General features: G+C 43.6%; 1 protein-coding gene across 1 annotated transcript; it reads left to right on the top strand.

Annotated features, from left to right (window-relative positions):
* The first annotated feature begins 32,585 nt into the window (after positions 1-32,585).
* On the top strand, positions 32,586-55,819 carry LOC147668994 (E3 SUMO-protein ligase KIAA1586-like). Its single transcript, XM_086948303.1, has 2 exons — positions 32,586-33,454; positions 53,328-55,819. The coding sequence occupies exons 1-2, from the start codon at positions 32,586-32,588 to the stop codon at positions 55,723-55,725; spliced, it is 3,267 nt and encodes a 1,088-aa protein (XP_086804429.1). The 3' UTR covers positions 55,726-55,819.
* The last annotated feature ends 16,270 nt before the right edge of the window (positions 55,820-72,089 follow it).

The raw sequence follows: 72,089 nt of genomic DNA, 5'->3' as shown, positions 1-72,089 counted from the left end.
GATGCAATTGAAAAGGAGGTGGACAAGCTTATGAACAGATGGCCCCTGGCTGGTATTAGTCACGTGACAGCTCCCATTTGGGAAACTATACTGACCAATTTTAGAGATCACTTCACCTCAAAACCTATAAACAACCCTTCGAAGGACATTCCAACTCCGACAACTCTGTCAGAGCAAAAACAACACATATTTACTGCAAAGAGTAAATTAAACAAGCAACAATGAACAAACGTCAATAATGAAAGTGAACATAAACTTTTGAAGGAGGTCATCATGGCTGCGTGAAAAGCCTATAGGAAGGCCTGTTTTACCCTAAAGAAACTGGAAGAAGAGCAGCACTGGGCAACAGCTTTCGAGATTATAAAATCTAGAGGAAATTTTGGAACTGGATTAAAAAGGCCAGCAAAGCCACTAAAAACCCTACCGCAGCTAACATTACTCCCGAGGACTGGGAGACCTATGTTAAAATGTTCTATACAGCACCGCATGGCCAAATCACCAATAGTATGGCCATCCTTGATCAACTAGTTAACCAGGACGGAACCATCCCCACCGCCAATATGTCAACAGACGACATAACAGGAATAATAAAGAATATGCGCTTGGGCGGCACCCCTGGTCCCAACGGAATTCCGACTCAAGTATTTAAAGCCTTTGCTGGAATATAACTGAAGAAACAACACACTTGCCAGTGCTGAGAAGCTAATTTTTCAAAACAAACTGAATAGAAAAAGCATACATGAAGAATAGCATGGACACTTGCTTTATAAATTGCAACTTTGCTTTTAATTTTTCTGAAGACTATTTTAGTTTTTAGTCATTTTTCGTTTTGTGCATGGGAATACAAAAACAGGGGGGGTTTTATATACATTTATATACAAACATGAAAAAGACAAATTGGTATGTACAATAAATCAAACAAACTCACAGACAACACATTCTTGGCCATCCATTCATACTATACCACATCCATACTGGTCCCGGTGTCAAAAGAACCTATATATACAAAACATAAAGAGTCTTTTTTTGTTGTTTTTACACTTTTTACAATTGTTCCGAGAAGTTGAAAAAGAAAGCAAATAGTCTGTCAGTCGGTTGTCGAGACAATTTCAATGTAAATTCAAAGGGGTGACCCGGGACCGGGTCGGTCGACGCGTTTCGAACCCTGCGAGTGCCAGGGTTCTCCTCAGGACCAATAAGTAACTACAAAGGAAAGGAAACAATCATCACTCTAATGTTCTAAGAGATGAACACCTTATTCGCTATCTAGCTTCCCTCAGCCTACCTCTATTGTTGGGTCATGGCTCCAACCGTGATTGCAGACAATTGTATTCCAAATTAAGGTGGAGAGGGAGGTGCTGGAATACATTAAAAACAAACGACAAGTGCGCTAAGTATTTTGAGAAAATACCAGTGTTGTTATCACACATGTCCATCCTCTCGTCACTCACTCGGTGTCAACCTGTGTGCTTACCTGTGCCGTAGTGCGTGATTGCTAAGGATTCTGTCCCCAATGGATCGGGCTCTGTCGTAGGGTTTCGGCGCAAAATGCTGCAAAAATCAAATTGGGAAACGTGTGTTACCGCTAGGTTTATTGGGCGTCTCCATGGCGGTGAGTAGTTACGTCCGCTGGCCCCCTTGGAGCCATTCTTACCGTGGCCGTTTTCCACGCTGGTACTCGAAGTCTACTGTGGTTCGTACTTTTCCACTCCTTCCCCTTCAGTCTACAGAGAGTGAATGGAAATACACAATGTTGTTGGTTATGGGTGTGGTTTCGCTCTGGAGAATTGTGGGAAATGTAGTCCTGTTGGCGGTGTTTCAGAAACTGGAGGAGTGTGGGAGATGTAGTCCTGTTGGCGGTGTTTCAGAAACTGGAGGAGTTTACGTATTGGATTTGTAGATTTCCGAAATCTCATTCAATCCATTGACCGCTGTGTCGTATTTCATAATAAGCAGAGCTTCTCTTTGATTAAGCCGTGTCTCCAAATTGCCCCCTCTTGGATCATTTTCAATTTTCGACAGGACCGTCCACTTTAGTTTGTTTTTATCGTGGTTCTTGGCCAACCAATGGTGTACTAAGGGTGCATTTTCAACTTCTCTGCGTATTCTGGACTTGTGCTGAGTAATGCGTTGCCTGACTTCTTGCGTTGTTTTTCCTATGTATAACTTTGGGCAGGGACACATTATAGCATACACGACATTCCTTGTCTTGCAATTAGTAAAAACTTCATGCTTCCAATTGATGTTATTGAATGAAAACACCGTCTCCTCTATAGTTTCATCACAGCAGATGCAGGTTCCACATTTGTGGTGTCCTGTTGTTGGTGGAAATCCAAATAGACTTCTTAGAGTCGGGCCTTTCTCAATGGGTAGGGCTGCCCTCACAATGTGGTTTGCAACACTCTTTTCTTTTTTATATGCAAACAAAGGCGGCTCTTTGAAATCCTCATGTAAATCTTTCACTAGGTGCCAATTCGATGTTATCAGTTTTTTTAGTTGGTTGGCCGCAGGACAAAAGGTAGACACGCAGACCACTCGTTTTTGCTCCACTCTTGTTTTCTTCTGCATTAATGTTTCACGTGGCGTCCACCATGCCCTTTTAAACAAATTTTTTAATAGTTTTTTTGGGTATCCTCGTAGGAGAAGCCTCTCCTTCAGTAAATTAGCATGTTCAAAATAATCCTCTTTCCGTGAACAATTCCTACGAATCCTGAGGAATTGTCCAAAGGGTAGATTTTGTCTCAAGCTGCGTGGGTGATTGCTAGAGTACAACAATGCTTTGTTTCTGTCCGTCGTTTTTCGGAACAAGGTAGTCCCAAGGCCTCCATTACACGGTTCGACTTTTACATCCAGGAATGTTATGGATTTATTTGATGACGTGCAGTTAAATTTTATATCATTTGTGCGTGCATTTAGCCAATCGACGAATTCTTTAAGGGTTTCAGGGTTACCAGTCCAAATGAGAAACACATCATCTATATATCTCATATAGTGCGAAATCCGGTCCTTAAAGGGGTTGTCATTGTAAATGAACTTTTGTTCGTAGAGTCCCATGTACATCACTGCTAGTTCCGGGGCAAATAGACACCCCATGGCTACTCCCTTTACCTGGAAGAAATATTCAGAGTCGAAAGTGAAAAAATTCTTTTGCAACGCAAAAGAGGCCAGTTCTAGGATGAATTCTGTGGGTACTTGGAATGGTCTGTCGCGTGTGTCCAAGAAAAATGACAATGTTTCTAGGGCTTGATCTTGGGGGATCTGGGTATAAAGTGAAACGACGTCTCGCGTCAACATTAGTTGTTGGTTTTCATCAAAGTTTATCGTCTCGAATATAGGCCCAGATACTGACACCTCTTTTTGAAGCCGCAATACTGGGTGGCCCCATCCTGGCGTCTTGGCAAGAATCACTTCTTGTCCTCTTCCATAAGAAAGGCTTGCGCTCTAATCCTGATAACTATCGTATGATAGCCCTCCTAGATGTGGACGGGAAGGCATACGCTAGCATTCTCTTAACTGCACTCACTAAGTGGGCGGAAACTAACAACCTAGTCCCCTTCACCCAAACCGGCTTTCAAAAAGGGTGCCACATCAAAGACAATCTGATTTGTATTGCTTACCTGATGGAAACCACCTTAGCTGCAAAAGGTAAATCGTTATACCTTGGATTCATGGACTTTCGTAAAGCTTTTGATAGCGTAAGCTGGCCGAAACTATGGGAAAAACTCGCAAGATGGGGCATTCCGCTGTCGCTTCTGAAAGCACTAATTGCCTTACACACTGACACCTGGGTTAAAGTGTCAGGGTGCACTCCGCGGGGTCCAATTGTAGCAATAAGGGCTCCACCTCCTGACCTCCCCAACACCCTGACTATGAGTACACAGGGTGTTCGAGCGATCAGGCGAGGGAAAATAAGAAAACAGGGAGGGACGGAAGGGGACAGCAGGGAATGGATAGCTGAAAAACAAAACACACCACTGTTAATTTCACATGTAAAATTCTACTCTAATTTCATTCTCGCTAATCTGCCCTCTAATCACCTGGTAGTTTTTCCAAAAAGGTGCCCTCCTGCTGCAGTAGACATCTAAACACTCATAGTGATATGTGTTTCTAATCCCCCTGAAAACAAATTAAAAACACATTATTCCTCAAACACATATGAGTGAGTGCAATGTATTTGACAGCAGAAAGAAGGGATCACAACGCACCCCTGAGTATAGAGTTCATACAGTGAAGGAGTTCCTAAGCAAATTCCCCTTGAGGATTGGGATCCTTCTCCTTATAGATCCAAAAGAAACAAGGTCATCCAACAGGCACTTAGTAAAGGGTTCCAATCACCCACTATCAAAAATGTCCAAGAAAAGATTAACAAACGGTAAGATGTAGCATCCTACCACTATCTTCTGCTGTACAAGTCCAAAATAAAGATTAAGCCAATAACGAAGTAAACCAAACAACCAGAACAGTCTCCAAACTTGGTAAAGTGTAGAGCTCCCTACCACTTTCCGCTTTGGCACTTTAGATAAATGAATAAACTACTCCAAACTCCCCCAGCTATGTGGGACTTCGTAGCGGTAACGCGTGGCAGCACCACAGCGCTCCATTCTCTCACCAACACAGTGACGATAATTATATACACAGTTCTTCACCAACACAGCGTTACTCACGCTTAAAGAAGAAGCAAGTTTCTTCAGCTCCGATAATCCAGAATCACCTGCTCTCCAGCCGACTCTTAAATGACGATAGAAGCCAGAGACCCGGAAGCCAGAGTTTAGAGGAAAAATGCTAGGCAGGTTCCTGCTCGGAGCCCCGAGCAGGCTACAGGGAAAACAAACAAGGGAATTCCAGTACAGGGAAACAAAAAGGTAGAGAGCAGCCAAGAGTCCTTTCTTCCTGCAAAGACAGGAGCCCCATGGACTGGATGCAAACAAAATCACGCACAAGGACGCCTGCTCCCGCCCCAGTTTATAGGACGCGGAGCCATGCAATGCATTGCGGGGGATGTCGTTTTGCAGATCAGGTAGCTGCCGCTACGTGATCCTGACATAAAATGAGAGTTACATCGAGATGGTCCACCTCTAACAAAATCTATACCACCAGAGGTTTAAAACAAAGGTGCACCCTTGCACCAATGCTCTTTAACCTGTATCTCGCAGACCTCCCCGAATGGTTGTCACGTACCTCGGGGAATAGAATCAAGAAGGAGTCAAACTCTGCAATATGCGGATGACACCATTCTGCTAGATCAAACCCAGGTGGGCCTCCAAAGGTATTTGATTCTCTCGCTCAGTACTGCAATATGAACATGCTCGAAATAAATGTCACCAAAAACAAAGCAATGATAAGATCCTCTGGAAAAACTAAAAAGAACACATGGTTTATTGAAGGGAAGAGACTGGAAACCGTCACTGCTTATAAGTACCTGGGCGTGTGGATCGATCATAAAGGGAGATCCACTGCGCACATAACCGAAATGCAGGCTGTTGCTCGTAGCCTAGAAGGGGCCTTCATAAGAACGAAAAGTACTCTGCACTCCCAGGATTTAGTACCATTAATAAAACTGATCACTGCAAAACTACTCCCCACAATATCCTTTGGCGCAATAATCTTCAAGGATTAAATGAATATTTGGCTGGACAGAGCGCAATCGTCTTGCTATCGCTGGGTTTTCCGACTGCCTAATTCAACCGCCCATGCTCAGATCAGAAAAAAATTCCTGCTATCCTCCCAGCGATGGATTATGAGTGCACGTTACATCAGCTATTGCTTAAAAACTAAACAAGCCAGCCCTCATACCTTAAAGAGTTGCTTATGGTTAGTCTTCAGCAACCCAAAAACATTGTGGAATAAATGTTTGATGTCATGCCTTGAATCCCTCAAAGCAAAGGACATATGGCTATCCCCGCTGCCCATCGAGGCAAAAACAAAACTCCTATCCAAGCAAGCAAAAATTCTATCAAATGACCTTGACGAGCAACGGGTCAACCAGCACTTTCATGGTTCCTGGGCCTCCAAATTATACACCCCGAAAACCCTTCTGTCCTACCTTGCATCTTCTGTGAAAGTCCACATAAATCTCCAATTAATGAGATTCCGTTTCGGTTTAATCCCGCTGATGGCATACAAGTTTGGCCAAGGATACAGGAAAGAAGCATTCTCCGAATGCCGCTTTTGCAAACATGACGAGGAAAATCTTATCCATATCCTGTGCATTTGCCGAAAACTCTGAGCCCAAAGAAATTTCTGGCTATGCCCAATCTGGCTCCTTCTTAATATCAGGACTTGCCAGGAAGCACTAGACGCATGCATGAGGGGAGACTCACCGCAGTTGGCAGCACGTTTTGTTAAGTTTATTACAGAAATCAGTTCTCTTGAATCTGCTCTTTGTCAAAGCTTGAGTTCCCTTCTCCCCAGTGACATTACTGCGCCCCTCTTAATTTAATTTGTAACTTCTTTGTTTCCAATTGATTTTTATATTTCTTTTCCTTTTTTAATCTTTTAATCCTTAACGGTTATTCCTGAGTGTGTATATTGCAACAATTTTAATTGATTGTGCAAATAAATTTTACTTACTTACTTACTTACACCAGTTATCAGGAGAGACCTCAGGGCTGCATCTTTCAGCCCAGTACTGATCCTGAAAAGTAATTTTAACCGTACTTACCATTAACTTGAATTTCCTTCCATAGGACATCATTGCCTGCTATATAAAATATATAAATTAAAAAATATATAAAATAAAAAAAAAATATTGCAATTTCAATATTTAAAAAAGTTTTTTTTCAATTTATATTAATAATATGTAATATAATTAAAAAAATAAAATATCTAAAAATAAATACTTTAACACAATGTAGTAAATCAGTATAAAAAAATATAACAATTAATACATTTAAAAGTTATCATTTACAAAACCTTTGAAATTCACTGAAAAAAACATAGGTTTCAGCCACGTTATAGTTAGGAATAAGCATTTAAAAAACCTTAGAAATTCACTGAAAAAACCATAGGTTTCACACATGTTATAGTTAGCTGGACATTTCACTCATACAAAACCATTGAAATTCCCCCGTTATAGTTAGTTCAGCTAACTATAACTCGCGCGCCCGCAATGCACTGCTGGTGACGTCACATATTACATCACTCATGACTAACTATATTTTTTTTAATTATATTTTTGATTCGATATTTTTGTACTTACCGGTTTGTTGATAGGACTTTGATTTTTGCATTCTATATTTTTTCTTCAATATTTTGTCCATTCTCTATTTGTGTATTCAATATTATGTCAGTGATCCGTGACTATGCATGGTTAAAGGAGGCATGGAGGGTAAAGACTATGTAGCTACCTTAACCAGCACACTGCTTTAAAAAATGGTGGATGAGCATGTGGCTTGGCATGGATGAAGAAGACATGGAGGACATAAATAAAATCCAAGACTGCCCTGGAGCCACTTCCTTTCCATAGCCCGATTGAAAACAACATATACATCCATCCATTACAATGCTTGTGCTTGCTAGTGCTGTTTTTCTGATGCGTTTTATTCCAGAATGAACTCCCACTGTATGCAAGTTGTCAGAATGCGAGAATGGTGTAATATCAGGAGTTTTGCGTCACAAGATTATTGCAAAATAGCCAATGTTTCAAGCAATTATAAGACATACAAGACGTTTCTTTCCTTTTAAAACAAGGGTAGTGATTGGATTTTTGTTGTTTTGCAGTCATTTTATTCCCACTCCAGAGAGTGCACCAGTAGGGAAGGTGCTGGATAGCGGCAGGGTAAAAATTACTATTCCCACTCCAGTGAGTGCAACAGTAGGGAAAGCGTTGGATAGCGTAGGGGTAACAATTATTATTCCCACTCCAGAGAGTGTAATATTAGGGAAAGCGTTGAATAGCGTAGGGGTAAAAATTACTATTCCCACTCCAGAGAGTGCAACAGTAGGGAAGGCGTTGGATAGCCGGAGGGTAAACATTACTATTCCCACTCCAGTGAGTGCAACAGTAAGGAAAGTAAATACTTCATATATTAATTAAAAAAAATATATATATATATTAATGACAATTACAAATTAATTAAAAATAATTACCAATTTAATACAATATAATATTTAGTCAATTAAAAGTACAAATAAAAAATATTTATTAAAAATCATTATCTATTAATACAAATTATTTACCAATTTACAATGAATTGATTAACAATTTAAAAATTATTAACAATTAATTAAAAATAAATACCAATAAATAAATTAAAATAATCAATTATGATTAAATTACTTCCCACCCGCAGCAGAAAATACATTAATAAAATGAACATAATTATCAATTAATCAATTAATTTAAATTAATTACCAATTATATCTTAAATAATTACCAATTATATTTTAATTAATTACCAATTAAAAATTTGAATAACAACTAATTCAAAATATATACCAATAAATAAATGAAAATAATTATAATGAAATTACTTCCCACCCTATTCCCTCTACAAACCCAAAACCCGCGACAGAAAATAAATTATTAAAATTAACATAATTATCAATTAATCAATTCATTAAAGTTAATTACCAATTATATTTTAATTAATTACCAATTACAAATTTAAATAATAATTAATTCAAAACAAATACCAATAAATAAATAAATAAAATTCATTAATTATAATTAAATTACTTCCCACCCTATTCCCCTATAAACCCACAACCCGCTAAAGAAAATAAATTAATACAATTAACCTAATTATCAATTATTCAATTAATTAAAATTAATGATGAAATATATTTTTATTAATTAACAATTAACAATTAATTAACAATGAATTCAAAATAAATACCAATAAATAAATTAACATATTTAATTAATTATAATTAAATTACTTACCTCCCTTTTCCCCTATAAACCCACAACCCGCTACAGAATTATATTACGCAAAAATTTAATACCATCAAATGAATTAATTAAAATTAATTATAAAATAAATATACACTTTTGACACACATACTAATATAAAAAACACTAAAAAATTGGATATTATTAAAAAATTGATATTGACTTACTTATCTCATAATCAATATTTTTGTCGTTGTTGTCTATATTCTGTCCATTTTATATTTCTGTTGTCTATATTCTGTCCATTCGATATTTTGTCCATTCTATATTTTGAATTCGATATTACTGCTATTCTAGTTGATATTTTTATAGTCTATATTCTGTCCATTCGATATTGTGTCCATTCTATATTTTTTATTCGATATTTAATGCAAATCAATATTTAAAAAACGATATTTTGAGTGTAAAAGTGATGTACCAATTGGGTGTATACCTATTTTACCATGTTTGGAAGGAAGAACACCACCACTTTATCACTAGCTAGCAGGAGTAAAGTGCACAGAGTCCTAAACCCAGCAAAAAATGGGTTCAATAAAAAGAAGGGGGAATACCATGCTAATAATGGTTATTTCCAGCTGGTAATGATCAGTTTTTTTCCTCAAAAAGGAAACACAGGCAACAGCAATTACAAAGTTTTCCCCCAGAGACTTGCTACTCATTTGAAGTACAAGAGTTGACAAGAGAGTTTGCCCACAAGTGATCTCATTAGAATGCACCAGCTTGCAATATACCTTATTTTTTATTTATTGTTCACCATATCCTCACATTGTCTGCTTCTTTATATTTCCAACGATGCTTACCATTTACATGAAACTGTCCATGTCAGCACATTTTTGTTCATCAATAATTTATATGAGCGAGTCTTAGGCCTCTGCGATGAACTCTACTCCGTTTGCGGAGCTTTTTGCACTCCGTGCTCCGTGGAGCTCACGGAGTGCAGAAAACTCTGCTCCACATAGTGCAGCAGAGTTTTTCCCCTGCTCGCAATCGTGAACGGTAAGTTCTCAAGTGCGAACTGCCACTCGGGTAGAATTTCTACCCGAGCGGCAGGAAAACCAGAGCGAACAGTAGTTCGCACTGCACTCCGTCACTTGCGGAACTCCGCTGAGTTTTTGAGCACTTTGCAGAGTTCACTGTGGTATCCTGGGCTTACTGGATGTAACCCCAGCAGGAGTAGAAAACAATTTAAACTCCTACAGTGAGTATAGCACATCAACCCAATTAGGGATAGGTTAGGGTGACCAACTGGCATTGGTGCAAATTCAGTACAGTGAGTGTAAAAATTCAGGACAAAGGGTGAAATTCAGGACACAAATTCAGGACAGGAGGTCAAAATTCAGGACAAAACTTCAGGACAATTGGATACGTTTTGGATACGTTTTACAGACACATCAGAGGTCGCGCAATAGTATATAAGTAAGCCCAGCCGTATCCAAACATATTCAACAATTTGCAAATCTATCCACCAAGCATCCTTCCATCTATCATTTCACTCATCCATCCCTCCATCCACCCTTTCACTCATCCATCCATTATCCATCCATCCACGCTTTCACCCTATCCATCTGTACACTCATCCATCCACTCTTCCACCCATCCATCCATTCACTCATCCATCCAGCCATTTACCCTTTCACCCATCCAGCCATCCTTTCACTTAATCATCCATCCACTCACCCTTCACCCATTCACCCTTTTAGTCATCCATCCATCCTCCCTTTCTCTCTCCATCAACCCTTTCACTTGGCCATCCTTCCTTCCATCCATCCACCCACTCATCCATCTACTAATCCACTCATCAATCCATCCATTGACCCTATCACTCATCCATCCTTTCTCTCATCCATTTATCCTTTCATTCATCTATTCATCCTTTTGTCCATCTACCCTCCCTTTCACTCACTCATCCATCCTTACATCCACCCCTTCACTCATTCGTCCATCCATTCACCCTTGCATTTATCAATTCATCAATCCATCCATCATTTCACTTATCCATCCACCCACTCACTCACTCATCATCCACCTTTTCACTCATCTAGCCTTTCACTCATCCATCCACCCTTTTACCCATCCAGCTACCCTTCCACCCATACATCCAGCCATTTACCTTTTCTCTCTTCCATCCTTCCACTCACTCATCAAACCATCCACCCTCTCTCATTATCCATCTATTCAATCTTTCATTCATCCATTCACCAATTCATCCAGCCATCCACTCATCCCTTCACTTACTCACTCGCCCACCTTTTCATATTAATTTTGAGCTGAGCCTTTTTGACAAGAGGCCCATCAAGAACTTCACCCTCTCTGCATGAGCCATTCCAGGACTGGGACAGAAGCCACCCAGGGCAGAGACAGGATCCACCACAGGAGGGGGACAGGAGCCATCACAGGCGGAGGGCAGGTGGGGGGACCGGGGCCTTCACAGGAGGGGGAACAGGATCCACCAGGGTGGGCACAGGTGTGGGCATGCAGTATTCTAGTATAATCTTGGTCTCTTCCAAGGTGGGGTAGGGCTCCTCACCCCCTCCTGGTCAAGACAACGAGAAATCAGGCTCTTTCCAAAATGTTAGTTTTGCCATCCCCCACTGTGATGTACAGTACTTACAGGAGATACTCCAGGAGACTGATTGTCCTCCCTACTTTGTTAATCTGTGAGGGTGTGATTGTGCCATTTCTTTATTTTATTAAATTAAGACTGCATGTTTGAAGAACCGAGGTTTGTTCACAATGTAGTGACAGTATTTAAGCTCTGTGAAAAGAACCAGTGCTGCGCCGTCGTGTAATCAGGGCCGGTTCTAGGATGTTTGGGCTTTGGCTGAAAGGAAATGTGTGAAGCCCTCCTAATTCGCAGAGACATGGCGCATTCAGGGCTGTTTGCATCTGAATAGATGCCCCTGCTCCTGAAGCTGCAGCCCCTCCCTCTCAGTCACCTTCAAGCACCTCTTAACGGGTCATCAAGGGCTGAAGGTGTGAGGGTTGCCATCCCGCTGTGCCTCTCCAATAATGCTGGTGTCTGAGCTTTGGAACAGTGAAGAAGGGAGGTGGGTGGAAGCTGTTCCAGCTGTAGGGTAGTGCGACCGGTGCCTGGGGTTAAAATTACGGACAAATGGCGTCCGTTAAAGAATCCTTCACGGACAACGGACAGACGGCCGAAATTACAGACTGTCCGTGAAATTTACGGACGGTTGGTCACCCTAATTAGGGAGTGGCTGAATGTAATGAACTATAAATTAACTGGAGTTTAAAATCTCTGTAAAACTGCAAGGCTTTGGGAAATGGGTTTCTTTTTCTTTTCCTTTCCTTTTCATTGCTCGTCAACTTTTGTGCCCAGTGGAAGATGGTCGCTGTTTTTCCAGATTTTTAGCTGATGGGACGGATCGACCTCAGACTTTCATAATTTTTGTAAATACCTAACTCCGAGAATTAGTACAATTTTTATAATGTTTTGCGCAGAGCTCTTTGTGTATAAATTAAAATGTTGTGGTTCTTGACCGGGCTCGGATAAAAAGGACTAGTCCTCTTTTTATGATGATGACGCCAGGTTTTATAGTGAGGATATCTCGTGCCATTCGCTCATCACCCCCTGGCTCACTCCTCCCCAGTAAAACACTTACAAATGATTGGTGTCCTCAGCGTAGCTTTATTATTATACTAAACACCATTTTCAGTTGTGGGTAAAACTTCCCACATTGACCATTTATTAATTCACACATAAATGCTGCGCCCATACATATGCGCCACAGTTTAACATATAGATATACAAATTGGCATTTCTAGAGGAATGTTGTACCAGCAGGACACAACACCACCTCCTTTTCCAAGCCAACAGCTACTAGGGTAGAGCTAGAGAGTCCAGGGCCACCAGCAGGATGGCCCCCTCTCCAGCCTGCCTAGAGCTGCCATAATTGCCTACCCTGCTCTAGGGTCAACCGCTTTTCCATCCAAAAGGAGTCCCCCAGCCTTTTCTCTTAGAAAGGACCCCGCCACAGGGCAAGGCGCCCCTCTGGCAACCTTGCCCTCCCCCATGCTAGCGCCCTGCCACTCTCCCAGGGTGTAAGGCAATGGTCCCCAGAATGGTTTGCACAAACACTTCTAACCCTACCCTGGTCAGGTGCACATCCCCCGTCCGATACACATCTGAAGTCAAAGTCTGCAGCAAGCTATGTCTAATGACCAGGATCTGTGAACCCCCCAACAGCTTTTCTACCTCTCTATTCATCTTTTTCACTGATGTATTCATCGCTGCTGCTGGCACATCACCCCCCACTCTCTCCTGGTGAGAACCTCTGACCAAATAATGGTTGTGTCTGATCATGCCCTTCTAATCCAAGTAAGGAGAGAGAATAATGCCTCCTTGGCTCCCCGCCTGCCCCCCGGGACCAGGTTTTCGGCCCCCACATGAAATACCAGCACATCTGGGATAGGCAGACCATTATTGAGCGCACTGCACAAATGAGCTGAAACGTCCTCAGCCCGCAGACCTTCCAACCCGAACCAATTGTGGATAATACCCAAGGCCCTTTGCGTCTTGTCAACCCCGGACTCTCCAAACCAATTCCCCGCTCTGAGTATGACCGAATCTCCACACCAGCATACTTGCATCCTCTGCCTTGCCACCCCTGCAAGCGAGACCAAAGAAAAGAATAGAAAAGAGAAGTGAGTAATTACCAACCTGCCGCAATACCACCCCACCTACACCAGCTGCGGTCGCACATAGCGCTCAAAACTTGCTGACTTCCACCTGCCCACCTTTTTGATTGCACCCGGTGACAGACCCAATTAGGCTGCTGTAGTAGCCGCCCCAATACGGAATGAGTGAGACGTGAAATGAGCTATGTCTTCACCCAACAATTCCAGTGCCCGCTTGCAAATTCGCGTGAACTGGAATCTCGTCAATGGTGTACCATCCTCATGCACCAACAGCCTATCGTCCTCACATCCCGGCCTCATCTTCATGAAATTCTCCATCAACATCACCGGGCAGTAGCCCGCCCCCTGAACTGGTCTGAGGTGCACCCACACTCCCCTTCCTAGTGGGTCTGTCTTCGACCTCCGCACCCTCAACTGAAGCAAGCCTGCTGCCATCACCACATCGCCAACAGCCATTCCCCCCTGTCTGTCCATCTTGGAGATCGGCACTAATTCTGATACCCGAAAAGTCCCAAAGAATGCTAAGGAATATGCCAGCTGCAGCAATTGTACCTCATAATGCGACCAACATACCTTTGGTAACACCCCCAAGATATTCACCAACCTTTTGGAATCGATCGGTTTCCTGCTATCCTTTCCGGCTGGACCCAATCGTTCCCATCCTCTCATAGCCCTTCTAACTCTAAGGTCTTTAGTGGGATCCGTAACCCCTTTAATCCCTGCAAAGAAGGCTATTGCTGACAATTGTCTGCGTACCAGAGCCAAGGACCTACCCTCTTCTGTCTGGCTGACTATGAAACTGAGCACCCCTTGTGGTGTAAATTCGCCCACACCCCCTTTACTCTGCACGACAGCCATGTAAACCTGCCAAGCCCTTTCATACCTACTCTTAGTCTTTGGAGCAACTGACGCCGCTATGAGATCGGAAGCAATGGGGCACCAAGATTCCACAGGCTTTCCGGGAAGGCCGTCATCTGAGCGTCTGCTTGTGGCCATCGCGCTCTGAATTCTGTCAACTTAAAATGAGACATGGAGTCAGCTACAGTGTTAACCACCCCTGGCACATGCTTGGCAATGAAATGCACATTCTGCCTAAGACACTCTCGCACCAACACTTTCAGTAAACGGAGCACCCACGGACATTTAGCCCTTTAGTTATTCACCGCCAAAACCACTGACATACTGTCAGACCAAAGCACAATTTTCTTGTTTTCCAGTAAGGTGCCCCATATCTGAAGAGCAACAATGATGGGGAATAACTCCAGGGATGTGATGTTGCGGACCAACCCCCTCTCGAACCACTCCACAGGCCAGTGCTGCATACACCACCTTGCTCCTAACACTGCCCCAAACCCAACACTACCTGCCTCATCTGTATAAAGTTCCAACTCTCTATTGTCCTGCGCCGGTTGTTGCCATATTACTGACCCATTGAAGTGCTCCAAGAAATCCCTCCATGTGACCAAATCATCCTTTGTCTCTGGTGTCAGCCTAGTGTGGTGATGCTTTTCCTTCAAACCTGACATTGCCCTGGCTATATTCCTGGAAAAAACCCTGCCCATAGGTATCATATGCAGGGCAAAATTAAGCTGACCCACCAGTACCTGTAACTGATGCAAAGTAACCTTGCGTGCCCCCAAGCATTGTTCCAAAGACCCTTGAAATGCCCTAACTTTTTCTGGAGGTAGCCTGCACACCCCTCTGACCGTGTCTATCTCGATCCCTAGGAACGTCAATTGAGTTGTTGGTCCTTCCGTTTTCTCCACCGCCAGCGGCACTCCCACTGCCCGCACCATTTGCTGAAAACCCACCAATGCCTCCTGACACTCTGACGAGCCTGCCGGCCCCATAAAAAGGAAATCATCCAAGTAATGCACGCCCTCTCGCGCGCCCATCACCTCCCGCACTGTCCATTCCAAGAAACGACTGAATGTTTCGAATATTGCACATGCAATAGAACAACCCATGGGCATACATAAATCCACAAAGAAATTGCCACCAAAAGTGAATCCTAGCAACCTAGTGTCATCCGGGTGGACCGGCAAGAGGCAGAAGGCCGACTCAATATCTGCCTTAGCCATCAGTGCCCCTCCACCCAGCCGCTGCAATTTCAGAATCGCTGAGTCAAAAGTGGTGTAACGAACTGCACACAAATCTGGATCCAAACCCTCATTAACTGAGCCACCCACAGGACTCGACAAGTTGTGAATGAGACAATATTTTCCAACTTCCTTTTTTGGCACTAGACCCAATGGAGAACACACCAGGTCCTGCCTAGGCCTTGTCTTGAAAGGACCAGCCACCCTCCCCAACGCCAACTTCTTCCTTATTTTTTTCCAGGTTACTTCTGGATGCCTTAGCACTGACCGTTGGTTGCGGGGAGGAACTGCGCTTGGCACTGCAGCAGAGGGAATTCGAAAACCATATCTAAAACCTTCATACAAAAATAATGCGTCTGCCCCTTTTTCATACCTAGCGAGCAGATGTGTTAATACTGAGAGGTGTATGGGCGTGGGCAGGTTCGGGGCTTCATTGGGCGGGGCGAGGTTTTGGTTGAGCGGGAGCTGTGGGGGGGAGAGCGGGGTTCTTTAGGCTTTCTGACCTTTTTGAAACACTTAATCTCTGGGTGCCCGAACATACCACAGAAGAAACATGTGTGCTTCAACTTACATGCCGCGCCTCTATTACAGTCATTCTTGTTGAATTGCCAGCATAATTGTCTTTTTTCCCCGGCACCCCTGTCACCTCGAAACGATTGTGCGGGTCTGCTAATTGGCACCGCAAAATAAAGTTCTCCATGCCAAATATTAATCTCGCGCTGATCCCATGCTATTTCTTGTTTTACCGCCTTCATCTGCCTGAATTTCGTGTCATATTGCAACCATGCCGTTCCCTGAAATTCTGAAGCTGCCCCGTGAATCAGTGACATGTAACTTATTAACTGTGCCGCCAATGCAGGAAACCGTTCAACCATAATTGCTGCATATATGGCAAACCCAGTCACCCAGTTCTTCAGTGAACATTCTACCCAAACTTTCCTTTGTTTCAGTTCCCCATCTTTACTTGCCCTGCTCTTGCCCGGGACCACACCCGCATTGATCAGATCAAAAACATCCACATACTCCCCTTTAAAGATCTTCTCCTTTGTCTCCGCCAGCACATGCCACGTTATACTTGCTGACGGTGACATTGCCAATGATGCTGAGCCGTATAACACTGGGCTATGCGTAAGGGGAGCGTGCGCGGATGCCACCGTTGCCGAGGGGAGAGCCGTAGACACCACAGCTGGCCCCGCCCCCACCGTCCCTGTATTGCTCACAGGGCCCTGCGCCGTGGTAGCCATCACCATTGGTGCTTGGACTACACCCCCTGGCTGAACCCATACCTGCGCCACCCCACCATTTTGTGTCGCCACCACCGGGGCCTGAATTGCTTCTACCAGGAGCCGCGCTGCTGTATCCGGCGCAACCCCCTTCCCCTCGTGCCGACCCCGTGGCCACCACCGCCTCCTGTGCCCTCCCTCCTCTATGGGACAACCCACTTTCTGCTACTTCCGCCTGTTCGCCTACGCCCGACACCTGCCTAGTGTCCTTGACCACCAGGGGCTGGCCTTCTGCCATCGCCTCACCTGGAATGGTCGTTCGCTGTCCTGAGACCCGCGTAGTCTTCTCCTGCTGCGACTCCCGAAAGCGAATAGGCGTCCGCCGTACCCGTTTTGCCAAGTTGGACTCCTGCTGCCCACTTGCACCCCCGTCCTGCGATAGGGTCCTCAGAGCCCAATCGATACCTCCTTTCTTTGCAACCTCCCACAATGCCGCCAACGAGCGGAATTCTTCGGTTGATGCCGGGGCCTCCTTGCCCCCCGTGTCCGCTTGGGCGACATTCCGCCTACTAAGAAAGAAAAACACAATCATTAATTGGTCAAATACATACATCCCCCTTTCAACTGGTCTTGTAGAGGAGCGCATTTTACTATGCACCGCCCCTGCCCCTTCACCCCGGGCACCATTCCCACTGATGACATAAGCTATGGCCCCTTAGCACCATACTGCTTGCACACCACTAGACCCCTTACCGCCATTTACCAAAAATTTCACCATCGCAAATCTATGGACTTGCCTTCAAGTATAGCATGTCTGCAGGCCCGAAATCCCTGCCTTCTTAATTGTTTGACCCCTTGTCTTTTCCTTTGCTGCCAGCTTTTTTTTGGGGGGGGGGGTTTACCCATGTTTCCAAAAGTGCATAGCCCTCATGGTGAAATTCACCCTTCAAAACGACCCCTAAAAGGCACAATTTAGAGACTTCTCTCATATATTGAAGTTTTACATCGTGGGAGGAAGTCTCGAACCCAGGGATGTGCTGCTTTCTAAGATTCTTAGCTGCACGTAAAGCGTGCGCCACTGGCTCCCGTTCCCGTTTATCAGGGATGTGCTGCTTGCTAAGATTCATAGCTGCACGTAAAGCGTGCGCCACTGGCTCCCGTTCACCCCTTTTAAGTACGCAGCCTTTAATCAATCCACAGTTAAATTACGAGGTTAGAGCAGAACTGCACGCACCCTGTATAACGCGGTGCTCCTATAACGTAATCATTCTTTTCTTTTTTTTTTTTTGAACCCTGCTCTCTTCTGGGCTAAAGACCGACGCGCACCCCCTCCCTCCACGCGGGTCGGAAGGAAACATTCCTAACTCCATGTAACTGATGACGCCGCCCTCGCTCTGCCAGCGACATCGCCGATCATCTACCTCCTCCCCTGACAGCACGTGAGATCTTCAACAATGATTTTGGGTAAAAACAATCTTATCTCTGCATATTTAGTACCGTCGTTCCCACTAGAAAATTACTTTTTACCAATTAAAAGGACTTCACCGGGGCCTGAACTCAAGGATCCCGGCACCGTAACACATATGAGCAATACGCTACGCTATGGCCTCTCACCTGTTTCAAACCGAAAGCCACCAGGCCTGACTCCACTCGTATCTGCTTCCCGGCTAGCCTTCTCGTAGAACAGGCGAGAAACAAAGAGGGCTACTCCCAGAGGTGCTGCACCTCTTATTGCCTTGGAGGGAGGGTCCTCAGACGCCCACCAAGGTTCTCACATTACGGTGAGACCCACCCTGTGATTAGTATAGACCTAGTGACTAATAAGTTCCCTTAATCGGTTCCCCGACGGGTTGTATGCAGCTGGGAGGATTGATTACTCTATTCTACAATGTGACTCCCTTTTGATAATTAATTTTCTAACCTGCCTTGACCTATTGCCTGAAACGGGTTTATCCTATTTGGCACATGTGTTTTTTTCCCGGGTTCGGGAGGTTGGCGGTAATGGATGTTTGCGTATGTACTTTTGTTGTACAAGGTAGCGGTGACTTTATATGCCCTGATTTCCATTTATTTGCATCAGCAGATGTTGGTGCATTTGATGGGTCTTTCGTTGACAGGTTTTTTCATGCACATTACAATGTGTAGCCTAAACAGTGCAATTGGATATGGTTTGCGAGACTGAGGAGTTTGCTTAAATATGTGGGATAGAATTTTTTGCTATTTTATAGGCATTTATCTGTTTTTTGCAGTTATTTATTCTGTTTGACTAGGATCCCCGCTATTTGATGGTTGGGCACACTGATGTCCTTAACTGTTGCAATTTAACTTGTATCTTTAACATTATTTATAAAGGTCTAATGGAAGCTGTGAGTTAAATTCCCAGTATTTTGACAGGTATGGAGGTTTTTGTATAACCTTTACCCAGTCCACATTTTCATAATTAACCTATTCTTGCTTGTAAAACGTATGCCTTTTGATTTTTCAACAGCTATAGGTTCTCCGTTTTAATTTCGGCAGTTTTGCAAAATATATCTAGATTGATGCTATTGTGTATATTGAGGAGATCCAGTCAGGTGACTGTTTAGTCTTTCCCTTTCTGTATCAAGTCTTTATTTTTTTTACATTTCTTAGTCTTTTTTTCTAGCTTTGGAATCTTGGGCTATTAGGTCTTACTCAACATTTTTTCCTCCTTAAATAATCACCTTTCAAGCTCTTTCCTACAACACATTCGGTGTTGAAGGTTGCTATATTTTTTAATAAAAGAAATTATATAAAAAAGTGTTTTCTTTCTATGACAAAACCATGTATATATTTTATATCTGTAGAAAAGACAGTGTACGCTTTTACACTGGAAGTCTGTGTCCTGAAGATGACCTTCTAAATATCCCTGGGTCAAAACGCCATCAACGCCCTAAAACGTGGTCTAATTAGGAGAAGACACTATTGTTACATTGTGTATTTTTTGTTATTTGTTTTTTCTCTGCCACTGTTTGTTCTGTCTACACTTGTCAATGTCCACTATTTCACCATTGTTCGTGTAACTGTCTGAGCGCCCTCAACATTTTGATTTTTTTGTGTGTTTTATGGAATTTGCATTAAAAATAGTTTTTTCTAAGATTTTTTATGTACATGTTCTTTGTTAAATTAAGTCAGTATAGTTGTTGCTATGTATATGTATTATTTCTTTCTTCTTACACTTTAGTTATTTTTTCATTTAATAATTGTAGCTCTTGAACCACTGTTTGTAATACAGTAGAAAAGGACCTGAGCCTCTTCCCCTTGTTGGAGGAATGGAATATTTTAACACACACAGAGGGTCCCAGGGAATATTTAACGACCTACCAGTGCTACATCCCTGACAACAACTTATATACCAACCCAAGAGTAGCACGGGGTCACAGAAGAATAGAGTGTATGTGCCTTGTCCGCTAGGGGAAGGTGTTATGATCTAGTCAACTCACAAAATGGAATAGCCATCTTGAATAGTGTTTCTGTTTTCATTAACCGAAAAAGAAAGGGTCCGATTCACAAAAGTAATTTGAGACAAAATCCTAACTTTACGACTTTCAGTATTCACAAAGGGCGTTTAGGTGTAGTAAAGTTAAGATTTTGTTTCAGTTTACTTTTGTGAATCGGGCCCTAAGTGCTGAAAGTGGAAGAAAGTAGACAGGATTGGATACCTAAGAAGACTGGCTGAGAGCTGTAATAAAGGAGACCAATGGAGTCTTAAATCCTGCTGGTATCCAGGGACTGTAACTGCTATTTAAGGACTGTTGGCAGAGGAGGCAGTCCTCATATTTGTTTCCTCCAAGGACATGAAAAGCAGAAAAACAGTAGAAAAATAGCATTTTGGTATCACCTCCTGTGGACCACGACAAGATACTAGGTGGCAGATTTACAAGCCCCTTGCGACACTTTTACATTGCCGTTGCATCACTTTTTTGATGCAGCGGCGGAGTAAACCATGCGCCACATTGCGACTTATTTACAACGTGGCGCATCTAGGCAGATGCGTCACGTTGTATAGCCCTGCGCCACATGAAACCTGTGTCAGGTTTCATGTGGGCGTTCTGTCACAGGGTGGGCGTTCCCTCGCAGGAAAGCCATGTAAAACTGACGCAGCCAAATCTACAAGATTTCACTGAGTCAGTTTTACAATGCTGCTGCGTCAAACCCTTACACCTGCTTGAAGCAGGCCTAAGGAGTGAGGTACCATGTTGAGTAGGGGGGCCCCTGTACATTGCAGGAGTTGCATCGCGCTTGCGCCACGACTCAAGCAGTGCACCGCACATGCGCCTCAAGATGCGTCACGCATCTGCCCCTCCTTGCACCATGGTGCGCTGCGTTGTAAATGCAATTCATCTGTGGTGGCGCAAGGGGGGGGATTACGTGACGCATCTGTTCTGGCGCATCCCTGCTGATTTGCAGAGATGCGCCAGAAGACGTAAATATGCCCACAGGTTTTCACAAATTGATTGCATCCTTAGTGGAGAAGAGTTTGTTCTTCTCAAATGTTTATGCAGTTCTGAAATATGGTCGATTGGGGACTTGAGGTAAAAATTATCGGGCTCATTGAGCCATGTCCAACTACAGCTGTCAGCATTGTCCAGCAGGGGATTTTGACAATCAAATAAGTGGGCAGATAGTGTGCTCTGTCACAAATAACAACAAAAGCTAAATCCGACAGAGTAGTGCCATCACAGTAAGGCCATCACATCTACTACTGTATTTAGAGTGGATGGCCTGATTCTCTTTTTCTGTCACTGCCAGGTTTTCCTAAAAAAAGAAATAATGACCCCTCCCACCCTAGAAGGGTGTGGGGCAAATTCAGTTTTTTTTTATTTTTTCAGTAAATAAATAAACCTTAAATATCACTTAATCCATTGTCACCCAGCCAGTGTTTGAGCAACTTTTCTATATTCGCTCATCCTGCTTATGCATTCTGCATACATAATGGATTGTTTAAAATCATTAAGTATAAGGGACCATTTAGCTTCTTTTAAAATATGAGTCGTAAGTGTTGTGTATCAAAATTCAAACTATGACATCTGCTTTTTGAACAGCTCAGATAAAATCTCTTATCCTTGCTTAGCCTCTTTTGTTGCACTTTGTTAGCAGAGCACCTCACTGTCCCGGTTTCTAGCTGCTTGCTTTTTTTTAAAAAAAGGTTAATGGATTATTTGACTGTCTCTGGGAACATTTCGTACATTTTTTATGTCAAAAGCACATACAGAATAAGGTAAATGGAAACAGGGCAGAAGGACATCCATGATACATTCTGGAGAAACATTTCCTAAATCATGAAAAGTGGTTCTTTGTTATCACTGGTAATGCCCCTGTGTCCTCTGCCGCAGACAAAGCTTCATAAAAAGTAATAGACAGCAAGACAGGAGTTACAATAGACTTCAAGGAGATAATAGAATTCTTGGCGCATATTTCTCATTGTGTTGCATTGCCCTTGCGCCATGCAAGTGGGTGCAAGGTGGATGCAAAAACAAAATCTGATTTATCAAGCAGCCTCACAACGCCACCTTCTGTGACCCTGCATGGCATGATAAATCATTGCCTTGCATTACTCTGCCTCTGGGAGCCTTTCCATGGGGAGGGACATGGGTGTTACCATGCATACCCCTATATATATTTTGGCACATTCCCAAATTTTCAATTATTGGTAGACCTGGGAATGCATAGAAAGGTTATGCCACCCAGGTGAGGCATACGTAGAGAAATATTTTTATTTCACCTCGTTTTTTCTTCTTTCGATGTGTGAAGCATTCTGACTCAGACAATTGTTTTGGTGCAGAAAGGTGTTCCTTCCGGAACAAAATCAATCCTTCTTCCAATGCAGGCACCCTTGCACTATAATCCAGGGGTGCCTGCTTTGTCATCAGGCAGCACATTGTACACCAGTGGTAGGAAAGAACAGGAATGCACAGTATAATGTTAAATAGGGCACGTGTCTGCTCTTTCCCTTTCCTGTCGCACAGCACAGGAAGGTGGCTTGCCTCATTGTACTACATGAAAGCTTGCTAAGTGTACAGCCTCGTGTTTCTGATTTGCAAAACACAGCTGCAGGTATTCACTGCTAGATTATGTGACAGAAAAACATATTTAGATGAAAATTGCCATTGCTCTATGTCAAAGCGACGATACTAGATTGCATGATTATATAGATTAGATGGATTATACTGGTCATGGTGAAATATCTACACTAACACTTATATAGAACAATTATGTTGGTCAGTGAAAATGATGGCTTTGTATTTTCCAACAGTGTTGTAGCAAGGATGATGGGTGCCCTATCGCATGCAAAAAAATGGCAGCTCCAAACCACAAGCTTGGGATTTAGAGATATGCATTATTGTTTTCTTGTTGGCTCATCTTCCCTTTGGCCCCAAGTTAAAAGAGAAGTAAAAGGACACTTCAAACTACAAGATTTAATATTTATTGATATTCAATTCCAAAATGCAGTCCCACTACAACTTTGTGATTCAATGATAGGCTAGCAAATAAGTAGAGGGGATGTGGCCTAACGGCTAGAGCGATACCAAAGGGGATGACGGACGGAGCGCTTGAGCAAATCAAACACTCACCCCCAGTGAACTGATCTTGGTTTAATCCATCATCATTCTTTAGCTCACTCCACCACCCCAGTTCAGACATGACCCTATGCAAATCAGTCTGACCCTGTGCCTCATGGGAACAGTCCAGCCCGAACTGCCAAACCATGTCTTCCCTGGATCGGATACCAGCATCCTGGGACCGGTTATGGGTTCATAACCCTCATCAGCCAGGCTATCTTGAATCCAGTGGCAAAGAGAGCAAGGGACCCACGACTGGGCATACCCTGCCAACTTAGGGCAAACAAAGCAATGCCAAAGGGGATGATGGACAGCGCGCTTGAGAAAATCAAACACTCACCCCCAGTCTACTGATCTGGGTTTAATCCATCATCTTTCTTTAGCTCACTGTACCACCCCAGTTTAGACATGGCTAACGGCCAGAGCAATCTGGCTTCGAGTCCTGGCAAGGACGTTCAACATCAACATCTTGTGATTCTGGGCAAATCACTTAAAATCCCTGTGTTTAACCAAAGAAAAAAAAGAATGTTTCTGTCTGTAACAACTAGTGCTCATGTGAAGCGCTCAGATATCTGCGAGTCTGGTTGGTGCCATATGTAACACAAAAAAACATGGCATAAGGCATGTAGCCGTGGTAGCAAAACATAATGGATCTGATTAGTTTGTGTTAACTCAAGCAGTGGGATAGGCACCATTTTTAGGTCGAGCCTAGAGTCAGGGTGCAAGCACTGCTCTGCTGTAGTTCAGTACATGAGGGAAGCCCTGCCCACTCCCCATCACGTATTTTTCATTGGCTTGTGTGTTTGTCTGTCGTGAATGCAGCGTTTGGATTCGTTTAGAGGCTTGTTAGTCCCTCCTTTTTACGACCATGTTGTCATTTGTATCCTCCCACGGCTACTGTCCCCTTTACTTCGAGTTTTACATGGTACATGTTATTTAGACCGTGAGCCCTTTTTTCTTTAATGAGGTTCTCCTACTGCCTTCTCTACTCCCCCCTGCAGCACATTTCATAATAGTATTCCTTTATTATCACAATCACGTAATTCCAGTGGGCCTGGTCATACCCACTTCCCAGCAGTTTGCTTTCTATCCTAAAAACCTTTCTTCTGCAGAGAGCTCCCCCGAGATCTCTTGACAGCGTTCATTTGTATGTATTTATGTATGTATTTATTTCTTATATAGCGCAAATCTTTCACCCTACGGGTATCTTGGCGCTCAGATTTTTACAAACAGCCCCCGTTGCAGCAGCAAGGTCAGAGGTGGAGAATTAGATTAACAACCTCTAGGAAACAGCCAAGTTTTTAGGCTTTTCCTGAAGGTAGTCAGGGTGTTGGAATGTCTGATTCGAAGAGGCAGCTTGTTCCAGAGGCACGCTGACACCACACTAAAAGCCCCACCTCCCATCCTAGATCGTTTAAATCTGGATGTTGCAGCTAAATTTAGAGAGGAGGAGCGGAGCATCCTCTTAGGCTTGTACCAGTTAAACCTATTTGATAACGGTGTTGGACCCAAATCGTGTAGTCCATTGAACACAGTGCACAAATATTTAAAATGGACTCTTTCCCGAATTGGCAACCAATGTAACTCTTTCAAGGCCAAAGAAGTGGAAGATCGACGCTCCCTATTCAGGGCCATTTTAGCTGCTGTAGACTGGACTCTTTGTAAGCTTTGAATGATGTATTGCGGAGCTCCCAAATACAGGGCATTACAATAGTCCAGTCTACTAAGTATCAAGCTTCTGACCACCAAGGGACCAATCTCATTAGGAAGGAGTGGTAGAACCTGCCGCTGCATTAGAAGGAGGACCATACAGACGCTAATTGTCTTATTGGCTTAAACCTCCATATGGAGATTATCTTCCACCATAAAGCCTAAATTTCGTACCACTCTGACCGGGGTCAGGGGTTTTTCCTCAGAGGTAAGTCTAAACTCCAGTGGTAGTTGACGAGGTAAGGTACTGCTAGGGCAGAACATTACTTCTGTTTTACCTCCGTTAAATTGGAGGTAATTATTCCTAAGCCAATTAGAAGTGTGGCGTATACAATCCTGAAGTGTATTAATCGACACCGCTTGCTTCCCCTCCAAGGAAAACACCAACTGGGTGTCATCGGTGTAGTTAACCAACTCAATCCCAAACGCTTTAATCAGGGGGCATAGAGGGCGCAGGTATATATTAAAAAGAATGGGGCTGACAGACGAGCCCTGCGGAACTCCATGAAAAACTGGGGATTTTTTGGATGTAAATGGTGTTAGGGATACTGTCTGTTGTCTGTCAGACAAGTATGATTGTATCCATTGAAAAGCCCTTCCATTCACCCCAATTTCTGTTAGCCTATCCAGCAGGATACGATGGTTAACTGCATCGAAGGCGGCTGACATATCCAGTGATATCAAAACGGTGGCCTCTCCATTGCCAGCACGCCTTTAAAGGCTATCCATAACAGTTATTAATGCTGTCTTCGTGCCATGTCTTACACGAAAGCCAAATTGGTCCTCGTCCAGCAAATAATTATCCTCAAGAAAATCTGAAAGAGCCCTGCTTACTCATTTTTCCAGGACCTTTACTGGGTAGGGTAAAAGAGATATTGGCCTGAAGTTGGCCGGGACAGATGGATCCAGCAAATGTTTTTAAGTAGAGGGGTAACTATTGCCTGCTTCCATGCAACAGGCACTAAACCAACCTCCAATGATTGATTACATATCTGATGTAGCCAAGGTAGAGTTTCTTGCCCCACTTCCTTCCATAATCTTGGAGGAAAGGGGTCTAGGGGGAAACCAGAAGAAACCTTATGTACCAGACTAAGGAAGACTTCCTCTGTCAATTCATCAAATTTATTAAGGGAAGGTTTATCCCCCAGCTCTTCCTTAGGCTCAGGGAGTTTGGTCTCCATGTGATTAGTTGTCGAATTTTGAAGGTTACCTATGATTGTGGCAATTTTCTCTTCAAAATATACAGCTATCTTGTCAGAGAGCTTCTGCGAGGCAATCACCTTATTACTCATACAGTTTGGATTAGAGAGATTCTTGACAATGTTAAAGAGAGCCTCCGAGCTGTTTGGCGCTTGCAAGATAGAAGCAGCATAAAACTCTGCTTTGGCCTTAGCAATAGCTCTTTTATATTCCGCCTGTACTCATTTTAAAATGGTTTTATCTGTGTCGGAATAAATCTTCCTCCAGAGCCTTTCGGCCCTCCTACATTTTAAATGTAGCAGTCTCAAATCCTCCCTGTGCCATGGAGCTGAGGGTCTCTTCTTACATTTACGTTGTTTCCCTGGTGCTAGAAAGTATAGCGTCTCAATTATGGACTTTTGTACAATTCTAAGCCCTTTTTGCCTGTCCCTCCCTCACTTCCTCGCTATCTCGGCCTCATTTGTGGACTGAGGGAACATCCTTGCATTTTCTTCTCACAGCCTCCCAAAATGATTTCTTTTCCCTCTACGCTTTGTTCCTTTCCTTATTTCACAATACTGATTTTACCCAGCTGCTTTCTTGTACAACTTAAGAGCCTGAAAGTGGAGTCCTCACTGTTCTCAGAGCTGGTCCATGGCTCAGTTCCTTGAGGTGCTGCAACAGAGTCATTCCGCACTTCCTTCCGAATATCCCTCTGTGTTGACTCACCGTGCTTTGTACTTGCTGGCCTTATTTACACTGTGACAAGCACTGCAAATTCGCATCTGTCAATCTGCAGAACCATGGAATGACATTGTCTTCAGTGAGGTTGCTTGTGTTTATTTGTATGTTTATGCAGCGCTGAATTTTGCATTAGTAAATCAGGTAATTGCTATTGCTCTCTGTGCCACATAACCCCACCTTATTTTTCAATATTATAATTTGTTCTCAGGTCTGTAAAATGTGACAGGAAGTGATCAGAGCTATTGTGTCTTATCTGCCATCATTTGCATGTCTTTTTCAGGAAGAAGCAGTCTCCATCAGCCTTCTTGAGGCTTCAAAAATTGTTTATATGCCTTTTTACTGCCTGGCTGATGGCGGCTGTTAGCCCAAAGCCGGTCCCAAGATGCTCGTTTCCGGTCCAGGGAAGAAATTTGGCCTGGAATGTTCCCATGAGGCACAGGGTCAAGACTGATTTGCATATAGCTGTGTCTGAACTGGGGTGGTGAAGTGATCTAAAGAAGGATGATGGATTCAACCCAGATCTGTGACTCGGGGGTGAGTGTCTGAATAGTTTCAGCGCTCCGTCCTTCATCAACTTGTGTTTGCTTTGTTCACCCTAAGTTGGAAGGGTAGAGGGGCGCTAGAGGGCACACAGCGAGATAGCTGTGATGTAACTCAGCTTCGCCGGATGGAGCAAAACACGCCTAAAAATCCTGCAGTTCCCGTGCTCGTAAACAACTGGCTATAATAGACTTGAGTTGCTGAATGTCCCCAACAGCCACCGAAAAGTAATTGCGCCATCCGAATGCTGTTCCTCATCGGTTTTTCGACAGTTTGAGCCAGCGGACTGGCGCTCGCAAGATGGCGGCACTGCTCTCCTAGGCTCCAGCACCGAATGCCCACGCACTGCCTACAGCTTGCACCGTGCCCTCAAGTTTCTTGACGACAATGGCCGATTGCCCGACGAAACAGCACATAATTTCAGGTGAATATTGCCCCACATGTGAGAGCCGGGTGATTGTGAGGAGGGAGTGCCCCTTCCTTGAGACAGGAGCCACCTCATTGGTGATGTGTGCTGCATATATCGGTGTCCTAGGGTCTGCGGCCTAAGTAGAGTGCCTAGGTGGTTCTCATCATTTGTAGATGATCCGGAGCCCTGACTGGCGATTGCACAACCCGCACCTGCTTGGCCCTAGCGACACGCTATCCTACCAATCTAGCCGCCACGTGTCGGGACCCCTACACAGGCTCTAATAACATTTGGCACTGAATTACCATGTTTGTGCAAAGATCCACACGACTATGGCACTTGGACTGAACGGGTTCGGTGTAGAAGGGCTAAGATGGCCGCCTGTTCGGAAAACAGGTTTGCTGTCTAGTCTTTTCCGCCGCAGCTGCTGAGTAATCGAGGTGCGGCGTGAACGCGACAGGAAATGCGCACTTCACTGGAGTTTCCAACTGAAGATGCAGCCTTTACAGCCTCAAAGTGATAATGTTCCTGACTATCCTCGGAAATATTTAGTGTGTATTTAGAGTAGGTTTTCACAGAAGAACTCGGCGCGCAGAGCCAAGCGCAAGTTCTAGTGCCTCAGTGAAGTCGGCAGTGAAGCGTCAAGGATTCCTTAGAAGGACGCCGACCGCCGAGTGGCGAGAGAACTCACAGAATTTATGGAAGCTAAGTGAAAGTTAAACTAAATAGATAACGAATGCATGAACAGTGAATTGAAGAGTAAACTTACCCCGAACTGCAGAAACAGCTATTAGTCTTCAGAGAAACCTAGACAAATGAGAGGAAATTCAAGAGGTTAAAATAGAAGATAATAAAATGCCAGTAGTTTGTAGGAATACAATGTAGATATGTAAATACTTACCAAAAGACTGCTAAATGTTGATATATCTTCTAAGCCTAAAAAGGAATGAGAGAAAATTCAAAAGGTTAAGAAGTAATACATATCAAGGTAGTAGAAAGAGAAGAAGAGAGCAAGATTACTCAACAAATATAAGAAGCAAATCTCTGAGATCCTAAAGAAAATTAATAGAAGAATTAAGAAGACATATAAAATACTACTCATCTAATTAGTGAAGTAAGTGCGCCATATAAATTGCTAAATAGACTACGCTTCAGGCAGACAGGTTTAGGAAATAAATATGCTTCTTTTTTTTTCAATATAGGAACAACTAATAGAGCAAGAGTAAATAGAACACCACTGAAAAAGACAGAAGAGAAGCTAGAGTCCTGAAGAGCGAGGGGAGGTGCAAAAAGAGAGAGTGAGGGAAATTACAAGAGTAGGATAAAACAAAATAAGACTAGATTATTAAATAGTGTGTTGCTTCCTTAGGTTCCATAGAAGAGAAAAGACGTCAGCAAGCCAGCAGACCGAAGGAACCAGTTCAGGACCAGTCTCTTCTTGTTTATTATTTTATCCAATTCCCCTATCCCCCGTGGTAATAATCTGGAGATTCTTTAACAGACCTACGGATATTGCTTAGCGGGATTTGGGACCTAGCATCTCTTTTCCCGTGCAAGTACTGGTAAGCGAATACAATTGCTAGTTAAGTTTAGAAGTCTGGCACCACGCCAGGCCAGACTTTACAGTTGCATACTTTTGGGTGGGGGAATTGGGGGAGCTTGTGGCAGAAGATGCGCCAGAAGGCCTGTATCCACACTGGCACCACTGCGCAAAGCACACATCGCTGCAAAATATAGAGATCTTGAGCTGCAACATACGCCATTAGGCTGGCAGGGAGCCCCGAATCAGGCTTACACGACATCGGTACGGGTACTGTGTGGCTCTATTCATCGTGAGCTTCACTGAACCGGGGCCCTGTATATCCTGAGCCTGATAACCGGCCTGCTGACATTGTTACTGGGACACTGCAGGACACTGTTAACATGTCAGAGTGGAGGAGGTGGGACCCTTACTTCTGGGCAGCCAAAATTCTTACATGTAAATCAGTCTCTATACCACAGGGGACGCTATGTCTTTGCTGCTTTGGGGGTGCAGTCAAGAGGTAAGTTGGAATCTTTTACAAATACCTTGCTTTGCGAATAGCGACTCCACGTTGTCCAGCGCTTCCACCATGGGGAAATCTGAATGCAATCAACCTCGGCTAACTTTCAAACCGTGAAAGTCTAGCAAATCCAGGCAGCAGCTGGCCTCGGACTCGGAAGCCGATGCTCCTTCAGATAGTCTCATAGCCATTGAGAAGACGGTATTAGCCGTACGAAGCAGCTTGCAAATGATTGATAGTAAATTTGACAATCTAAACCTCAGAATAGACCACTTGTCCACTAAACTGGATAAGCACGAGCTGAGACTAAGAGAAGCTGAAATCCGCATTTCTGAAGCTGAAGATGGGCTGCAGCAAACGGCTGATAAAATGCTTGCGATGGAAAAGGTGCTCGCTGTGATCCAGGCGAAGGACGAGGATTTAGAGGCTAGATCTAGGCGCAACAACATACGCATCACAGGACTCCCCGAATCCACTAATACTGGGCAACTCGAACCTTATGTTGAGAATTTGCTACAATCTATATTTGGTGCTGAGAATTTTTCAACAATGCTTATTATGGAGCATGCTCATAACACTCTGATAGCCAGGCTGCCCCGAGGCCTTCGATAGCACTTTTACACAACTACAGAGACCGTGACACAATCCTACGGCTGGCAAGAGAAAAAAGTGACATTGTTCATTAAGGGAACCATTTCGCTTTCTAGCCAGACTTTACTGCAGTGGTGTAAGCAGTGAGAAAAGAATATCTCCCAGCCAAGAAGCGCCTCATTGCTGTGAAAATTCCCTATACAATGTTATATCCTGCGGGGCTGCAGATAGACGTCGATGGGAGATCCACGTTTTTTCATAATCCCAAATGAGCAATGGACTATGTGAAAACCCTCAAGCGACGACATAGAGACGCCTCCAACTGTCTCCAGCAAAACTCCGACTGAAGGTGATCGACGCCTGCCTGAATCTGATGGCGAATCCACCACAGGTACTGTTGAAAGTTGATGGATGGATTGGACACTGGAGTCAAGAGCTTGTGATGAGAGTCTTCTGTCATTGCGGTTAACTTCCTGGTTGCTGGACTTGCTGATAAGATTTCATCAATATCTAGGGGAATTGTTTCATTTCCTAGCTATTTGAATTTAAAATGCAAAGGCGGGAACTTAGTTGACGGAGACTCTGTCCACCTCCTGTACATCATGGGAGGGGTAATGTCTCTCTATGTGCCCCAATGGGTGATCTCCAACACTGTTGGTTCTGTGTGGATTGTTTCTTTGAATTTGGAGGAGGGAACTAGGATGGCTTTGGCAGGTTGGGGTTGCTGAAGTGGTTGGGGGGTTGGGGAGGTGAGTTTCATGGACTACAACAAAGAGGGACACTTAGGGGGTTATGCCATGCTACTGGGTGGGAGGCAGGAGTTGGGGATATATTGAGTTAATATTTGAATATGTTCTTCTTGATTGCACTGTTTATAGTGACCGTGCTTGCATGTACTGCACTGACTGATTACATGTTAAATTTTCCCTTGCGGATACGAACACACCACCAGTATGGTATTAGGTGATAGATGTACATATCTAACATAGAACATCCGTGGACTCTTCTCTCCTCAAAAGATTAGAAAGATATTTGCTTATTTGGACCGACTGGGAATACAATTTGCACTACTGCAGGAGATGCACCTTACCACCAAGTCTGAGTCAGGGCTAGCACGCAGGTGGGCCGGATGCAAGCTGGCCTCATCTTACTCTGCTTATGCTAGAGAGGTTCTGATCCTGGTCAAAAAAGGTACACCATTTACACCCATTAACACATACACTGATGGCGATGGGCACTGTGCCATGGTCCATGGCAAACAGGGTATGACACTGATTACTATTGTCATTATATACAATCCTATTGTGGATGAGCCACAGGTTTTTCACCGCATGTTTACTGTGTTGCGACGCTGACCGGAATGTAGAATAATATGTGGGAGTGATTTCAACACTCATTTGGATCCAATGAGGGATAAGTCCAGTCCTCACATCTCTCGCACACTTAAGGTAGCTCATTGCATAAGAAACGCCATGGTGGAGTTCGGATTACTAGACGTTTGGCGCACTAGACATCCTGAGACATGCATTAGTACACATGCCACACCCTTACACAACAGCTGGTCCCACCTGGACTACTGGCTCTTGGATGAGAAAGCCAACAACTGGGTTGCGCAGAGGTAGAGATCCTACCTCGAACGCTGTATGATCATCACCCAGTGCGACTGAAGCTCACTATTCCAACTAAAACGCGGCCTCCATTTACCTGGCGCTTCTCTGCAGAAGCCCTCTTGGACCCTATATATTAAGACACTGTCCGTATAGCGATAACGCAATACTTTGACTTAAATGTTTGAACTGTTGACAATGAGGCCGCCTTGTGGGAGGCCTTCAAAGTGACTATACGTGGGATCTGTATTAGCACCACAGCGGGAATCCTGTGAGATATTAGAGATCAATTGCACAAACTAGAACCCTCAATGGGGGACCTTGAACAGGAATATACGTCCACACCAAGTACATCCACATTAGCTCGTATACATGAAACGCTTCTGGAATATGACTCACTAGCAAAGCAAGAAGTTAATTACATCTCACGTAGACACGTCTCTAGATCATACGGGGAAGGGGGCAGACTTTGTAGACAGCTGGCTTATAAATTGAAGTTTAGGGCTGATCACCATCACATTTCTAAAATAGTGGATGAACAGGGCAATGAGTATTACGCACCCCAAGATATAGTGGACCAATTCAGGGATTGTTACAAATCAATGTACACCTCTCATTGGAGTCTAGATGGCAACGCACTGGAAGACTATCTGTCTGACATCGCATGTGCATGGTTGGGACACAGACAGCATGAATATCTCAGCCAACCAATTGACGAAGCCGATGTGAGGGCTGCAATTCTCTCTCTACCTAACAAAAAGGCATCAGGAGCAGATGGCCTGTCAGTGGAATTTTATAAAACATATGTGGATCTGCTGACGCCTTACTTACTCGAAGTGTATGCCGAGGCACACGAGACCAGTAAGCTGCTGCCCTCCCTCAGGCAGGCTGTGGTCATAGCGCTGCTGAAGAAAGACAAACCTCCATCCGCATGTGATTCGTATCGTCCTCTCTCACTGATCAATCTGGACGCAAAAAAGGTCGCTAAAATTCTAGCTACTAATCTCCAACTGTTAATGCCTCATTTAATCTTACCGGATCAATCTGGCTTTATACCTGAAAGATCCAGGTCTAACAACCTAAGAACCAATTTTGCCATATTTCACGTGCTGAACCCTGACCTCCCTGCAGCAGCAGTCATGCTTGACGTGGCTAAAGCATTCGACTCAATCGAATGGCTGTACATTTTCCGCATTTTAACCCGCATGGGGTTTCCACCTATCTTCCTAAGATGGGTGCAACTATTATATACCGAACCTTCGGCGATGGTACGGGTCGGAGGTTTCACTTCCAAGTCTTTTTGTATTGAACGAGGCACACGACAGGGGTGCCCACTATCACCACTATTATTTGCCATTATGCTCGAGCCCTTAGTCTGCATAATCAGACAGCGACACAGAGAAGCAGGGCTAAATTTTCACTACCGCCCAGTGGGCATCTCTCTTTACACTGATGACATGGTGTTGTTTATTCATCAACCACAGCGGTACCTAGTCCAGGTGTTACGGGATGCTCCACACAGAATTTAACAATTGGTATTCGTCCCTAGTTTGAGAGGAACCCCTCGTTTTTAAAAAAAGGGTGTGATACCTTCTATCTGTCTGACTGTGTACCACTGTGACTTTTACACCTATAGAGACCTGAGATCTGCTTCCTAAAGGACTCATGAAGGTGGAGGTCGATTAGTAGTCTCTAATTGGTGAGACTGCATACAATTAATTATATATGTTTTTTATACACACACTTTTGCAGTGATGGTGAAAGGCACTGGTGTTTTCAATATTGGAATGTTAAAACGAATACTGTGTTTTGATATGTGCCTTTATATCCCTACAGAATGTGGACCTGACTACTAGCAGGTTCCACTGACTTTACCCATACCAGTTAAAGTATAGTAAATTTCAAATATTATTTCACACTTATAAAGCAGGAGTGACATAGTTAACGGTCCTGAAGAATGGCAAGAAATGTTTTAGTCTATTGAGGCAGAAATATGTCGACCTTATCTTAATAGGGAACATCCATACCCCAATTTTTTCACTGAGCTTATTTTAATCTATCCACTGGGGACACGAATAAAAGATTAACCCTGTCACCCAGTGGATAGTTTTAATTCACATTTTGTTTATTGTGCTCTGCCCTACATTAGATGATATAGAACACCTGACGCTCCTCGCCTACGGGCGAGTTGTAACCCACAATCGGTACCTTGCAGTCCCAGTGAGTGAGAGGGAACCCAATGATGAAGCATGTCACCCTAGGGCAGAGTTCTTCTATCTGTGGGGTGTGACCCCCAAGGGGGCCGTGGAGTCCTGGGGAGGGGGTCGCACATTTCCAGGCCTAACTTCTGTATGGAATTTAAAACATGTAAAAAGGAAAAAGACAACAGGCTGGGACACTTCTATGCTTCAGCCGAAGTTTATTGAGTCTCCTGTGCTATGAAAGGAAAAGGCCGGGCAGATAGGTAAAACAATCCTTCATGCCAGGGTGCTTGCTTGCCTAAATTATATGCAAATGTGCGACTTAGTCTGCAAATGTAAAGGGTGCTTGGGAGCAGTTCTGACTTTAATTGCTCGAGTCACTCCCAGCATTGTGATGGCAAAGATATGTTTTTTTTGTCAGTGGTAGTAGGAAGAGTTAACATCTGGGCTGTGAAGTGCATGATTTTAATCAGAAGTGCATTTACACAGTGCTTAGCACCCCTGAGGAGGTAGTGTAGGGACAGTTATGAAAAGGAAAAATGATTTACTTATGGTCTGGTATTAATAATATTGCACTGTTTACGATCACAAAATCCTTTGATGCATGTGCCCCTAGATACTAACTGAAGTACAGGTTTTTGAATTCCTAACCACTTAGGTTTAGAAACTTAGTCAAGGTCTTAGCAATTCAGTTTAGAAATTTGGAAAAATAGACCAATCATACAAATGGACTAACTAAAGATAATTTTGGGATTTACTTATGTAGTTACTTATTCACCAAGTAGTTCCAGCAAATGCAAAGCCTTCTATCCCCCCGTGAACCACTAAAAGTCGGAAGTTCACTTTCTATATAGTGTAGTAAAAAGAAGTACATTGTGCAGAGAGTCCAGAGAACCCCCAAAATATAAACAGCGTTAAAAGCAGATATTTCTGATGCCCTTTATGTGGTAGTGTGGGAAAGCAGTTAGGCTTATTAGAGGGTAGTGCTAAGCATTGGTGTGCTCACAGAGGCAATAAATGAGACACATACTCAATAATAAATCCAAGACCAATTTATAAAAATAAAGTAGGTTTTTATGTCATTTGTAAGACCAAAAACACAGTTCTAAGGGAAGTTGTTTCAGAGTTATGATTTTTCAAAGTGCAGAAAACATATTACGTTTGTGCGCAATTAAGCAACTTTGAAAACAATAGGGAAAATATAGAATAATGCATATGAAATCAGGCAATGCTTTCACAAAGTTGACCTTGTTTTAGGTTGATGTCATGACCAGGTGCAAAGTTCCAGCAGGGGAAGTTCTAGAGTGTCAGAATCGGGCGGCACCAGAGTGTCGATGGTCCTGGTAGCTGGTGCAAAAAGATTAAGTGGGCCCCTTGAAAACACACTGCACAAGAGGATTTACAGATAAGTACTGTGGGCCTTCTTGGAGGACGGAGGTCGCAAGGGCTGAGGGATCACAGGAGCATAGTTGGCTTGTCATAGCCGGGGCCGGGTTCAGAGCGAATATGTCAGCTGGGCATTGTGCTTCTTGAGGTCCTCACTATCAGGAGCAGGCAACTTGGAGAGCGCGATATTGGGAAAGCTGGGCCATTCAGGAAGGGGGTCTTAATGTCCCTTGGTCAGTGCCTGCTTCTGGTACTTTGAGAGTATGGTGTGGACTCTTCTTCTTGGTTATTGCCCTTGCAGGTCTGTTACCCTGTGTTACCCTGTGTATTTGTGTGTTGTGGCTCTTGTAGGTTCTGGTGACTCTTGGTGGGGAGTCAGATATGACCCTCCAGTGCTGTTGTACCTTTTCATACTTTGGTGCTGTGTCAAAGTCATCAGGGAGCAGCAAGTCGACCAACCGGACTTCACAGGTTCAGTGCCTGCAAGGTGCAGGGGAGTGATACCTTCACTCTAAGGGAGCTTCTTGACAACTTCTTGAAGGATGGACGTGCTCCAGGTTTTAGGGGTGTTGCAAGAGGAGACAGATAGGAGCTATTGGGCAACTTACCTTTAGGGTATCTACACCCTCTAGTGATCTAGTGACCATTTCCTGTAGAAAGGGCCATTACCCTAGCTCTGATAGGTTGTTTTACTTTTACACCATCCCAAGAAGGTGGAATTTCAGGAGAGTGGTTTACATTGCCTGCCCTGTCCTATGGGTGGTTGCAGGCTAAGTGGGGACCATCCTCCTAATTCAAAAGTTGAGGAGGAAAGGGGATTTCCCCTCCCCCTCTATCTGGATGTCACTTTGTTGGATTAAAAAAGATGCATAGCTTTTGTAGCTTCCTGCCCAGGAAGGCCATTCTGCCCCGGAGGAAGCAACTCCGACCAAAGCATGCTTTGTCTCTGTCCTCTGAGAGAGTTGGCTCTCACCCCATGAGATCAGAAACACATCTGGTGGTGACAGACTGGTGAAAAAAGTCAGGGACTACACCAGTGTTTGGTAGATTTGCAGATGATCCTCTAAAAGGGTCTGCTGTGTGAATGCAATAATAGCTCCAACAATGGCATCAGTGAGGATTTAGTAAGGCAAGATGTTTGGTACCAAACATCTTAGAAATCATTGACACCATCATGGAGCTATGAAACTTGTGTTGACAAGTATCCAACCCATGTACTCTTTATCACTTTCCTGTGCTCTTACAACATCTCAAAATAGATGGGACATTGTAGGGGCATAGCGGCTCATGCTGATATGCCCTCAGATTAGATTCACTGCATCCTGCCTTTGGGCAAACGGCCTGCATAGTGGTGACTTACCTATATCTTATGCAGCCTATGGATGGCATGGCACACAGGGTTGTTTGTTATGTTGATTCTTCAGTTTTCTCTCCACTAAGACACACAGCCTGCAATGGTAGAGTGTCTTGCCTTGGTGAGTGGTCCCTGGGTGGCATAACCTGTGCTGTAGCCCCAGAGGACTGTCTTCATTCCAATGTCTGAGCATACCCTTCCACGCCCTTTTCTGAATCGTTTTGTCCACCACAAGCGTGGAAGGGTATATTCAGATGTGAGTCCCTTGCTCATTGCACCATCAGGATTCAAGCAAGCCGGGCCGAAGACGGCTATAATGCCAGTAACCGGTCCCCGGAAGCTTGTTTCCTTCCCAGTATAAGAATTGGCTTGGTAGTTTAGTCTGCCCTGTTCCCATGATGCACTGGGCCAGGGACAGACTAATTTGCATGTAGCCAGGTTCTGAGCTGGGATGGTGCAGTGAACTAAAAAACTGTGATGGATCAAGCCCTGATCTGTTGACTGGGTAGGAGTATTCTGCTTAATTCAGAAACTCTGTCCATCACCACCCCCTTTTCTGAATCGTTTTGTCCACCACAAGCGTGGAGGGGTATGCTCAGACATGAGTCCCTTGCTCACTGCACCATCAGGATTCAAGCAAGCCGGGCCGAAGACGGCTGTAATGCCAGAAACCGGTCCCCGGAAGCTTGTTTCCTTTCCAGTAAAAGAATTGGCTTGGTAGTTTGGTCTGCCCTGTTCCCATGATGCACTGGGCCAGGGACAGACTAATTTGCATGTAGCCAGGTTCTGAGCTGGGATGGTGCAGTGAGCTAAAAAACGGTGATGGATCAAGCCCTGATCTGTTGACTGGGTAGGAGTATTCTGCTTAATTCAGAAACTCTGTCCATCACCACCCCCTTTTCTGAATCACTTCAATAATATGGCAAGGACGCAGAGGCATAGATATTCCCTCATTTGCATAGGGCCATGCCCCCATGTAAATGAGGCAATGCCATTTAATGAAAGTGGTAATGGCTTTGTGGATTCAGTGCCTTAAATTCGTTTTTAGGGGTTAGTGTTATGGGGGTGTGGCCAAGCCATGATCAGAGGACTCATTAAATCTAGCTGTGGGTTTCATGGAGCCCTATACCCCAGGAAAACCCCCACCGGATAGTCTGCTGTGGCTGGGGACCTCCTGATTGACCATCTAAAGAAGGAGTGCGGTGGGTAATTGGCCAGAAACACTGAAACTACTAAAATGGCGATGATCGCCGTCTACACTGCTAGTTCAGCGCCCCAGGTAGCGCAACAAAAATATGCCCAACATAGAGGGCAGATATACCCCATGGCCTTGGAGAACAATGCAGCATGACAAGAACGTACAATTTAGTAGCTGCAGTGACAAAAGAGTGGCGGAGTGATCTTGTGGTCCCTGTGAGTAGCACGGCTTAGGAAATAAGACAGTGCTTGCTTAAAACTCAACCAGATGATCTCGGAGGTCTATCCACAGCCCAAAATGATTACCACCGGAGGCATCAAGTAGTGGAGCATAACAGAAACTACGGATATATTACTGACAGCCTAAGTAGTGCGTGCCTTGGCATGAGAGGGGAGTACGGGGCGAGAGTGCCTGAACTGTCCCTGTGACGGGCATCCCCAAAACTGAGCGACTGAGCCATCCTGAGTGCAGCTTTCAGTGTTATAAGCAGTATCGCATATACCACAACTTCATTGGAAAAGTTTGTATGGAAGTGGCATGCATGATTAGTGTACGCGTTGTAATGGCACTTTCAATGTGTCCTGATGCATGCACACTGTAATAGTATGCATGGTACTGGGGTGCGTGGTAGCGGGTGATGCATTTTAAAGGCATGCATGTTGAATGCAAGTATTGCTCCATCATACAGCTTAAAACAACAGTCTAAGTTTTTAATCATGAACAGGAGTAACACATAGCCTGCTCATTGCAATTTTTACCTACAGCAGGGGTACATCCAGTCTACAGCTACACGACAAATGACTCATGCATATTATCACAGTACCCAGAATTTTTTGACTTGCTATACACATCTTTCTACCAATTAGATTAGTCAAATCGTCATAGCTGTTGGCCAGTTCCTTGAAGCAAACCTTTACACTTAAATGAGTCACTGATATCTCCAGCTTACTGTGGTTTCTAGCAGTCTTGTTTGACACCAATACCAAAATGGAGATCCAACTAAATTATTTCAAGCATGTCCTCTAGGTGAGAACAGATGCCCATGCACCATATAATTCCTCCTCTGTAAAAACCAAGCTCACCACTTTAAGGACTCTGATTCATATATGCACCTATAATCCTGCCATATCACCAATATCTGAAATACCACCAGTATAACAGGGACTGTGTAAACCCTCCAACAGATCCCCTTTTCACATTTGAAGATGTTCACTACCATTAACAACTTGTTGAAAGACATGATTAACAATATTAAACAGCACATCAAAAATGATCTAATCACGCATCATATGCAAATTGATTACCTTTAACCCCACAAAACACCTGTTGAAGGTAAAGCTAAATGCCTCCTAAGGTCAAAAAAAAGAATGGAAAGAAGCCCATAATTCCTATGTATGAAAGAAATTAGAATTATGAAGAAGGTAGTTATCAAAAAATTAATTTCACAACTGAAGTTCAATAAAAACGTCATGTGCCTTATAGACTGAATACAGTCACTCTAGGAAAACTAATTAAATGTACTTACATGTATCCAGTACAATACGAATTTCTGACAGTATGTCCTATATGTTATCAGAGAAATGCATAATGATAAATAAATCACTTAATTGTGCAGCAGGCCAAGACAGGCCGAAGACGGCTGAAACCGGTCCTAGGATGCTTGATTCCGGTCCAGGGAAGACATGCCTTTGCAGTTCCGGCTGGACTGTTCCCATGAGGCACAGGGTCAAGACTGATTTGCATATGGCCATGTCTGAACTGGGGTGGCTTCGTGAGCAAAATAATGATGGATTAAACCCAGATCTGTGACTGGGGGTGAATGTTTTACCATTGTGCAACATTCTGTCCATCATCTTGTGTGTTTTGCTGTAGTGGGCATCATGCGTTTTATCTATGGGCTAGTAGGTTGGGTGCCGTTTTCGGACTGATGGGGCCGTTTTTGGTACAGGGGGCTGGGTTTGCAGCTGTGCTGTAATATTGGCCCCGTACCTACCTGCCTCCACCCCCCCCCCCCCCCCCCCCGGCAGCCGGTCCGACTTATTTGCCAAGGTCGGTTTGAGTTCACCCTATGTGGGAAGAGTATACCCAGACGTAGGTCCCATGCTCTCTAAGTCACTGGAGTCAAGCTATCCTGGCTGAAGACGGCTGATAGCCAGAAACCGGTCCTAGGATGCTTGATACCGGTCCAGGAAAGACATGGCTTGGCAGTTCGGGCTGGACTGTTCCCATGAGGCACAGGGTCAAGACTGATTTGCATATGGCCATGTATGAACAGGGGTGGCTTGGTGAGCAAAATACCGATGGATTAAACCCAGATCTGTGACTGGGGGTGAATGTTTTACCATTGTGCAACATTCCATCCATCATCTTGTATGTTTTGCTGTAGTGGGCATCATGCGTTTTATCTATGGGCTAGTAGGTTGGGTGCCGTTTTCGGACTGATGGGGCCGTTTTTGGTACAGGGGGCTGGGTTTGCAGCTGTGCTGTAATATTGGCCCCGTACCTACCTGCCTCCACCCCCCCCCCCCCGCAGCCGGTCCGACTTATTTGCCAAGGTCGGTTTGAGTTCCCAGTTCCGCCTGTTTGTGCACTGGGGGTTGGTGCACTTTGAAAGTGGTGGGACATAAATATCTTCCTCAAACAGGGCTGAGTAAGCAAACCTGTCAACTCTTAATAGGAAGGTGGGAAGGGGCGTGGTTGTTCTACCCATGATACAATTTTGAAAAACTGATCTAATTGGAGAATTTAAATGAACAAATTTCAAATAAATTGGCTGTAATACTTTTGTGATAAGTCATGGTGTTGGATTTCTCAGTGCCCAACAACATTTTAAAAATGGTGGCAAAATAGTGGATATATGCCACAAATTGAAGTGAACATTCCCTGCCAAAAATGCTCACAGACATCCAAGAAACTCTACCTTCCCCCGTACCCTCCATAAACACGCAGGGGCATACTTATCAAGGAGTTGCATCACTCTTGCGACACGCAATGAGGTGCAGGAACAATGCAACTCTTAAGTTAGATATATCAAGCCACGTTGTGTAGTACCTACCGATCAGACCTGAGCATTGTTCGGGCAACATAAACTAAGGGCTTGGTGTCAATACCGATTCAAGACAGCCCAGCAGAATATGTTAGCCTATAGACCAGCTAGCTCACAGTGCCACCGTAAGCCCAACTAACCTACCAGGGAGCGAATGGTTTCTGGCAACCACTGAACAGGAAAACTCTGATTCCTCTGGAATCATGGAACCAGTACAGAACCCTTCTGTCAGCCACTCGTGCTTACTTATTCTCAGAGTAATATACAGAGAATACACAGTGGGACGCTTTCAATAATATTTATTAAACCAATGTTATTCTTGCATAAATTATTGTTGCTGCAATGATTAGTAGACAGAAGCAGATAAACGTGATTATAGGCATCAAAAACGTAAATAGAAGGTAAAGTTCTACCACGTTGCTAATAAAAACCCATTGATTCTGATGCTGCCCCCTATTTACAAGTGAGGCGTAAATAGGCGGCAGTGCCAGCATTAAGACCAGGGAGAACCTGGTCTTAACATGGTGCATTGAGGAGAAATGTTTAATTTCTCCTAATATTTGTTGTTTTCATGTGTGCTGCGTTGTGCAGCACACATGAAAACAGCTAGAGGCCAAGGGTTGTTTTTATACAGGAAGGACCCCCTTCCTGCACATAAACAATCATTTTTTAAAAAAATGCTGTTTCGCAACTTCTATGTGTGCTACATTAGGCAGTACACCTAGAAGTTACAAAACAGCATTTAAATATTGTTTATGTGCAGGAAGGGGGACATAAACAGTCTTCCCCTACATGCAGACACCCTTGCACTATGGTACAAGGGTGCCTGTGTTGGCGCTAGGCTGCTAAGTGTAGTGCAATCGCAGGGGTAACCCCTGGGCTGCACCGTAGTCTTGTAAATACGCTACAGCCCTGCATTCCTGAAGTATCTGAGTAAGGTATTAAGCCAGGAAGACTAACGCCTCACTCCGCCACTTCCCTTGTAGATACGCCCCTCAGTGTCAGAGGAAGTACCTCCTCTGCTAATCAATTGGGATGCCTATTATTTGTAATAAAAGGCGGCCTTGCGATGTGCATGTTAGATTAGCAATGTTTTGAATATGTAGATAGCCCTGCCACCTCATGTTTGAAGCGGGGATGATCAGTGCGTAGAGAGGCCTAGTACATGATGTTCAAGGCATCATGATAATGTTATGCGAAGCTGGATGTGTAAACAAAGTAGTTCCAGACAAACTAATTGAACTTTGTTTTGCATGCAAATGTGTGCAAATGTTCACAGCAGAAATGTTAATTTCTATGGCAATGTAAGAAATAAGCTGCTTTGCAACATGGGCCTAACTCAGGAATATAACACCGTAAAGCAACCTTGCATGGCCCTGAATGACTTGATAAATCTAGAGTAATGCAATGCAGTGCAAATCGCTTTCCGTTAGTCTACCCCAGGGAGGCATTCCATGTGTGGGACTTGAATGTTCCCACACAACCACCAATGGATTTTGGCACATTCCAACATTTACCATTACTAACAGACAGGGACTGCGTCAAAATGCTAAGCATCCCCAGGAGAGTCATAATCAGGAGAACCATCTGCATTTCTCCTAGTTTTTTCCTTTTTCTCTGTGTGTTGCATTCTGAGGCACATATAGAAAGAGAGAAATGCCTCAGGGGAATGTTTTTTGGTGTTAGGTGTCCCTTCTTGCACAAAAACTATCCTACTTAAAAGACAGGTCCCCTGGCACCATGGTTTAAGGGTGTCTACATTGGCGCTAGACAACACATTGTGCCCCAGCGCAGGAGAAAGACAGGTGTGCGCCATATAATGTTAAGTACAACACAGTTCTTTCCTTTCCTTATCATGCTGCGCAGCACTGTGGCTTGCTGAAATGCGTGAATGTTTTAATAAATATGCCCCACAATCTTACATCACCAGCTCGCTCATTGTAATTTTTGGGTTACTAGACTGAAAGTAGAAATCCACAGAGTGCTCAGAATGCATGGTTTGCAAGTGAGCCCCAATTGGTTCAGTTCATCACTCTGTTCACCCTCTGCCAACACATCTTTTTATATATCATGCAGCACTACCTGGTACAGAGGTTAGTATATTGTAATGCAGTTAGGTCCATCAAATGCACACTTTTCCCTGGTGTTGTTCAGAAGTCTGGCCTCACTGTATTCCCACCCACAACACTTTTTTTACCTTCTGCCTTCTGTAAAATATGTACGATCACAGACGAGACTGTGAGATCACAAAGACGATCTCACAGTTTTTCGCTTTTGGTGTTTACTGGACTAAATAATTTTTTTTGTTATATAAGAAAGGCAATGTGCCTGCATAATTTATTTTCTGAGTAGCAATTCATACCAAACTTGTCATTTTTAGCCTCTATGAATAATAGAGGCTGCGTCTACACGTACACCTTCCCTCTTAGAAATATATGTACCAGTTTCTTAATTGATGCACACGAGACCTGGTGCACCTGCACTGTTCAAAGATCCATATTTCTGCATAGAATCTGTTGCTATTTTAGCATATGTACAGTTCCACACTGGAATGCTTGTTTCAAGGAGAGCAATTGCACAACACAGGCTTTTACAAATGCTTCATTAATAAATATGGACATAAACTGTGACCTCGGCAGTTATTTATACCTGCTCATGTAATAAATGGAGCGTAAGAATTGATAGTGATGCTTAAATTACTTTGATCATAATTTACGCATCGCCAAACTAGTTCATTTTGGGTATCTTGGATGAACAGTTTGAGGTCTGGGAGCAACATATGCTGTAGGTTGAGGTGGGTGCACTGCAAGCAAACACTACCTTGCTTCGAAATCCAGGTCACTGCAACAGCAGATGGAATCATGGGATGAACAGTGTCCTAATAAAAGGTATGCACCTTTAATTTCAATGTATAGTCCATCTGCAAGGGAAGGAACAGGGTCTGTGTCATAAAAAAGGACTTTATTAGTGAACAGATATGTGAGGTTGGGGAACCTCTTAATTTTATACTTATGGGGCAGACACTGGCAACAGATACTAAGATCTCAAAAGAACTGAGCCTTCATTAAAACACACCAGCCCAAAACACAGACAGAAAGGCAATTGTACACGTGTCATTGAAATAGGGAGGGTCGTTCTCTGTGTCATGCACAAAACCTAAGTCGCTTGAAACGAATCCACAGACCACAGGTATTGATTTAAAGGAAAAACAGAGCCCGTGCTGCTTCCACCTGCGCCTGTTCAGTCCGCATGGGCAAGAGTGTTGAACAGCACATCTCAATTGACACAACATAACTTGAGATAAACAAGGACTTTCCCTATAATAAATGAGAAAAAAACGGTCTCAATGTAATTTACAGGCTGCTGCTTTCCTTCTACCAGTATAATTACACACAATTGCACATTTACAAATTACTTAACCCAGATGCGTAGGGGGAGTTATCTTTTTTTAAACATGGTCGAAAAGGATACTCATTTCAGGTGAAAATAAACACTGTGTTCAAGTCACCGTCAGCGTGTTCTTCATGTCCTGCCGCGTCATTTAATCAAGGATGATGGTGCCAGCAACGCTCCTCATTATCTGAGAGCCGCACCCCTTAATGGCCTGTCTCGAGCAAACAGCAGGAACCCGATGTGACTCAAGAAAGGTAAATCACTCACCTAAAAGTCACAGAGAGCATTATCGATTGGAGTCAAATTAAACAATTCAATGTGACCCAGTAGGGAAAATATAAACGTGACCTGAACCAAAAGAGATAGTGGGCATGTTGCGACGTCAACTTACCACACGTGAAGTCAATAATGTTTTCCTTGGGTCCACTTCTTTGCTTCAGGCCGGCAACACAAATATGCTCCTGTTTGCTAAGGAGCCTGCTGACAACCTGTCAGACACCAGGATAGAACCTGTCTGACGCTCTGCACCCCAGCTCTATCCTTGCTCCTGATTTGACTTGGGGCGACTTTTCTAAAATGATGTCACTTCCCAAGAAGGCTCCTATATTTAGCTTTCATGCACTTCAAGAAGCGTGCACAGTATGTCTATGGATTTAAAATGCAATGAAGAGGGCTAAAATGAAAAAAGCCCCTCACACATGTGCAATCCATGGAGTCATGCCACAATCCTTATTCTGTGCTTCTGACATGAGCACATACCGCACTCCTTGCTACCATTCCCAGCCAATGTGTTACAAACAATCATCAAAAGATGTCTCACCAAGTACCTCAATGACCACCAACTGACCAATGGCTCCTCGATACCACTCAGTGGTGTTTCAGTTCAAATCATATCATGGAAACTGCTAACATTGCTGCCACGCATGACTTACGCATGACTGGATAGTGAAGAAATGTCAGTCCTCATCCATCTGGACTTCTTTGACACAGACTCTCACCCCATCCTCATCCAACGTCTAAACAACATCAGAATACAAGAACCTGCCCTCTAATAGACCTGCTCTTTCCTGAGTGGAAGAATCTTTCGGTCAGCCTAGCCTGGCACTGTACACCTCAGACGCTTGTGGAGCCATCTGCGGAATTCTGCAAGGATTCTCCCGGTGCCAACCCTCTTCATTAACAAGAACTCCCCAGAAAGCTGCAGATCATTCTCTACTCAGGAGCCAGAATCAGTCCCGACCTCTCATGTCACACCCACAACACACAACACCTGAAGGAGAACCACTGGCCCCTCACACACAGCACCATTCAAACTCGCCCACACCTTCAAGGTACTACATAACACTGGTTCAGCATACCTCAGCAATCTCATCTGCTTTCACAAACCTTCCAGACACCACAGCTCCTCTCCATGCCTACTTACACACTTCCCACGTATACGGAATACCAGATCTGATGGTTAATCCTCCTTCTACAGCGCTCCTAAAGTGTGGAATGGCCTATCAATACACATGAGTGCCTCCTCCTCACTTCTTGAATTTCGCAAGAAGCAGAAGACCGTGGGTTTTGAGTACTCCCAGTAGGCCCTAGCTAAGTCTATCCTCTCAGTGCCAGGATACTCTACCCGGTGATAGTGTGCTCCACAAATATGCATAGGATAAGAAGAAAGGCCTTAGAAATGTAAACAGTTGAACTGACAGGACCTTAATTTGTCTGTTTTCCTTTTTACCTCAAGCTGCAAAAAGCAGCTTCTCTTTCTGGGGTGCATTTGCGATTGAGTCAGCACTCTTGGGACACCCATGCATCAGCTGTCGCTGGTATTGTGATATAAACGTTGCTTGATGTGTTGTAATAGATAGCACAGCTTTTTATGGGTGGAACCGTACATCAACAGTGTAAATCAGAAGTGAGCAACAAACCCATAACTACTTCACTATGAAATGTGTCAAGAGCATGCATATCATGGGGACATAAAGCACCATAAATGATGATTGTTGTGATGCGCATCTCTGGACAGGCTCTGTGCGATCTGGAAGGATGCGCTCTGCATAAACCGACATTTATAACCCATATTCATCCGTGTGGTGTATATATGTGCTCTCCCTTTGTGCTTCTCATTATGTGTGTGCTCTAACCTCACATAGTTTGTGTGTGGTTGTTGGGTTGAAAACATTATGCTATGGTCTGGGCCTGATGATTTTTCAATCAGGAAATGAGTCACCCAGACTGAGCATAATGATTACACAAACAAGAAATTGGTCAACCATTTATCAGCCATCTTAACTGTGCCAGGAATATAAAGGCACTCCCAGCATGCACCCAGTTGCTAGGCAATCGGGTATCTGTGCAGCTTTGGACCCATCTTCAGAGCAGCTCTTGTCGCAGTTGGACTTCATGATAATGGCATCTAGCGGACCCTGAGTCACAAGCCTGCAGAGGACATCGGCTCATCATTCTGTGTCATGAGGTCTCAGTGGACGTGGTCATCCTGTGTTACGAGTCGGCAGTGGATGTCAGCGCATCATCTTGTGTCCCGGACCTGTAGTGGACATTGGTGTATCTGAAAATGTACAGTAAGTCATGCCACCAGGTGCACACGCCCAAGGGGGTATCTTTAATGCCTTACAGTAGAATCTCGCCACAGCAGCTCTCCGCAAAGGTAACAAGTTAGTACAAACTGGACTACAACTGCTAGCAAATGATAGCTTTAATATAATTGTTAGAATCATAGGCAGTGCTTAATTTGTGCCGGTGCTATCCGGTGCTTAGCACCGGCACTTAAATGTCAGGGCCGGGTCTATGAATCATCTGCTGTGCCTGTGCGTACGCCGACACCCATGATGTTTTTTTTGTTCACCCAGGTGCTTCTGTACTCTCTGTCTGTCTCTGTGCAGCACTGCAGGCCAAAGGCTCGCCTCGGCGCCTCGCCCTGCAGCGTGAGTGTGTGTGGTGTGTGTTCATTCTAATTTCTGCCTGGTACCGAGAGTCCGACCCACGAGACGCGACCTGCATTCAATCAATCTGTGTCAATATCCCGTTCCCGCGGCCGCCGCCCGGCCGCCGAGGCGAGCCCGAGTCTCTGTGTCAATTTCAAACTGACTCAGTGAGTCATCAATCAACCGGGCCGGTGACGGCGGCCGTCTTCTCTTAGAGTCTTCTTTACTTGCAAGTTGTGTTGTTGACTGAGCCTCGCCCGTCGTCGCCCCCAAGGCCAAGACAGTCAAAGAGAGATTAGATTATTTATCATTATCAGTCAGTGATTGAATCATCAGAATAATAAATGAAATATAGGATTAAAAAAATATAATGTGTGTGTGTGTGCACTACTTATTTTTTACTTCGTAACTTTCGTTTCTTAAGAATCTTAACTAACTACTTTCGTTTTTCATCATCATGGTGACTGGGCCGGCCTGCCACGTGACAGCAGTAGTTGTTAATAGTTTCTGTTTTGGGTGGGCGGGTCGCGGAAGTTGGTGGGGGCTGGGGGCTGGCTGGAGCTGCTCTGGAGGTTCTGATGGGGGTTGGGGCCACAGTAGGGGGGCTGTGCGCGCGGAAGCGCGCGCAGATTTTTTTCACTTGGCTCTGCCTCACCAGTTGCAGCCATGAGCCACGCCCACGCCCACGCCCCAGCATAACCGCGCTGCGCAGTTACAGGCGGCAAGCTGCAGCAGCTCCCCACCCCACGCCACGAGTCAGGCCCCATTGACCAGACCACGTCCACACCAGTCCACATAAGTTAGCCTTAGCCCCCGGCCCCCCGCCGCCACCAACGAGTACGGCGGCGACCAGTCGACGGTGACGACGGTACTTGGTTGGGCACTGGCAGAGAGAGCTGGCCTGGGCTGGGCTGCAGCAGGGTACTCACTGTGTGTGTCCAGTGTCCTCTGGCCTACCGACCGGCCCTACCACCACGATAACGCACGGTAAGAAAAAATACAAATTAAGCAGAGAAGAACAGTACAGAAGCAGGCAGCAGCAGTGCAGCACTAAACTTTAAGTTACGCTTAAGTTAGCAAGCTGACCCAGTCGGTCAGCCAGTCTGATCATCTGTGTGATCCATCTGATGATCTGATCTCCCACTCCCACACTTTGTTTTATTCTGGTGGTGGTGGACGATGAAGGAAGGGTGGGAAATGGGGATGAGATTCTTGGTGGCAAACTGGAAATAAAATATATGCCACAATAGAAAAAATATATTTATAATACGCACGCTTAATATATATTATATGCTCAAATTATGGCTCACAATAATATTCCTCCACTTTTGCCCTCGTCACCTCGTGCAAAAAAATCTTTACATGATAAACAAAATCTGTCTGCTCGATTTCCTATCACTCGAGCAGCAACAACAGTGCAAAACAGTATTGAAGCTATTTTTGAAAACTTCGAGCAACTGCTCGAGCCACGAATGTTTTGCAGGAGCCATGCCTATGTATGCACTATGCCTGCACATACACATACTGGGAGCTCAGGGCTCCTCGACCCTCTCTCTCTCAAGTATGCTCCACATATAGGGAACCTGGCTTGACCTACCCGTCCCCGCAGAGGTATGTTATTAATTAGGATATCTCCCAGCCAGGATTCAAAAAACATGTGTGAGTGTGCGGGGAAAATGAGCAAGTGCCTCGCAGCAGCGTCACAGACCTGCGGTTACCCGGGGGAGGCGCCCGGCCCACTGTGGCTGTGACCATGTCCCTGCGCTCGGTCACCGATCTGCGTGACACATTCCTAATGAGGCACTGCACCGCCTGTCACGAGCCCATTCCTAGGCAAGCCAACAGTGCTTTGCTTACGCATTATGAGAGTTGAGACCTTACTTAAAGGAAAGTTAATCTAAAAGTTCCAGAGTGCAACGACGTTGGGTAAAATGGCAGAAGTGTCTGAAGTTTACACGTGACACTTTTCTTTTTGGTCTCCGTACCACTACAACTAGGTAGTACACTGTGTGTAGCCCTGGCGCCCGTAAGGCTCTACTGACCGTAAGAGGATGTCCCCAATCGTTGTTCGCTCTGATATATGAATTGCTAGATGAGTTAAACTCAGTTATCAGGGGTCCTGTAATTTTATTGACTAACCCAGTACTTTCTGAGACTTAAAGTCCTGGTTGTCTTCAATTACACTGAGGTACTAAATCACAGTGGTTTGCTGAAGGAGAAAATGAACTGAAATACAGGTTTCACCAGTGACACATTTGGTAACCTTATTCAGAAAGACCCTTAGACGTGCAATCGATCACAGTATACTATAATAACACGGGAGAGATTGGAGCCGAGCCGTCCAAGTACCAGTCCAACGGGCAGAGGTCGGTGTGAGTGGGATCGATTAGATCTGAGTTCTTTTTCCACATTTCTTTAAAAAAAATGTTTTTATTGGGTTTTCACAACACAAAGCAACATTACACCACCACATACATAAAATCAGCATATGGAAGTGGCGGGAACCCCGAGCCCTCAGGCATTGGCGGCGGCGCGGCACCTGTTCCAACTCCAAGACAAAGCATATCAAAATTGGGCTACCAGCGCTCAGCCTCCGCCTGAATCTCACCATCTTTAGGGCCGATAATGGTTTCAGGAAGAAGAGTGCCATGTGCCAGCAGACTGCATTTCCTTTTCAGTGGCTTTTCAGACAGTTCATCTGCTGCTTCGTACATTCTTCTGCCGGTTAATTTTTCCAAGGGGTGTAAATAACCATTGTGGGACTTGAGGTTTTGCTTTTTTTTGTTTCGCAAATCTTTATTAAAAATTTTTCCCCCCAAAAGTACCAAAACATAGAATAACTCGCATATCACTAAAAAAATAGAATAACATGGTAACTATGAATACTCAGAGCCCCCAGCACACAAAGTACTGTCGATTAAAATGCCAGAAATGTTTTTATAACATTTTACAAAGTCGTCTAGTGAGTCTATTTCAATAAATATCTGGTTCAAAAATTAGAGCAATTGTAAAGTCTACTCAGAATGATATTTTGTGAGGGTTACTTACCTCTCATTTACATCATGCATTAAAACGAGAAGGAATGTAACAAAATGAAGGTTGGAACTTGGGCCCTGTTACAAACTGCAGTAGTTTGTGCTGGTTCTTCGCTTTCCAGGAATTGAGAAGCAGCCGTTGCCTGGTTGTAGGTGTTTGTTTGTTATTTGCCCAGCCACAGCCTAAATAACTCTGGGCTAGGTAGGCGCTTAGGTGCTACTGCTTCCAATTTCAAGCTCTGTCGGGGGCCCAGGGGGGAATCCTTTTTAGCGTTACGCCACCGGTGTATGCACCGCCACCAAGGGCTATGCGTCAAAGTCTCTAGTCTTTATGTATGAAAGGCAGCAGGCTGCATCTCTTTTATAAACTGTCCCAGGAAATGTATTTTTATTAAACCTCCACTGCACAGCAGGCCTTGTTGTTGTATGATTTTTACCCGAGGGAGGTTGTGAAGTACCTTAATTTGCATCAGGCCCCCCTCGTCCCTCCCCCCCCCCAGTAGAGGATGGTTTAAAGGGTGTTGTTTGTGGTTTACCATATGGACATGATGCATGAGGTCTGGCAACATGGTGGAAGCAGCTATAAAAAAATCAAGAATTTGCAATGCAATTAGGTCTCGCATTTATACGAGTTTGAGCTATTGACATTGCAAATGACACTGCCTTTTATTTCTTTGTAAAACATAAATAAAAGGCATTTATTTTCATTTACAATGCCAATAGCTTAAACTTGCGTAAATGCGAGACCTAGCATTGCAAATGCTTGTTATTAAACGTGTTTATATATTTAAATTGAGCAGGTTATTTGCACAAATGGATTTCTGCCCTGAAGTAACTTCTCATTTGTATGACTGTATGAGTAATCCTGTTCTTTGAAACCTAACTGTGCACGTTTGCAGTGTATACAAATTATGTACAGTGTGTATGCAGTTTATTTGAACACAGGCATAAATTAAATATAATTATAAAAAAGTTGTGGCAGCTGAGCTCACAAATGTTTTCCTGTGATCTTGAGTATATGAAAGACTGTAAAAGCATGCACACTACTTGTTCTGTGCAATCTGCCTCTCTTGCTACAAATCATATGTCTGTGCCCTGTTGTAGTATGTATATCCCCCTAGTTGGTGGTGCTGCTTAACACTAGCACTGTCTGAGAGACCGAGGTAAATTGGGGTGAGAGCGTGAGCCGTGAGGTCAGATAGCAAGAGAGAGAGAGAGATGAGATGGCGGAGCATCAGATGGGTGAGGACTCTGAGAAGAGAAGGAAAGATATATAGAAAGACAGGGTGTTGAGGGGAGGGAGATAGAAAGGAAAGACAATCAGTTAGTGGTACACAGGGGGTTAGAGAGAAAAATAGAAGCAAGTAAGGGAGAGAAAGAATACTGAGGACTCTGCTACATTATGCTCCCAATCAGGGCGTTACACGTCTGTGATTGTTCAGCAACTTTGAGCGATGTTTCTAATTTTTTTAGGACAACAAGGTTGTGTTGAAATGTACTTTATTTTGCTGCATAGAAATAATATTATTCTAGTGTGGCATGCAACAAAACTCTAGTCCAAATTATCTATAATACTTTAGGCATTGGATTCCTATTCGCGAATGTCAATACATTGAAGTTTATTTTTCAAATGTGTAAGTTTGATGCCTTAACCTCTTCAATGCTAATGACAAGGGTAACTCGTCATGATGCACTGGTTGACCTGCGCTGATGACAAGGATAACTCGTCATGTATAATGGGGTTTTCAATAAATCAGCGCAAGAGGGGAAAACCCCTTAGCAGCCAAGTGGTTAAATAAGTCAGCACAGGTGCTCACGCCAGAACATAGATGTAAGTCATCCCTCACACTGATAAACACCTAATAGTTGCTACTACTACAACACACAGCTGTTGCAGGAATCTCAACAAAGAATCTCTGCCAGCCAGTACAGCATCTCTGTGATAGGCTCGAGAATTGGGGTAGCTTGCAGTTTCACTCTTCTTACCATTAAACACAGGCCTAGCCTACAAGCTGCCTGCAAAGTGCCCTTGAGGCTTTGCATTAACCCAGGCACGGGTCTGCTTTTCCTATCTGGGTAAGTGAGTTTCCCCCATTTCGAGAGAGACCAGCTCACCTCACTAGCCCATTCCTGAGCCTGAGATTGCCTGAAGTTAGAGTGCCAAGCCAAGCCCTAGAGGTACCATAGCAAATGTGACAGCAGGAGTAGGGTCCCTATACAACCTGTCTTCCTCACAGGATTTACTTTGCTTCAGAGACCTAAGTCGAGCCATCTTGAATCTTTACAGCTGTTTCAAAGAGGTAGCCTACTACACACATCATTAACAAATAACAACTAGCGATATCTGGTAGCTAAGCTACTCCACATGGATGTTAAATATGTGCAGATGCCGAAATGTCTTTGGTGCAACGTGCAAATAAATATTATTGGTGCATGTTACTTTGATGAATTGACATCACACTTCGCACATGTCTAGCGTCTTTTCTTTCATTTTGCATCCTTAGAATGTCTCAGAGTGGACAGAAGAAGATTTCAAGCTACTTCACAAAATTTAAGCCCAAGATTGATGAGGAGCCTGCTAGCAAACTTGCTAGAAAAGACCATACACTTACAGTGCAAGAAGGGAACAAGGAAGATGAAGTGCAAGAGAAGGCACTAGAGGAGAGTGACACCACTACTAGCAGCAGCGTTATCATCACCCCTACACAAGAAAAGACACAAGATCGTCCTCTTACAGATGAGCCGCATCATGCTGTGGACATTGCTGTAGAGATGGAGGAAACTCCAAGCACTAGCAAAGAGTCTGACATATTATCACTGAAACCACATTCAGACAGAGATTTTAGGAAAGGCATTCTTCCTAAAGGTTGGAAACTTGACCAAAAAATATATTTCCAACGCAAGCATCCATGGTTAATTGTTAAAGGCCCTAACCTTGGCTGTTCTGTGTGTCGCCAAGTCCGTGATCTTGGTGCTGAAAAATCCAGGGGAATGAAATTGTCCAAAGAATGGACTGAGTCTACTGTGAAGGCATATGGCACCAATATAGAACAACAGCAGAAGTCATTGAGGAAAAAGATTGGAGAACATGCACTAAGCAAGGCTCATGTTGCAACTTTAAAAATCTTAGAAAACGCTAAGAGAGATACTTTATTGCAAGTAACTGCAAAAGCACAATCTATACAAATGTCAGCAACAGCCAGAATATTCCGTGTAGCTTATAAGGAAGCAAAGCGAAACAGGCCAGCGTATGGTTTTGAAATGGAGATAGACTGCCACCAGTTGAATGGACTAGATATGGGTCGAATTTTGCACTCCAATGTAGCTTGTTCAAACATACAACGCCACATATCCTTAGAAATGAAGAGGAAGATATTTGCCAAAATTATTGAGCTTTCCCCCAAAGTAAGTCTTTTACTAGATGAAGCCACTGCGTTAAATAGGAAAAGTTCTTTAATTGTATACATGCGAATGCAGCTACCTGACATGGACTCCCCAGCTAATATGTTTGTTGACCTCATTGAGCTGAATGATTTGTCAGCTGATGGCATAGTAAACAGTTTACTGTCTGCACTAAAAAAAGATCCAATTAATATAAGTGAGGACTTTCTCTCCAAATGCATGGTTTCAGTTGCCTGTGATGGAGCTTCAGTGATGTTTGGCCGCCACAGTGGTGTTGTAAAGAGGCTGCAAGAAAAAATCTCTTCCAATATTGTAGCCTGGCACTGCTCAGCACATCGCCTGGAACTTGCCGTTCATGATGTCATGAAAGATATTGGTGCTACAAATCATTTCAAAAACTTACTCGATAAGCTGTATTCTCTATTTTCCACCTCTGTTAAAAACCGTTTGGAGCTTAAGGAATGTGCTGAAGCTCTTGACGTTCAGCTCTGCAGAATAGGTAGAGTGTTAGATACTCGTTGGGTTGCATCAAGCTTTAGAACAGTGGAGGCTATTTGGAATGCTTATCCTGCTCTCTACAAGCACTTTAATAGTGCAGCTGATGATGGTTCCCGTGACAGTTCAACACGAAATATGTACACAGGCCTAGGAAGGCGGTTATCATCTATACAGTTCGTTGCTAATCTTGGCCTCATGTATGATGCTCTTCAGGAGTTATCCGAGTTATCACTTGAGTTACAGAAACGTGATTCTACAATCATTGATTCTCACCGGGCTATTTGCCGGCAAATAGCTGTGTTTGAGGCAATGGTAGACAGGCAAGGGAACCATTTCTCACTATGTAAAAAGGCCATGGAAGAAAATATATTCCAAGGTGTGGTGCTGCACAAAGGAAAGACCACGGACAAAATCATTGAACAGGGTCAGTTTTTTCGTAGCCTTGCAGAAAATCTAAGACATCGTTTGTTGTCTACAGGAGGAACGAATTCTGCTGACAAAAAGGCTGAGTATGATACACTGATTAACGAAGTGAAAGTTTTATACAAACAGTACTGGCCTGATGAGCTACCTGTTCTTTATGGTGAAAGTGATATTGAGTCTCTGTGTAAAAGATTCAACATTGCCAGCCGAGAAACCATACGTGCTTACAGAGAGTACAAGGAATCTGGAGGCAAAGAAATTAAAAGGCAGTTCAAGGAACTTATGATGGCCATACACACTATTGCTATCAGTACTGCAGAATGTGAGCGGGGCTTTTCTCAAATGAATCTGATATGCACATCCACAAGAGCATCATTGGTGACTCAAACAATATCTTCTTTAATGTTTTTAAATCTTGTTGGTCCACCATTTAGGAGATTCAACCCATTACCCTATGTTCAGTCCTGGCTTGCAAAAGGACGAAGATCAGCTGATGACACTAGGAGTAAAGCAAGGAAAGAGGAGGACATGGAATGCACAAGCAATTTAGACTGTTTCTGGGGTTTTCTAGAACAATAGATGTAGCCCATTCCAACTGACAAAATGTGTGTCATTGCAATGTTTTGGAAAAGTTAGGCTTTACTGTGTTAGGATATTTAGTTGTTCTAGGTTATATAGGTTATTTATTTGCATTATACCCCTTTGTTGACAGTGTCAATTTATTTAATATTTTGTTATATTTATGTGTCTTTGTTTGGATGCTATATTTATTGTTCTATTTAATATATTTTATTTATTTTGTTTTTTGTAACAGTTTAATTGCTTTTTTTGGATTTTCATTTTACGACATGTATCTATTTGTATTTATATATTTTATTTTTTGTTAGTTTGTCTTTATATAATTACATTTTGTATGGCACTATGCCTGGTTATTTTGCACTAATAGGTATGACTTATTCAGATACGGTCAAATTGAAACTGCCCAGCCCCCTACATATTCCTTTGGCCTTGGTATTTATTTATAAAATGTTATATAGCGCGAACCACATTTTGGTGGAGATCACATTTTTCTTTGTTTATTTATCTTCAGCTAAAATCTTTGATTAAAAAGTCATATTTTGAACATATGCCTCTTTTCTAATCTGTGTTGCCTGTGTCATACAGAACTACATAGTTTTATGTTTTTCTTTTTTACTATTCTCAATGTCTACTAAATGCACATATAGCTCCAGAGAGAAGTTATAGTACAAGCCCAATTGGTAATCCTCCTTTTTTGTTTCTCTAAAGCAGTCGCTTTAACTGAATATTACACTATACTGATTAACCCCATGCCACTGGAAGTGACAGTGGCTGACTGACTCATTCAAGTGTATTGCATGATTTTATTCAGTTTATCTGTTTGGACTAGTGTTTTCACAACATTGGGTTTTATTTTGTCATATAACTTAAGCTATGTCAAAGTTGTACCTTTGAAATCATAGACTCTGTGAAAAATGGCATGCCCTAGCTACCCCCAGTATTGTCCTTTTCCCCAAATCAGCACACAGAGCAGAGCACTGAAATTGTCCATTTCAATGCATTAGTGGTTTTAGCTAATTTATTCCAAACTTGTGATTTAAATGCACATTTGCTTTCATCTTTTTCAAAATGGTTCACGCCACGGGGAACCTCCTATCAAAACCTTACGAAGGCTCCCTTTCTGAAATTCAGATCAGGTATTATATTTGACTTTTAGCAGTGCCACTTGAAGATGTGGGTGGGGCTAATACAGTGGGTGGAGCCTGTGTCGAGAGTGGGCGGGGCCTGAAAACGTGGGTGTGGCCTCCGAAAAATATTTCAGCACCTGCACTTCATATTTTACAAATTAAGCACTGATCATAGGGCAAGATGTTAAATGAGGCCGGGTATTTGCAAGCTGTTTTTTCAATGCAACCTATATACTAATAGGTTGTGCCACACAATCTCCAGTTATAATGGGTCACCGAATGACTTTTCCTAAGAAATAATAAGATGGCAGGTGGTTATTTGTGGCCAACTGTGATTTCCTAAAACATAGGGGTGATAGCCTGCAAGGAACAATATGCTTGTATTCTCGAATGAGAAACTTTTTTTTTCAAGTAACTTTCTTTCTCCAGTGAATTGATGTTGCTTTAAAAAAACGGGGACTACTTCAACTTTGTGAATCGACATCACCTCCTTTCAAGAGTAAGTAACATTTTATTGGTTTGCTACCACAATAGTGGTAGAAAACCAGTGATTTCACACCCGTTTCACTCGTATCTCATTTTGAATTACAATTAGAAGAGGTTGCTCCTTATTAAGTACCATTCATAATTTGTCAGTGTACCAGTTTTGTTATTTAAAAATGCCTTTTGGGATGACAAAATGGTTTCAGTACATTTGGAAATGTAATGATGTGGTAACAAAGCCTGTGCGTTTTTTGAGTTTGTTACAGCAAAATGATTTCTTACATCTAGCCCCTGCCCCTTGAATTAATTTGTTTTATCTGAGATGGAAATCAGATTTGTATGTAGGTGAAAAAATTAATATGCAGACACATCAAGTCCAATCCTCCCGGCAGACACCGATGAAAAATGACTGCTACACTGCTTCTGCCTACAGAGGGATGGTGGGCAAAAATTGACCCATTGCAATGTAACCTGCACACAATGCAGTGGCGGAGATAAATTGAAGCATTCCACCCTCAATTTCTCATTTCTCATTTTTTTTATTGAGGCAACTTTATTGCAACCTGTATGCCCAAAGGAAGCTCAAGGAGGAGTACTTCAGTTCTCACTTTACTTTTGGACTTATGTTAAAACCCACTGAAAAGCCCCAAAAAGGCACACACATGGTTGCATTAGTTCTCATCTGAACAGGCATGGCATGGCAGCTCTCGTTGGACTCCTAGTGGCTAAAGACCTTGACTGATCAGCACATGGGACCCAATTCACAGAACTAACTTAAGACAAAATCCTAAACTGACTACCGTTTTGGTATTCACAGAAGGCACTTACTCGTTTTGGTATTTACAGAAGACACTTATTTATTTCAGTATTCACAGAAGTTAGGAGTCCTAACTTTAGGACTCCTAAGTGCCTTCTGTGAATACCAAAAGTCTTAAAATTAGGAATTTTCTCAGTTTAGGAGTCGTAAAGTTAGGACTCTTCTGGAACAACAAGACGGACCTCTGCCAAGGAGAAGCGCCAAGGATGCTGTAGGTGTTGGACTGCCCCCCTGCCAGTGTGCTGTGTTGCTGGGTTGGCCTACAGTGGTGTCCAGTGCCAAGGGGGCGGAGAAGGAACTTTCAAAAGAACTTTCATCATCTTGCAGAATATTACTCCAAGGGCTTGAACTTGTGCTTGCCTCCTGCTGAAGTCTCAGGGACAAAATACTTCACCACCAGCTCCCCTCTGAATTTCCTTGCTGGGAATTCTGTCTGCAGAAGCCTGCGTGTCGCTGGAAGCGCGACTCAATGAAAAGAAGCATGTCCCAGTCGCAGCTATTGCCGTCGTATCATCGGAGAAGCTTGTCGCCAAAGCAGAGGTCGCCGCCGCATCACCAGAGAAGCGTGCCTTTGTCGCTGCTGTTTACCAATGTATCACCAGAGAAGCGTGTCGCCACCCAAGGTCGCCGTTGCATAACCGGAGAAGCGCATTGCAGGGCCTGTTGCGGCTCCAAAGTTACAGAGTTCTCCGCACAGCCGCCGGGCATGCACGCATCATCTTCACGTCTGTAGTGTTTTCACTGTATTGCTGTGTGTTTCCACAAATGCTAACACACTGACTCTGAGATAAGCCTGTCTGTTCGTGCCAAGCTACCAAGGGGGTGAGCAGGGGTTCTCCAGTAGTGTAATCCTCTTTCCCTGACTTAGAAGCAAGGTACCCTATTTGGTCAAAGGTGTATACCATTGCCAACTAGATATCTCCAGTTCTAACAGGGAAGAACTACACACAGCAGCAGTTGAGGACCTGAACCAGTAACTCATCCTGCATTCACTCTGAAATCTGTCAGTGGAATGTCTATTTGCAAAGCAAATACATTCCTGGTTGGTATAAATACAATAATGGGGCATACACTCAAAAATTATTTAAGAATTCTGAGAAGGATATCAGGTTCATATGACTGTTGTCAATTAGTGATCAGATTCTTCCAATAGTATCCCATTCTTGGGAGAGGAAGCTATGAAAAGATGGCAGAAGAAAAGAAGGGGTTGAGGGAGGAAGAAGTTAAGATTGAGAAAAAGAAGAAAGAGGAAGAAAGAGGCTAAAAATAAGAATGTTAGGAAGGAATGAGAATAGGACTTCTGAGAAGCAGGTGAGGGAGATATGCGTATGAAACCCTATGCATCGAGGTCGCGAGAAAAAACAGACAAGTCTGCAAATTCCACTTGTTCTATCATCCCCCTAGAGACAGTCTGTCCTTTGTTGAACAGATTATGGGAATAATATTTACCAACGATGTTCATCACAGCACTCAGATCTTCCGTGGAGATTTTAACCTCCGCTGGAATGACTCAAGTGACCTTTCCATAGATAGTCTCAAATCTTTCCCTAGTGAATTCAATCTAGCCCAGATATGTGACAGCCCTATGCACGTCAAAGGAGCTACCCTAGACCTAATCAATGGCAATCCAAAATCTGTTTAACTTGATTTTATTGTCCCTTGTTACTGGACCGATCACCAATGTATCACCTTCCTCATCTTAGAATATGTTAGGACAAGCTAAACCCAACAAAAAAAAAAAACATTGGCAAAGATCACTTCAAAACATTAACCTTGAGGCCTTGACAACAATAGATAAAATAAAGCAGGTGCTCGCAACTGCTTTATTTTATCTATTAGAGCTTCCTGTTGAAGCTAATTTAGTAAGTATTTTAGGATGGCGCTGGCAGCTTGCCGGCGCCATCCTAAAATATTTACAAATGCCCTTCCTGTGACCCTTCCTGTGGAGCTTTTTCTCTTCATCTGCTGAACTGATCTTTCTCTGACCTTTTATGCACACAAGAGGAATGTGAACTCGCATGGAAGCCCCGCACGTTTGGCCCCGCGCACACACTCGCGGTTTGCACCGTCTTCCCGCCATTCACCCACTATGATGGACAGCTCACTCAAGGGACCCCTGTGCCCTTCGGGGCGATTGCATAGTAACACACACATGGTCGCTCGAACTAGTTGATGCTCAAATTCAGTGACTCATTCATTAGCCCAAAAACAATCATGAGCGTCTTCGAGGCTGGACAGGTGTGCCTCTTCCCAAATCTACCGTGCAAAGTCAGCTGTGATGCTGGGTAGAGGCCTTTGCATCCTTGACTTTCATGAGCGCAATCCCCGTGCTGTTCCTGTGACCAGGAGCTTCTTTCTCTTCATATTATTGTGTTCGCACGGGTTGCTGCAAGTTCGCACTCGTTTTGTACAATTTCGCAATTTGCGAAATTGTACAAAACCCTCGCGAACTTGCAGAAACCCGTGCGAACATAAAAAAAAAATCCACAAATTCACGAGAATTCGCAGATTTTGCGGATTGCGAGTTCGCAAATCCGCAAAATCCGCGAACGCGAGATCCGCAAAATTCGCCCATGCTTAGTAATACCATACTACCCCCCTCTGATGCTATGACCGACGTCCACGATTTCACTGAACACTAAAATGGGTCCATGACAAGCATTCTAGACAGGGTCACCCCTTTACAGTTAAAAAGAATATGTTCCAAAGTCTCCAAACCCTGGTAATATGGCAGTCTAAATGCTGAAAGAAACCTGAGAAAAGCAGAAAGACTGTGGAGATCCTCGCAGTAACTTGATCATCTCAAACATCTGAGATCACTTAGAAACATTTATAACAAATGCATAAGACTATCAAAGCTAACCTTGTCACACACCAACTGAACCTCTCAAAAAACCAACCCTAAAAAACTGTTTGAAAATTTTAAATCTCAATTGAACTGCAATATCAACATCCCCCTGATCGGATCACGCCCTTTGCGGAATTGAGAAGATTCCTCCTCTTTCTTCACCGGAAAGACAACTAATATGAAACTTGAGCTTCAGACTGCTTTAGAGCTCTTTCCAATCTCACCTCCTATCAGCTCCCACCCCCTCAAAGTTAGGCACCGTCACTCACACCAGGTCCTACCCTCAATACCAATGCATCTTGGAGTGCATTTGATATCTTGGACGATAACATCATTCTCCAAACTCTCTCAGCACTAAAGCCATCCAACCACTTCAATGACCCTCTACTGTTGAATTTTTTTCAAGGAGATAGAATTATCCCAACTCCCACTTTGGACCAAGATAGTCAATGCCTCACTGATTCAAGGCTCTATCCCAGATAACTTAAAGCTGGACAGGTTATCCCCATTCATTCTCAAACAAAAACAATGGCAGATCAAGCAGACCTCAATAACTTCTGCCCAATCTCCAACAGTTGACCTTGGCCAAGCTGATTGAGAAATGTGTCCATTCTATGTGTTTCAAACACATAGAACACTTCCAACTACTAGACCAATTCCAATCTGGCTTCCGTCACGGTCATAATACAGAATCCACCATCACCCACATTGTTGATAACTCATTCAAAATGCTGGATCATTTCTCTAGCCTTCTTATCCTCTTCAACATATCATCAGCTTTCGATACAGTCAGACATGACTGCTTACTCGACCAACTGGAACATGGGAGGGGGTTTTCAGGGCCCGTCCTTAATTGGTTATCATCTTTTCTCCACAAAAGAGCTCATAGATTAAAGGTCAATCAATCTCTTGCTAACCCTTTCTCAGTCAATGTAGAGGTTCCGTATGGGTCCACACTCTCACCAACTCTCTTCAACTGTTCATGGAGCCTCAATCTGAAATCCTGACCCTACCCAAACTGTACCAGAAAGTCTCCTCCCCTGATCATATCAGCACCCTCAACACCACCCTACTTAAAGCCCAGAACTGGTTGACTCTCAATCATCTTAAACTCAAAAATCTGAAAACAGAATTCCTTTTAATCTCCCCAGCTAACTATTCTCCTGTCATCTGTGAATGGATGAATCAACTAACAGCGCTTAACTGCATACCATGCATCATTGACTCCACCGGTTCCTTGGGCATAATGCTCGACAAGACCCTGAATATGCAGAAACAGATTGCAGCCCTCACCAATGGAGCCAACTTCCAAATGAGCATCCTAGGGAAATTTAACTCTTTACTCCTCTTCAACAACTTCAAATCTGTGGTGCATTCTCTGGTGATCTCCAAGTTGAAATACAGTAGTGCAACCTTTTGTGGACTCCTGAGATTGGAGATGGTGCCACTCAGGATCTCTCTTAACCCTGCTGCTAGACTCATTACTGGCTCAAAAAGATACCACCATATTACACTGGAGCTTCAATCCCTAAATTGGCTTACTTATAAAGCAAGGATACAACTAAAAATTGCTTGCATGTCTCATAAAGCCTGACACAACAACACCCCACTATACCTCATAGAAAGAATTGTACTATCTGGGGGCTCCAGGTCCTCCAGAAGTACCAGCATCCTTTTGCTGAAGCTGCAGAAATGTCATAAATCACACACATATGAACAAGCCTTCTCAGGTATCGCCCTGAGAATATGAAACTTCCTGCCTCCGGAAATCAGGACAATCCATTCTACTATTGATTTTAAAAAGGGAAGTAGAATAGTGGGGTGCGACTTCGAGATAGGAAATAGAGAAGGAAAGATGGCTAAAAATCAAGAACTTAGAGACTAACTTTGAGGAAGAGCATGTGGCCTTACTTTTTCAATTGCTTTAGGACCAAAGACATCCAGCCTATGCCACTGACATTACTCCAACTAATCCGCCCAAGTGCAGCCCAAAAAAAAATATATAATCTGTGTTGGTATCTTAGATTTTCTTTCACTCAGAACTAGAAGGTCCTGAAAAGTACCCATTAGAAAACCTCATCTATACAGCAGCCCATCCTAATTGTATCATCAGAAGTTCCATGCTTTATGCTGCCATCTCTGTTGCTTGAAATAATGAAGTTACCATTTACCCTGTAGAAAAAGTAATACAAAGTTACTCAGGCATAGGATCTCATGAAGTACCACCTATCTTTAGAGCAAGAGTAATAAAGAATCTACCTGAAACACCGCAGCATCTTCCTTTTTTAGCCAGTCCTTTAATTCGTACTCACACAGGCATATAAAGATGCAAAGTGCAGGTTATAGAATGGCGTGTGACTTCCTGTTTCTTTTAGTAAGGTCATACACAGTTAAAAGGCCAGCTTCTTTGCCTATCATAACTTAAGCTTGTTAAACCTGTCGGCATTAGGATGGTCATCCCCCCAAATTTTTGCCTGCTTGCTCGAATTCTGCTGAATTATTTTAATTGCTCCTAGGGCTCCTAGGGCTCTGCACACTTTACCACTTCCAACCAGTGCTAAAGTGTATGTGCTTCTCCCCAAAAACATGGTTTGTTTGACGTATTCACAATTGTAAGAATTAATTATTCTACAAATCTGTAGTAGAGTGTGCTACATGTGCCCCTTGTCTGCATATTGGATGTTACTAGTCGGCCTGCAGCATTGATTGTGCCACCCACACAAGCAGCACTTTAAACAAGTCTCAGGCCTGCCACTGCAGAGCCTGTGTGTGCAGTTTACACTACCAAGTCGACTTGGTATTTAAACTGCCTTAACCCCTTAACCAGCCTTAATTTCCTCTTGTATTACATATGTCACCCCTAAGGTAGGCCCTAGGTAGCCCATGATGCTGTGTACCCAAAAGGTAGGACATGTACTTCTATGTTTTGCATGTCCTGGTAGAGAAACATACACACATATGTTTATTACTACCTGGCAGGTCTAACCCTTTAAAAGCTTAACATTGGGGATTCCTTATTACACTTATAAGTTGTAATTCCTTAATGAGAAGGAGTAGATCTATAATGTGTCATATCAATGGATTGGTAATGATAAATCCTCATTACTGGGAACGTTTAATTTATCATTACCTTTTTAAAAATGCCACTTTTAGAAAGATGGAATTTTTCTGCTAGTATCCCTATGTGCCTACAGTCTGTCTCCAATACATGTCTGGGGCGGGTGACAGCTGAACTTTGTGAATTCCCTCTAGAGTGCCACACACAAAGGGTGCTTAGGTGTGACATATTAGCCATCCACATCCTGACGGTCATCCTGGGCAGGGTGGTCAGGAGTAGCTGACACTTATGCCTGAATAGGCTGTGTCCTTTACCCACATAGAGGTCTACACACCACCTGGATTGAGCCTGGAGTCAGAGAAGTAGAGAGGACCTCTGCTTACTTCAAAGCCCCTCTGATGTTGCCCCCATTTCAAAGACACAGCTGGGTATACGTACTGAGTCTTTGACCCCACGAAATCAGACACTTCTGGGCCTAAGAAGAACTCTGCCAGGAGGAAGGACTGCTGTGCTGCTAAAAGGACTGGCACTCTACTGGACTGCTGCTGTGGAAAAACTACATTTCTGCTGGTGAACAGACCGAATATCGAGTTGTTTATTTTGAAGTACCTTAATATTGAGTTTTAAATATCGAGGTACAAGAATATCGACTACAAGAAAATTGTGGTACAGAATAATGACAGTGAGGTAAGAAATATTGTTTTTTTTAATATTGAAGACAGTAATATCATTTGTAAAAATATTGTTCCTAATAATATTGATATTTATATTAGTGTTTAGTATTTTAGTATGTATGTTAAAGGTATGTGATGTAGCTTTTTGTATAACTATTGTTTATTTAATGTATGTGTTAAATTTTTAGCAGTAATTAATTTTATGTTCATTTTTGCGTATTTTTAGTTCTGTAGCAGTTGTGGGTTTAAAGGGGAAAAAAGTTGGGAAGTAATTTAATTATAATAAAGTCATTACTAATATTTATTTATATGTTTAAAAACTTTTATAAATTTATGTTTGCAGTTCATTTTTAGTATTTTTAACGGTAAATTCTTTTTTTATCTTTTAGATTTTTTTCATATTTTTATGGGTTACTAACAATTTTTGTATTGTAATTGTTTTTTATTTCTCTTTTACTTTTATTTCACTGGAGTGTGAATAGTAATTTTTACCCCTCCGCTATCGAACACTTTCCCTACTGTTGCACTCTCTGGAGTGGGAATAGTAAATGTATGCCATCTGCTATCCAATATTTTGTCTACTGTTTCAGTTAATTTAGTGTAAAATGTATTTAAAAAGATTAAAAATATTTAAAATGTGTATTTGTTATACATATTTTATTTTTTATATTGTGTATGTGTATAGCTATATGTATTTATAATTTTTAATATGTTTCTAACAATGTATAAGTTATTAAAATAATTTGTTATCAATGTTAATAAGTAACTATATATTATATTGATATATGTATGTTAAATTTATTTTTACATTATATGTGTTACTAATAATTTTTAAAAATGTTCTAATAATTTTAACTATGTCTTATTAAATTATATGTATTATTTCCTTAATTTTACATTATCTTTTAAGCATTAAAAAGATATATTTTTAGTAATATTTTTAACAAAGATATTTTATTGTCTATGTTTTTGTACTTACCATTATGTAGATAGAACTTCAATATTCTGGACAACAATATTTTTGCTTCAATATTTTTGTAGCTCGACATTTTTGATGTTGATATTCTGTCAGTGATCCGAGCCTGCAACAGCACTGGGTCTTGCCCTGCCAAATGATGCCATTCAAGGCATTGGTCCGTGGAAGTGGGTCAAAGGGCTGCAACTGCAAAAATTCATGCATCAACAACATTGTGCCAATTGGAACCGTCGTATCTCATTTGATGTCGATGCATTGCTGTTGCTGCATGGACCTCGCATCATCGACTGTGAGGCATAATATACCCAGTTTCTGGGGCATCTCCCACTTTGCTCAATGACGATGCACTGCTTTCAATTCAGTGGTTTGACAACAACAATTTTCCTTCAAACCAGTAGTTCAATGAAGACGCGTCGCTTTTTTTGCATCTCAAATCCATCGATAGCATATCCCAGGTACTTTTCAGCGGGCCAAGCCTGGTCACTCTATCCTACCCAACCTAAACTTTTAGGTTTACGCCGGTCGAGCGGGACCTGATATCACCGGATGGTGCATAATGCTTTTAAGCACTACATTTTCCTGGTGATAAGCTTGATATGCTCTCCCCCATAGAGGTGTTTATTTTTATGTTTATTGTAACTGGGGAAGGTAATGGGCTTTGTCTTCCCTATGCCACGTGCTTTGAGCGCCATAGTCTATCTGTTGTCCTTTAGTAGTTATATGAGAGTAGCAAGTTGGTCACTGTCAGCTTCGGGGTCAGTGGGTAGGTAGGTAATGCCTCTAATGTTATTATGCTAAGGCGGTATCCATATGATGGGTTGCAGACATATGTGGAATACTGACATGGATGTGGGTCTGGTGTGCTAATTAATTTCCCTCCTTTACTATTGTCCTGCTTTGTCACTCGTGTGGGAAATAATTGCCTAAAGTGATGCAAAGCATTTGTTCGATTTCTTGCAATTAAAAAGGCCAATGGGGTCATTAGGATGACGGGCGGACTTAGTCCGCCCACCATCCCATTGTAAATCGGGACCGCACGCCATAAGGGCGGGGGTCCCGTGTGGGGTATTAGGATGCGCCCGCCACAGTGGTGGGCACATCCTGCATTTTTATCATTGTGGGGGCCTGTGCTCTCAGCACCACCTGCCACACTAATAAAAATGCACATTTGCATTTACATTAACAAAGCGGCAGGCACTGCGCGGTGCCTGCCGCTTTGTTAATGTAAATGCAGGGGGTACCACAGGTGCACTCCCCACCTATCCTTCCCTCCAGAGGCCTTCAGGGGGCCTCCGAAGGGAAGACCGCATGTCTTTCCATGGCAGCATCGCCGCCACGGAAAGGCATCTGTTTTGGGCAATGCTAATATGGCTGGCGGTGTCTAATAGACACCGCCACCATATTAAACCTTCTCTGCCCGGCCGCAAGGCGACCGGGGCAGAAAAGCGGCGGACAGTCTTTCCGTCCGCCGCGGTCACCCCCGCCATGCAAATATCGCGGGGGTGATTAAGGGTAGGAAGGCGGACAGATCGCCCCCGCCAGGCTGGCGGTGGCTACCGCCATCCTAATGGGCCCCCAAGTGTGTAGCGCCACCCCATCTCCAGTGTAACCCTTGGAAAATCTAGGCATTGCTGTATCTTCTTCAAACCTTTAACTTATTGGTTTTTAAACTATTATCTTCAACGAACAGAACTCTGTCTTGCCATGGCAAGAATAGCTGGAAAATAGTTTAGCATTTTCCTTTGTAAAAATAATCAAACTTAGGCCATATAATAGGTCTTTTAATGGGCACAAAGGGAGTCTAATTATAAGGCAGTTCTAACATTTGTACTTCAATGGTAGACGCTCATGTGCATAAAATATAAATGAAAGTGACAATAGCCAATATTTTATATACAGGTATTGAATGCTTTGACCTTGACAAGTCCATTAGAATTTCTTTTCTCATACTTAAATGAGAGAAGTATTTCATTGAACCATTTTTATGAAAGAATGGAGACTTTAACAAATCTGGAGCGACTAATCATGCGAATTGTAAAACGTTACAAGCCTCCTGAGCGCGGAGGGTGCATGACATGCGTCAGTGTTCACGGTCTGTCACAGTTAGCTGCTTCAGTCCCTTCTCATTTGCGTATTTATAAGGACTGTTGTAACAGGTCTGACTTGAATGTGCCACTCAGAAAGTTCATTGACTAATACATTTCTATAAGGTTACCAAAAGTTTGTATTTTCATACAAGTTTACCAAAATTTTTGAAAGAAAACTCTAAACATAAATACAGAATTATAGTTTACATTCTAAGAAAGCAAGGCATGAATATTCTCCTCTTGATTTCACATTTTGTGTGATTCTGGATTTTTGCAACACCACGTATGTTTTCTTGCCGAGCCATTTCAACAGTATCAAGATAGTTCTATATTTTCTGTCTATTTGTGTCATGTTGAGGGCCACTGACCTGTGCCTACTTACAAAGCAAGAAACTACCCTGAATCTGGAGCACAACAAGAGAACAAGGGATTGCCATGCCATGCCGAAGCTTACATTTTTTGTGGATGATTTAACATCTAATGGGCCTGTGGGCTTTTAGAGGTGAGGAGAGATGGGGAGGAGGGAGAGGGGGAGAGGAGAGGAGAGGAGGAGGGGAGAGGGGAGGAGAGGAGAGGAGGAGAGAGGAGAGGAGAGGAGAGGAGAGGAGAGGAGAGGAGAGGAGAGGAGAGGAGAGGAGAGGAGAGGAGATAAAAGGAGAGGAGAGGAGGAGCAGAGGAGATAAGAGGAGAGGAGACTAGGGGAAAGGAGAGGAGGGGAGAGGAGAGTAGAGGAGAGAGGAGATAAGAGGGGAGAGAGAGGAAAAGGGTGAGAGGAGGTGAGGAGGGAGAGGGAAAGGGGTTGAGGAGAGGGGAGGGGAGGATAGGGGAGGAGGGGAGGGAGAGGATGGGAGGCAAGGGAGAGAAGGAGAGTGGGGAGGGAGAGAGAGAAGGGGAGGGAGAGGGAAAGGGGTTGAGGAGAGGGGAGGAGAGGGGAGGGGAGGATAGGGGAGGAGGGGAGGGAGAGGATGGGAGGCAAGGGAGAGAAGGAGAGTGGGGAGGGAGAGAGAGAAGGGGAGGGAGAGGGAAGTGACGGAATGAAAATTACTTTGTTCAGAATCATAGGTCCCCAATTGTTGTCTGTTTGCAAATAAAGAATTTCCATAACTTTATCTAACTTTATGTAACTTTTTGTAGCCATAGCATGGAGACGTTTTACCTTCCATGGTCAGTCACAGATCATGGTCCAAAGTAATTGGGGACTGCCTGGAAACTCCATGTTGCACGTCTGTGGATGTCGAGAATCTGCCACACAGCTCCCACCGTGGCTATAGTGTGCTCGGTGTCCAAGGCTCTGCAGCCGCCCCAGCCGGCCAGGCCAGCGCAGGACCAGGCTCATCTCCCGGGTGGATCCACATCCAGAGACCCCTGCCCGCCTGGGCAGACTATCTGTTCCCTAATGCATGCACCCGTGTGGCTAGTGAATGCTGAGAGGATTCAAGTGTGTTTGACCACTTGGCATTTATTTTCAGTTTTTATTAGTCCGATTCCTAAAGCAGGAGTTTGTTTCCGAAATGCAGTGGGAGTGAACTCCACGTGCATCAGGGCCGCTGTTTGTTTCCCTGCTGGTCTCTCCATTGCCAGGCAAGACAGGCAAGGGTCGGGGCAATCAGTGCCAGCAGCCTCACCGAAAACAGAGAGAGGGGCTGCCACCCCTGTGAACTTCAGGCGCTATTGCAGACGAGTCTCCAGGGAAGCCCACGGTGGGGAATTGCGACTTCCGCCTAACTTTAAAAGAGGCCTTGGAAATGTCAATGCTGGGTCTATAAAGTGGTTGCATTAACATCGCTTTCATTTCAATAATCTTTAAGTGAAGTGCTGCTATCCTCAGCATGTTTTTTTTAAACCTGGGCTGTTCTTTTCCACAACAGGACCTGCACATCTCCTGTTTGTTTTGCTATTGAGGCGTATTATCCATTCCGGCCAATCAGGCATTCTCAATCCGAATGGTGGCATTCTCAGGCCTCGCGCTGGATATCTGGCCGGATGAGAGCCCGTTTACATTCGGGAGTAAGGGACATCGTTTCAAAGTGATATTACATGAGCAGGACGGCACAAGATCGGCCCTGAGCTCTCTCTACCTGTGGTTAAAGGTGCCCAGAGGGTAAACGGTTGTTTGTGTTCTGCCAGGGGCATAGGTGGCGAGGTGGAGGCACAAACTACTGGTGAGAGTTGGGGAAAGACAGATGATTCGTTGGGAAGCCACAGGCAAGGAACTAGTCAAGTATGGCACAGCTTGATGGCATGCAAGTGCCCCAGCAGTTGGGATCCACTGTGCGTGTTGAGAATGTGGACCATCAGATGAGACTGAAGAAGAGTGGACTACATTTCATGCTTTGAGCTCATGACACGCCTGATGATACAAGTTGTGGGCCTCATTTACAAGGTCATCGCTCCGCCCGTGCGTCACATTTTGCGCCTGCCCATATTTACAAGGCCACTTTTCATGGCCTTGTAAATATGGCCCCCTTTCACGCATTAGGCTGCATTCTATGGGTGTTGCTGTGGGTGTTTCCATCAACATCCATGGAACCTGACAGATTCCCTGATTTACAAAGGTTGTAAAGCTGGGTGTGTATCAGAATCATACACATCCCTAGGAGAGGCATATGAGTGTTGCAACAAGGAGAAATGCCTTTATTTCTCCTTGTTTTTTCCTCTTTCCATGTGTGCTGCATTCTGCAGCATGCACGGAAGAGGAAAATGCCATACATTTTTGTTTTTGTGCAGGAAGGTGTCCCTTCCTGCACAAAAACAATCATCTCCGCAAAGCAGGTGTCCTTGCATCGTGACTCAAAGGTGCCTGCGCTGACATATGACATCCAATTGTGCTATCACAGGGAACAGCAAATGGATACATTTTTATTGCTGTTAATACAATGCATCCATATGCTTTCAAAAAGACGCAGCTTGGCGTAGAAAAATAGCTTGTGGCACTCCATCATTTTTTAGTTAATAAGACCCTCTGTGTGCAAAACACACAACTTATAGAGAGTAGTGATGGAACGTGGTTTATAGCGCACATTACAGAGGGAAGAGCGTGTATAGAATGGGGCAAATGCTCAGTGCGTGCTGTGAGCATAGAAGTAGTAATGCAGTAGGTCGTGTGGGTAAATCACTCTGTGCTATGTGACCTAATTCAGTGAACATTGAGTTCATGCATTGAATTAGTAACAGCAACTCAGTGCATGAAAATGTGTGGTGCATTTAGGATTAGAAGATCACTGGAACCTGTTATATGATAACTTCAAACCTTTGCAATTGTATCTGTGACCTAAATCATCAAAGTTCTCTATGATGGTTTAAAAACAATATGTTCAGCTCTTTAGTAACTAATAAATAGATGAATTCACTTGTAAACAAATTTATAAATTATTGTTATCCACTTCACTGTGGCCAGAAGTACCCTGCGGTTCGGACGGCCCCCGGCGGCCCCACAGTGACGTCAGACGGCCGGGGGCCGTTAAACACATGGAAGAGGTTAAATGCATCGTTTATTGATGGATTGCATTGTGCAAACGAAATATAGTGCCCTCATAAAGCACTTTCGTGCCAAGTGCTAAGCCTCTGCAATTTACAACAATAATGTGTTCATCCAATTTTTTTTTTTTTATCTCTGCTTGGTGTCTGATTTAGAGGTAGGAGGTAATGGACCAAAAACCAAAACAGTGAGTATTCTTTCTGGTCACTTCAGTGTTTCGCCACGTTTTAGAGAGCACATGAAAGGCCACCTTCTGAGTGAGAGACGTGTTGCCTATTCTGCCATTTGCAAAGACTGAGGGGCATTATGACACCGTTAAAAATAAGATTACATCTGTTGGCCGAATTATGGTTTAACCTTTGCAATCATTTCCATTCCTGTCACGTGTCCGTGCAAGCCTTCTACGTACACCATGGACTTCTTGCATTAGGATCTACTGATTTATAATCATTTTGCTCATCTAGAAGGGGAGAGAGGTTAGGCTACCCTGTCTTCTAGTAGGAAAGCTCCTTTTATGATTTATTTACTACTTACGATGCTGACCGCATTTGTTTTTTACTTATGGTGGCATGTATACTGCATGCTAGAGCAAAATAGTTAAAAATAAACATTTTAAACTTTTCTATTGTCTCTGTCAGATCTTATTGTGGACTAGTACGAATGTGAGAGCGAAAGGGTGTGTCCTATAACTGTGATTCCTGAGAGGGTCGGGAGGGCTGTGTTCTGGGGGGGTCTAATGACATGTTCCTCTGTGAGTAAATAGGAGGGCAAGGGAGACACTATAGTTAGATGGTCCTGGGCACATGGGTACTAAGG

This window comes from Lissotriton vulgaris, unplaced genomic scaffold, assembly GCF_964263255.1.
Source record: "Lissotriton vulgaris unplaced genomic scaffold, aLisVul1.2 SCAFFOLD_928, whole genome shotgun sequence".
NCBI classification, from domain to species: domain Eukaryota; kingdom Metazoa; phylum Chordata; class Amphibia; order Caudata; family Salamandridae; genus Lissotriton; species Lissotriton vulgaris.
The sequence above is the reverse complement of the archived record's forward strand: the minus strand, read 5'-3'. Positions and strand labels throughout refer to the sequence as shown.

Excerpts from the sequence above, each read along its gene's own strand:
- LOC147668994 (XM_086948303.1), top strand. The coding sequence starts at position 32,586 with ATGGGGGACCTTGAACAGGAATATACGTCCACACCAAGTACATCCACA. Across the intron at positions 33,455-53,327 it reads TTCGACTCAATCGAATGGCT|AATGTCTCAGAGTGGACAGA; the intron begins GTACATTTTCCG and ends TTGCATCCTTAG.